General features: G+C 31.5%; 2 protein-coding genes across 6 annotated transcripts in view; both read right to left on the bottom strand.

Annotated features, from left to right (window-relative positions):
* The window catches only part of LOC108476501 (uncharacterized), a 5,368-nt gene extending 304 nt beyond the window's left edge, over window positions 1-5,064 (bottom strand). The window contains exons 1-10 of one of the 3 annotated variants that reach the window (XM_017778713.2): window positions 4,858-5,064; window positions 4,714-4,735; window positions 3,695-3,800; window positions 3,329-3,484; window positions 3,098-3,203; window positions 2,664-2,846; window positions 2,009-2,168; window positions 1,162-1,487; window positions 793-882; window positions 1-222 (exon numbers count right to left, since the gene is read on the bottom strand). The exon at window positions 1-222 is cut by the window's left edge and continues 304 nt beyond it. In XM_017778713.2, the coding sequence (XP_017634202.1) occupies window positions 155-222; window positions 793-882; window positions 1,162-1,487; window positions 2,009-2,168; window positions 2,664-2,846; window positions 3,098-3,203; window positions 3,329-3,484; window positions 3,695-3,709 (1,104 nt within the window). In that variant the 5' untranslated portion in view covers window positions 3,710-3,800; window positions 4,714-4,735; window positions 4,858-5,064 and the 3' untranslated portion in view covers window positions 1-154. Of the gene's footprint in view, window positions 223-792; window positions 883-1,161; window positions 1,488-2,008; window positions 2,169-2,663; window positions 2,847-3,097; window positions 3,204-3,328; window positions 3,485-3,694; window positions 3,801-4,713 lie in introns of all 3 variants that reach the window. The other 2 variants (XM_017778712.2, XM_017778714.2) reach the window with 2 other exon arrangements.
* A 43,806-nt stretch (window positions 5,065-48,870) lies between these two features.
* LOC108479357 (uncharacterized) lies at window positions 48,871-57,075 on the bottom strand. 3 transcript variants are annotated; one of them, XM_017781901.2, is made up of 10 exons: window positions 56,722-57,075; window positions 55,675-56,486; window positions 54,886-55,074; window positions 54,646-54,738; window positions 54,353-54,535; window positions 54,168-54,270; window positions 53,879-54,055; window positions 50,706-53,110; window positions 49,844-50,424; window positions 48,871-49,462 (listed from the first exon to the last, which is right to left on the bottom strand). In XM_017781901.2, the coding sequence occupies exons 2-10, from the start codon at window positions 55,912-55,914 to the stop codon at window positions 49,453-49,455; spliced, it is 3,981 nt and encodes a 1,326-aa protein (XP_017637390.1). In that variant the 5' UTR covers window positions 55,915-56,486; window positions 56,722-57,075; the 3' UTR covers window positions 48,871-49,452. The 3 variants fall into 3 exon arrangements, with proteins under 3 accessions (XP_017637390.1, XP_052878691.1, XP_052878690.1); XM_053022731.1 differs by having other exon boundaries at window positions 56,751-57,075; XM_053022730.1 differs by having other exon boundaries at window positions 55,675-57,075.
* Between the last annotated feature and the right edge of the window lie 15,014 nt (window positions 57,076-72,089).

Below are 72,089 nucleotides of genomic sequence, written 5' to 3'. Positions count from 1 at the left end.
GATTGATCAAACTAAACTATTACACTGCTGAAATGTTCGAAATTGCTAACGATTCAAAATGCCTACCGAATAGATGTCGAATATCGTTCTTATCAATCTAACTCTATCCTAACCTAACGATTTTAAGATCATAAGGAAAAACACTCACCCTGGTCTAGGATTTTTCTTCTTCGGATGGAGAGCACGGCTGTCCAGGGATGGAATCGACGAAAAATTCTTCCACTGAAACAAAGTAGATCCATCAGTGCTGGTCAAACACACATAAATAGAGTATACCTGAATAGGTAAATGTTAACAACCCAAAGACATTTTAAATGGTGAAATTAGTCCAAATTTCAAAAAAGTTAACATTTACTGAAAAATTTCATTTACTGTTAGATTAGTTAAAATTTTGAAAGCTTTTTATAGTTCTGCAAATGAAATCAATTGTTTGGAGTTAAACTGCAAATGAAAAATATTTTTCATGTAATTTTTTTAATAGTAAATGTTAACTTGGTTACGATTTGGCTTTATTTGATTCTTTTTAATAGTACAAAGATTAAATTGATGCATTTAATAGTAGAGGGACTATTATCCAGTCCATATAATAAAGGGACTTGATAGGTAGTTTCACCCATTTTAAATGCACATAGGAAACTTAAGGTAAAATCATATTTGATGCTGGTTAAATTGTCTAATATGTTAATTGATAGAAATAATATCACAATGTTGGTAACTATCTAATCAAGAATCAACATCCTCTAATGATTCAAAATAGACATTGAGGTAGACATTATCATGAAATGCCATTACCTATATCCTCTTGCTCCGAAGAATCAAGCAAAATTTCTGAATCAGAGGGAAGAAAAGGAGAACCGGGATAGTTTCCGAGGGCTCCTAAATCTGTAACAACTCCAAGGGCCAAAATTTTATGAGAACAAGCTTCATAAAGAAAAAGAATAATAAAGTAACAAAACATGCTAGGTTCCAAAACATGCTAGGTTCCTGAAATAATGATTTCAAAGGTCAACGCTGAAGAATTTCACAAATTATTAACAACAAAAAGTCGAAAAGCAAACATAAAAGCACGAGTCTCCAGATGCATGTGCGAGAGATGAAAGCAACATAAACGACAAAATTTTAGTTGAATATCTTAGTGTGGGTCTCATTGCCACAACTTACCTCCCAAGTTGGACAAGTCTGCTGTCAAATCCGTGAGACTGAAATTCCACTGAATCTGATCAAGGGTTCTGAAGGAATCTCTAGAATTCCCAGCTCCATTATCAGGTCCCAGCTGCAATCCTACTGAACTTGCCACATCTGTTGTGAAGGCTGAATCAAGTACTGATGTGTCGACTCCCATCCCTGACATGTCTGATGCAGTGAAGGGGAAATTCCCACTGGATGCCACTGATGTAGGGCTCACAGGCATCTCTGACATAGATGGCATGGGAGTTGTTGAAGGAACTGCAGCTATTGCATCTCCAGCATTGTTGTCCATCACCATGCTAGAATAAAGAGAATCCGTTACCATTAGCTTAACTTCTGCAGAGCAAAATACTTGACCAGAAATAAAAAAAAATTTGAAGCAAGAACCAATGCACAACAAACAGGGGTAAGATAGAGATAATGTAAAGGCCTTACTACCTAAACATTCTTTAATAATGTAGGAGTAAAACTTATTCATCTAGTTAACCTAAAACATCTTAGGATTACAGTTTAGATGAATATAATTGATGTTAAAATGGTGTGATATAACCATAACACGATCATGCATTTGTTACAAATCTGATCAAGTAGCCATTTCATCCCCCAAAAAAAGGGAGAAAGAAAAGAGGCAGATGATTACATTTGCAAGCAGTAAAATCATTAATTAGGCAAGCTCACTTCAAAGCAGTAGCATAATTTATAGGATGGAGACAATGAAAAATAAAGAAGAAAAGCACCTTCACAATTATTGAACAGCAAATATTTGTGAATATAATAGCCAATTAATAGCAGATTGATATGAAGATGGTCAAGTTCTCACTCATTGCCAGAATTCATCCGCATAGGTTGAAAATTGCCCGGAGCAGGGACTCCATTGACCACGTGACAGCTTGATATACCCATGGAGTCAATATGAGGTTGCCCTGAAGCAGGAATTGGAGGTTGTTGTAGTACAGGGTATCCCATTGGTAAGTTGTTAACTGCACTGCAAAGTAGTTGTTGAATAACCATGATTGTAACATAAACGTGCGGACCAAATAGTCATAACTCCTACAACAAACTTTCTGCTCAAAAGTATATTTCAGTACAGATCCCAAAGAAGAGTTGTGATATGGCCCTCTCAGCAGTTTTTCTCTCATTCCATTTGAGAAAAGAATTGTAAACTGGCTAAATTAAAGTAGTTAAGTTTTATAAACAACTAAATAGACACCATATCAAGAGAAGATTATAAACATCTAATTTTGAAATTATTAGTATAAAGTGAATCACAGTACAATCCTAGATATTTATCGTGTTCCAAAATGAAATAGCAATGGTAATCCCCTTAATATTTCTTAACCGTTGTCATGCAATTTGACGTGATGGTTCAAGTAGGGTCAGCATCAACATGTCTAACTTAAAAATCATGATAACTTTGCAATATAACTTAAATAATAGAAGCTTGTGTCCATCATTTGTATAAAGTCAGAACTTACCAGGCATGGGATGAACCCCATTTGGTATTGGGACCAGAGGAACCTTTCGAGGCACAGGATATTTCATCAGATGATATTGATGCTCAAGCAAATGGTTGAATAAAATTATTTGCTTCTTTAACTTCAGCCTTACGTAATAGGCACTGAAAAAATCAGCATTTTCCTCTTCCAGCTTCTGCCATACTGAATAAACAATAATAGTGAAGAGACCAACTGAATGAGTTTCGACACTCTTAACACTGCTGAACAAGAAACATATTCAACAAGCAGCTTAGATTGCACTAATTCAAAGAAATCATAATTGTAGATTGGTTTTTATTTTTCTTTTATAACATGTTCTAGTTCATCACATGCAAATGCAGTACGTTTTATTGAAAATTCCAAATAACAGAAATGCATTTACAGACTAATAGAGAGATTTCAGTAAAGCATACCTAAAGTTGTAAATCCAGGGTCTATCCTTGCTCGAGTCAGGAGGGTTTTGACAACCTCATCTCTAGTCATGTACAGTTGTAAGCATCTTTCAATTAAATTCTGGACCTGGAACAATCAGTTTATGTAATTTAAGAATCAGTAATTAAAGAAATATAATATAAAAGTCCCTTCACCGTGAAAAATGAAGGGATATAAATAAATGAAATATACAAAAGGAATCAGTTTCTTACAAGTTCAATATCTTGGCGTGAAACTTTTCTGCCATCATTGCTTGAAGCCGATAAAGAACCAGAATCTGCTAAGGGGCCATCTGCTGCTTGATTGTTTTGCTGTTCTGTTTTAGGTTCATGCAAAGCATGAGCTGAGGGTTTTATGTCTTGTGTGCTCTGCAACAAATAAAATTTATCTTCAAATTAGCATCAAGGACGAAAAGGGAAGCAGATTCATGCATCAAACAAAAAGGCTGTAAAGTATAAACTGTTATTTTCTATGTTACTTTGGGAGAAAAGAACTACAACTAAACGCAATGACTGTTTAGCTCACACCAATAGACCAATTATTTAAATATAGAATTACTTATTAAAAGAGAAAAACACCTGTAAGTTCTTCATTCCAACTGAAAGCCAATTGCCAGCATCTCTTTGCTCAGCACTGATACTCCCCGCCTAAGGTCACATAACTCATAAACAGCAAAATGACAACCTGAGAAGAAATTTACCAAAATAATTCACAAGACCGTGAGCCAAAATGCACTGTGAAAAGAACAGCTCCTGATTAAGTAATATGAATTTGTGGTAGATGAAAACCAAAACTTATGTTCACAATGAAACAATAATCTACCTGAAATAGCACTTATTGAAATTAGAATCTTTTACCAAAACAAAGGAATATACACATTTTTAGAACTCCAACAAGTTTAGTCATTTTAAGTGCAAGCAAACACGTCGACCAAATCAATAATTCGATTAGATAACATTAATTCCAAAAAGACCCTACTGAGTACAACCTTCTTCAAATTCACGTCGCAAAAAATCAACAGAGAGAACGAATCCGTGTTTCATTACTTAGAAATAATTATAAACAACTAAAATCCTTTACTTTCTCTTGATTCTTCTAGTTGTTTTCATATACAAATTATGAAACAAAAAGGAACCAAGTCCATAGCTTTTTACTTCCCCCCTTTAGCTAAAAACAGCAAGCAAATTACAGTCAATTTCAATTATGCTCCGTTCGAAAACTTGGATTTAAATTTCATAATAGTAAATCCTAAGAACGAAATACATATATTATAAACAATTTAGTTAGAATTCAATATAATATATTTAAAAGGTATAAAAAACAAGTATTTATCAAATCTAGATGTATTTTAAGAATTTCAAATTCATTACCATATGAGCATCTAACAAATTCGTAGATTTGACATTTTAAAATAATTTACTACTCAATTTTCCTACTTATAAATTCCAAATTCTAAATTCCAAATTCTCAAACACTACCAAAAATCCTGGAAAAACATTTACACATTAAGATGCTATAAACAAGAACCACGAACTTTTCAATTCAGCGGAACTAAAAAAATAAAACTTAAATTAAATAAAGATCTAGTTGAATTTACCTTACAACCAGAGTTGCCGACTCTTGAAAACACGCAAAAACAAAGAAATTCAATATACAGAAAAAAATGCTTCGAATTTTTCACTGCAAGAAACAACTACAAATCCAGAAGAGTCACTTAAAACCGTATAGTTACAAGGATTACCCAAAAATGAAGATTCTCGATTGAAGTTGAAGTGCAAGTGCTTAGGATTTGAAGATATTTAAAGTGAACTAAGAGGAGCAAATTGGAAAACTATTAAAAAAAAGGGAGAAAAAATGAAAATTGGGGGAAAATATATATTACTCGCCGAAGTTCTGTAAGTGAGTTTTTGCTATGGCCGCATTTTATACTTTTGATTTTTCTGGTAATTAAAAGAAAATTAAAAAGCGCCGGGAGAAACAATGACGTTTGACAATAAAAAAAGGTCTATTTTTTCTTAGTCCCTGTATTTTTTAGATGTTTAAAGTTTAATTCTTTTACTTTAATTTTCAAGGGTTTAATCCATTTACCTTTTTAATTTAACAAATGTACATTTGAAAAGAACTTTGTTATACCCTTGCAACTTGGAAACATTCCTAAATACAACACTCATTAAGGTCTCACTTATCCCTTTAGGACATCCCTTGAGAAATACTCTTTGACTTAGCGCTTGTGCGGATCTCACTCACTAACCGTTATCTTTAACTTTAACTATCATGTCTCATCCGAAACAATTAAAAAAAATCTAATCGCTACCCTACTTAGGACTTATAGTAGCATACCACTTGACTTCTTGTCCCTAATCCACTAATAAAAACTCAACAAGTGTCTTTTAGGAACTGTAAATAACGGTATAAAAAGCCCATTGCTCCCGCATAAAGGGAGATTCTCTCCTTCCTTCTCTGACTTTCTCTTTCTCTCAATTTTAATCTCCTCCCCTCAAAACACTATCTAGTGTGACTCTTTACCTTGCATTGAGTAAGATGAACCGCCCAACTTAACTTCCATCTCCACCTTGTTAGACTCAGAGCTCAACAAATGTGAAAAGATTTTCGTTAAATTAGATATTTGTAAATAATATTTGATTATCAAATGGTAAATTTTGATAAAAAATGAATAAAAAATAATAGTTTAATAGTTTATCATATATTAAGAGTTAATTTTAATGAAAAATGACTAATGTTTTAATTAACATTAGTTTTTAATATATTAATAGTTTTAATTAAAACAAGTTCAAAAATTAAATAATTAATTAAACTCAAACTAATTATTACCGAACAAATCTAAAGAGAACACCTACATGTATAGGGTGGGACACAAACTTGAGATATCAAAATTTTCAAGACTTCAACCTTACGATTGAGCCAAAACTATATAAATTTTCGATTAAGATCAATCTTAGATTTAATCCCCCTAAGAAGTCATGAGCATTTGAATAAATAAATAAGGGATAAAGAAACATTAAGTTTCTAAACTTAGTAACTTTCTCCACATTGGTCATTGAACTTGTTTTTTTCACATTACTCTCGAAATTTAGCAGTTTTTTTCAATTTGGTCCTTGAACTTAGATTTCATTAAAGTATAATAGTGTTTCATTCTGAGATTATATTATGTCATCACTTGAAAAGTTTTAAAGTTTTTATTTTTAAAAAGTATTTTATATAATTTTTAAATTTCTTAAAAAGTAATAATGTAACATAATCTTAGAATACCATCTCGTTACACTATAACAAAATCGAAGTTTAGGAGCCAATTTTGGGAAAGCTTCCAAGTCTCAGAACTAATATGGACCAAAAATTTTAAGGATCGAATTGAAAAGAATTGTCAATCTTAAGGACTAAATATTAATTTATTCCAATAAATAATGAGACGGTATGGGGAGACCTGTGGCCTTCGTATTTCCAATTAAGGGAGACCTAAGAATAAAATGACAAAAAAAGACTTAATGAAAATTTCAAGTTGTCAATTGTAGTTTTACGGATATTTCCCTGTCATACGTAACATGCTGGTCTTCATAATTGCGTACCTTTTTGTTCGGTTTGACATTTTCCCAATAATTAAATTTAAGTGTAAATTGCGCTTAAGGTCACTAAATTATTAGTAAGTTTATGTTTTAGTTACTAAATTTCAAAAAGTTATAGAATAGTCACTAAACTATTCAAAAGTTTTCATTTAAGTCATTAGGTTATTAAAAGTGTTGTCTATGGCCTTCTCTATTTCTATCGCCCGCACAAATAAAAAACTTTTTCCCCCTTCTCTTTTACAATTTAGGTTTTTTTTTTTATGAAATAGCTTTGAACCCCACGAATTTACGAACCAAAATCCAAACAGTTTTCTTCTCCGATCTCCGACATAGATCGAGAGATCGACTTTGGGCTAAGGTATGTTCTTCTAGTAGTAAATGGATACTGATCCACTGAATCAGTTGTCAAATCGTCACTTAGTATTCACTAGCCAAACTTTTTTTTAAAAATACCTTAACAACCAAATGATTTAAATAAAACTTTCGAATAGTTAAATAACTATTTCTTAAATTGAATGACCAATATGTAAATTTACTAATAGTTTAATAATCTTATGTGGAGTTTACCCTAAGTTAGGTCAATATCTTTGAATAAAAGAAAATTTATTTAAACTTTGTTTTTTTTTCTTTACAAAATTCAAATCTCAAACATTACTTGATGACTATCGATAGAGCCGATGGTTAAATCGGTCAAACCATTAATTTTCAATTCAATCATTAAAAAATAAATATTTTATTTTAAAAATTTCATTAAAAAATCTAGATGAAAAATATTAAACACAAAAAATAATAAAAATAAATATGCAAATTAGTTTAATTTTGGTTTAAACAATTTTTAGTCGATTTTTTTACCGATTTAATCACTTTTCGAATTTATAGTACTAAGGGAGTCTATTTGATTTTAACAATGTGGTCCCTTGGAAAATCTTTGAGTTCCCATCAAGTGGATCCTTGATTTATGAATGAAGTCCCCTAGTCCTAGATATTATTTTGCCTCTTCAATTGGCTAGGAGCCTCCATCACACTAGAAAATAGGACCACACTCAAAGTTTTACGATATTTTTATCATATTATAAAACTTTTTTCATTCTTTTTAGGAAAATATTAAAAAAATATTATTGTATTTATAAAATCAAATCGGTGATTGAACTGATAAAATCATAAATTTGATAAAAAAATATTAAAAATTTTAATTCAAGCGATTAGTATTGATTCAATGCCATCTCTTGATTCAATATCCTGATCGATTCTCAATCCGACTAGCTAGTATAAATCAGTTCAATATTGCTACATTGGTTTTACTTTAAAACAATGCAATTTCTTTTCTTTTTTTTTCAATTTTAAATCAAGTTATATATTTTTATTAATTTAATTTGATAAATAATTATTGATGATGCAAAATGGCATATCCCACGTTGAATAATATTACCTCTTACTTTGATCGAGTAATTGAGACTAAATGCCCAATACACGTACGTTGTCGTTTTAGATAATTTTTTTACTATTTTTTAAAAAAAATATTTTTTTCTTTTAATAGTTTTTAATTTTTGAGCCGTTACAAATTTGAAAAGGTTCGTTTTTGGCCATTGGATTGACCTTGTAAATTACTGTATTGCTCCTTCGAATATCCAATAAATTGCTCAGATATTCTCCTTTTTATACAGAACAATACACAACAACAATCTATCTTTTCTCCCATAGCTCACTTGTTTCTTTTCAGTATATTTTTCAATCATTTTTTCAACTCTATTTTCCGGTTTTTTTTTCTATTTCTTTGAAAAGAGAAACACCAATTTTGTTTTATCTTTTTTATTCGGGTGTATGAATATTGAAGTACTATATTAACCTTGGGGGGCGACGTCTACTATACAGTTAAATCGTTCAGGGCAAATTTGCTTCTAAGGCAGTGATTCTTCCACGACACAGTTATTATTTCATTTATTTACACATAATTTATTTATCTAATCAGTGTTAAAGATTTTATTTTGCAGTAGTATATTTCCTATAACAATGACTTGATTATTATAATCTAAATTATTCTTTAAATGCATATGCTTGATTAAGTTTGTGTCACTTATCAATCGAGTCCCAACTTAGTTGAGAAAAATTGAGAAATTACCAAAAACACATTTTTTTACAAAGTGTATTTTGGGTTTTTTGTTTTGTTTTTTTTACATTTTACATAAAATACTGAAATATAAGCTTACGATGAGATTTAAACCTAAAACACATAGATGAAGGGAAGTCGGTAACCCCATAAAATGAGAAATTACTTTTTAAGCCCTAAAGAATTATAAAATTTTAAGTTAATATGTGGTAAAATTATAGTTTAACCCTAAAAATATTTGAATTTTAATTTAGTCTTTTGAAAACGATAAAAATATAAACCATTACAAGAATAAAGTTATATTTTAACTCTTATAAAAATAAATAATTTAATCTCAACCCTTAAAAATAATTTTGACTTCTCCTTTCTAAAATACAATAATTTTTACATCCATTTTAATTAAAGCATATTAGTTTTTAAATATAAGTTTTTTATAATTATTTTTATTACATAAATATTTTTATTTAGATAGTAAATGTACCTAATCTAATTCAATTTTAGTATTGCATTTTAAAAATCAAATAAGAAGAATAACTAATGAGTTTGCACATGAATTCAAATATAAATTAAAACACTCAATTAAATCTTAGCTTGTTTGGCATATGCATTGTTGTCAATACAGGAAGATGTAGAGTACATTGAAGCATATTATCGTCTTATTTATGGGTTAGGGAGAGACTATGAGTAATTCTAGGCAAAGATCGGAACTTATAATAAGATTATTCATATATATATATATATAAATTAAAACATAAAAATACCCGATCAAACAAAAATCAATGTGATAAAGACATTGAGTAAAAAAAATTAAAATGCCTAATTTTTAAATTATAGTTTCTTCATTTTATAAAACTTTAAAACACATAATTTAATTTAGTAACTATTTTATAGATTTTAATTTTAATTTTAATTTAATATAATCTTATAAAATTAATATAAACAACTATGTGTCAAAATTTATAGTATTTGCAAAGGATAAATATCAAAACTATACTTAAATTTTTAGTCAATGTTTAATTTAATATGTGAACTATTATTTTATGTAATTATATATATGAAATTTTTATTGTGGTTCAAATGCATATATAAAACTTTGATTTTGATTCAATTGTATACATTTATAAAAATAAATACATTATTTTTAATTACGAATCAATATACTTATTTGTATATGCAATATGTAAACTTAAAATTAGTTATATCGATAATAGTGTTAGTTGTGAAAACTGAATCAAATTAAAATGTCATGTATAATAGGGTTGGGTTGGGTTCGAGCTAGGCTTAATCATGGTATTAACACACTCTATGCTTGCTTAAGCCCAGCTCAACCTGAAATATAAGCCTAAAATTTTGCCAAGCTTGCCAATATTCGTGATGGCTAACCCAAGTTCATTTTAAATCTGTCCATATTAGACTTGTTATTGGGTTGGGCCACCCGATTCGGCGTAAAGGCCCGCCCGAATTGTGGGAGGGGTTGGAAAAAAATATAAGCCCAAAAAATGGGCTTAGATAAAAAAAATAAGGCCCATTTAAAAAACAGACCGAGCCTTAGGTAAGACATTTTTGGCCTAGGCCCTGCCCGAATTCACTAGAGGACAAAATTTTTTTTTAATATTATTTTCTTATTATTTTCTCTCTATTTTGTTACTATTTTACTATTATATTACTACATATTGTTGTTATTGTTTGGATATTGTATAAAACTTATTTTATTATTAATTTTGTTATTATTTTAAAGACATTTGTTAAATTTTGTTATTATTTCAGAGGCATTTGCTTGTTAAGTTACATCTATCATAGTGTTATTTAAGTATACATTTTTTAAAATTTATTTTAATTTTTGAAAAATATTTATTTTGATGTTTTAGTATTTTTTATGTATTATATATATTTTAAAATTATATAAAAAATAATATAAAAATTAATATGGGTGGGCTGGGTCAAACTCGAGTCTTAACATTTTTATCCAAGTCGTGCTCGGACAAAATTTTAGGCCTATTTTTTGGGCCGGTTCGGGCCTAACAAACAGACCTAAATTTTTAGTTGAGCCCGGCCCGGCCCGGCCTATGCACACCTCTAGTCCATATTATAGTTTTGTTTTTTTAATATTTATATTTTATTTATTAAAATTTTATATATAGGCAACTTAACTGTTGGTTTAATATTTACACTATAATATTGTATTTTGCATATTACTATAGAATTAATTTTTAAATGTTATAAAGAACACAATATATGAAAGGCTTAATACATTTTTGGTATTTGAGTTTGACACTTTTTTCTAATGTGGTACGTGTGTTTCTTTTTGGTCCAATGTATTTGAAAAAATTATTCAGTTTGATACTTGAAGCTAACAATATTAGTTTTTTTATGTTTAATTAGGGTTTTAGAAATGATTTGATGAAAGTTAATTAAATTTTCATCAAATCAGCCCTAAAACTCAAAATAAATCACATCTATTGGACTATATTTGACAATTTAAACATACAACTAAACAAATTCACAATTAGCACTAAATTTAATCTATTAAAAAATATGAAAATTTCAAACTTAATAATATTAACAATTTACTTTCGTCAAATCAACACTGAAACTCGAATTAAACACTAAAAATTAATATGATTACCTTCAGACATGAAAATATATAACTTTAATCAAATACGTGTACTACATTAGGCCAAAAATAATACAAATACTAAATTAAAAAGATATATATCAAACTCAAGTATCAAATAATATATTAAGTCTGTATAAAATTAAGATAATATATTTATTATAAAATTAGAAAACAGGTTCGGTAAAGAGAAACTCACACCTTAAATATTTAACCTCCGACCAATATTTAAAATCTTTAAATCTTTTTTAGAGTTTATATTTTCTCATAAACTCTTTCAAACTCCGAACAGAATGTTCAAGTTTGTGCAGGTACCTTAAAACAGATTCGAAAAACAGGCGACTAGTAAAGGTGGGACTTAATGAAGTTACACGTTGCAATAATCTAGAGGAGGAACGTGGCGATCGTGTGACCGTTTATTGGCTTGAGATTGGGGTGGTTTAAAAGCTCAGGCCCAGGGGACAGAAACAGAGAAACGGTACGACTTCCAATACTGTCGTTTTAAGGTTGTTGTCTTCATCGTCTCGACTAAAACTATGTTTCCTTGTCACTTTTCAGCTGCTTGGGTCGCATTTGCAAATCCACACGTCCCACAATTATAGGAGTAAATTGCACCAAACGTCCCTACATTATGTTTCACATTTTAAATTAGTCCTTAAACTTTAAAACGTTCTAATCACATCTTCAAAATTTAGAAATTATATCAATCAAGTCTTTTCATTACTAAAACCGTTAATTTCACTATTAAGTGACATATCAAATCATATGTGAAATAATTTAAAATAAAAAATAAAAAATTTAACCAAACTTATTTCACATTATTTCACATAAGATCTGATGTGTCACTTAATGGTAAAATTAACGGTTTTAGTAATGAAAGGACTTGATTGATATAATTTTCAAAGTTTGAAGATATGATTAGAATGTGAATCATAGTTTGGAGACAGTTTACTCTTTATTAAATATATTATTGTATGAAATTCAATGAAAGATTTGAAAATATTTGTGTTAAATTTTCACTCTTTATTCAATAAATTGTTGATATAAGTTAGATGTTTTTAAAATGTTTAATAATATAGTATTTGTATGTTTTTTCTGTCCAACGTGATACATAAATGATATATTTGGCAAATGTTATATATGTTGATACATGAAGGCAACGATGTTAATTTTTCAATTTTTAATTTAGGTTTTAAGATGAATTTTATGAAAATTAATAATTAAGTAATAACACTAGCAATTAATTTTCATTAAATCAATCATAAAATTTGGAGGAAAAAAATCACAGCCCTTAAATTGTATTTAAAAATTCACAATTAACACTAAATTTATCTATTAAAAAATCATAAAAGATCAAAACTAATAATATTAGTAATTAACTTTCGTTAAATTAACCATAAAATTCGAAATGAACACACAAAAAAAGTTAAAATCGGGTAAAAGTACTATAGAGGCCTCTACACTAGAGTCAGATTGCATTTTGCTTCCTCTACTAAAAAAAATGGGCAAATTAGTCCATATTCATTAGTTCGAAGAGCACATTGATCATTTCTTTTAAAATTTTCATGTATTTGTACTGTTAAAAACTGATACGTGGCATACCACATGTACATCATGCTAACATACAAGGACCAATTTTTAACAACAGCAATGGATAATTTTTTTTAATAGAATGACCATTTAATATTTGACTTAACGTATAATGACTAATTTACTCATTTTTAAGTAAAAAGGACAAAATGCAATATAACTTCTGATATAAGGGTCTTTATGATAGTTTTACCATTAATATTATTATCTTAAATACCAATATATATTTTTATCAAATAAAATACCACATTAAATAAAAATGTAAATGCCATATTAAAAATTGTCAAATTTGGATAATAAATATTATATTAATCCTTCTATATAATCTATGGAAATTCAACCTTATCTTATGTATGCATTAAAGTCGGGTTATTTCCAGGCTCTTCTCAGACGTGCGCGGCTGCAAAATTTCCAGCACCAAAAACCAGTCAATTTCATCTTTTATATTTTTCAAGTTTTCGTTATCCGATAATTACATATGAATCTCAATTATAAAAGTCAGAATTAAGCTAGACCCTGAATCAAAGATTCAAAGGCAAGATTTTTCGAATCACAGGTAAGACATTTTTAATGTGTCTTTTTCTCTTATCCACGATTTTTGAATTTAAAGCCTTATTTAAGATACATAGAGTTGTTTATCAAGGTCAAGGGTGCCCTTGATTAAATGATATAATTTTCCTTTTAGTCCCTCTTAAAATTTAAGTGTTCAATTTAATCTTTCTTATTTTTTGTCAAATGGAAAAAATTGCATTTTAATCCTCTTTAAAGAATTATTTATTCAATTTATAATATTTTAACAGTGTTTTAACTTTCGCCCCCACATTTTCCAATTGCTGACTTGTAGCTTGGTCTTATCCTGTTAAACCCCTAGACTTTTCTTTTTCAAATATATATTTACTTCTCTTAAAGCGAGAAAAATTTAGGGTAAACTACATTATAAGTCACTCAATTATTGTCTCTTTTCTTTTTTATTATTTAATTATCAATTTTTAAATTTAATCATTCAACTATTGTTTTTTTCTTTTTGGTCACTCAACTATTAATTTTTTTTTTAAATTTGATTACCCAACAAATCGAGAGTTTTTGTTGGTTCATTGCAGTTAAAGAATCAATATTATAATAAATTAGTCTTCAACTTTTACATATTATATCGATTTGATCACAATTTTAAAAAATTAATCCCTAAAATTTATAAATAGTCTTAATTTAATCCTTAAAATTTATCTTCCTGTTCCGCTTCCACACCGCCACTACCATCCTTCCATCAATTCATTTAAATCAAACTAAATAATTGTAATTTTTTTAAGAAAAAAGTCAAAATAGAGTTGTGACAAAGGAATACGATCTGTTTTTATTGATTCACTCCAAAACCTTTTCTTTTTCTTTGGGTGATGCGTGTAAAGCTCAGAACTTGCTGTTATCAAACAGAAAAGATAAATGAATATTAAAATCACAAGGTGCTTCAAAGAAAAGTTTGAGTTTTTCATTTTTGCAGGCAGCGATGGTAGTAGCAGCGGGGGAAGCAAAAGAGGAAGGTAAATTTTGAGGATTAAAATGAGATTATTTGTAAAGTTTGAGACTTAATTTTTTAAAATTATGATCAAATCTATATAATATGTAAAAGTTGAGGACTAAATTTATTTTTGTAATGATTTTTTAATTGTCATTTCACTCCCCTGTCAGAATTTTTAACAGCATTTAATGAAAATGGACTAAAAAAACAATATCATCAGTTAGTTGGTTGACCAAATTAAAAAAATTTAATAGTTGGATGACTAAAAAAAAAAAAGAAGCAATAATCACCCAAACTAAAAAATTGATAGTTGAGTGATCTATGGTGTAGTTTACCCAAAAGTTTAACATCTTAGGCAATAAGAACTGAGGGATTTTCGACTCTTTTGAAAGAAGTCTATGAACTATCGTTTGTCTTAAGCTGACGGATCCTTCAACATGTTTGATATTTTCTTCGATCGAGATTTTTGTTTCCTAACTCTATGAAAAGTCCTTGTGCATAAGGCGCAAAGGAGATGCTAGGGAGATCTGGTAGGGGCCCGATCCCCCTAAAATTGAAAAAATTCTATTTGTCCCTTTAAAGTTAATGAAATTTAAAGTTAGTATATGGTAAAATTGTACTTTAGCCATCCAAAATGATAAAATTTTGATTTAGTCCTTTAAAAAGCTAAAAAGATAATAGCTTTTAATATTATAAATTGTATTTTAGCCCTCATAAAAATATACACTTTAATTTTAACCTTTCAAAATTTTTTTTGCCTTCACCCCAATTTTTTTTTGACCTAACAAGACACTCCCACTCTATTGACCTAGTGTCTCTTTAAATAACTTTAGGCACTCAGGTTCTTATTAGAGTCGAGAGATAAAATCTCAACCGAAGACAATACTGAACGTGTTAAGGGGTCCATTGGCTCTGGAAAGATGACATTTCAAAGACTTCTCCTGAAGGAGTTGAAAATGCATCAACAATTACAAATGTATATTTAAACAATTATAAAATAGAATTAGACCTAGTAAAACTCAAAATATAATTCATCCATAGCAACTATACATAGTAAGACTTAAGACTCACATATGATAATTACACCTAGTAAAACTCAAACTTAAATACTTCATAATCCAAGATCCCAACCTTTAGCAATAATCAAGGTTTTTAGAATTGAGCAGGTAGTCTTCGACCGGTCCATCCGATTCGATTCAATAAATTATTAAAAAATATAAAAATATTAAAAATCTAATTCAATTGGTTTAATTACCCGTTTCAACTAATTTTTTGTTCACTTCAACTTATCCCCACTAATACCCGATCCTACGATCCTGTTGGATTCAAACAACAATAGCAATAATCCAAAAATGGGCATCGTAAGCAATAAGTTATAGTGACGGCAATAATGAAGTAATTCATACTTAGAGCAAAACAGGCAGGGCCCTCCACTGTATGTCCAAAGACCAAACCAACAATATACCTAACAAATTTGGGCCACAATAATTATCATTTTCTCCTTTTAATCTCACATTAATTCTGGTCTTATGTTACTTTTCAATTATTGTTCTTTTTGTTTTCATGGCTGTGGGGATACCCTATCTAAATCATTAGACTCAAAGCTAACCATGAATTTCTCCATCAACATTGAAATAAATCAAACATCTTTTGCTTATTTATAACTGTAAAAGTTTAAGTATACAGATACAAATAATTTTTTTTAGCTTCACCTCAATTTTTTTTCGATCAAGCTTTCATTTTATTGAATTTATTGCCTCTTCAAATAAATTTAGGTATTCAGGCTCTTATTAGAGTCGAGAGATAAAATCCCAACCGAAGACAATACTAAACATGTTGAGCCATAAAATTTAAGTTTTGGGATTTTGATAGTTTAGATTTAAGTTTTATAATGCGTAAATGTTATATGTGAACTTTTTATCAAGTTATTTTCAAACTATTATTTTATTTGCTATATGTAATTATAAACTCCAAAACGAAAAAGTGTAAAGTATCCACCAACATATGTATCAAGATATATATATTACATTGGTTGAATCATAAGCGGATGGTAAAGAATTTGTGCTTGTTGACACATTCCGAGTTCAATCCCTAAACAACTTCTTTATCTCTATTCTTTATAAAAATAAAATGTTCAATGTCACTTTTTAGTCTTTGAATTTGGCAATTAAGTCAATGCTGGTACTTGTACTTTTTTTTAGGTCCACTTTAATACATGAACTTGGTAGTTATGTTTATTTTGGTACTTAAACTTGGATTTTATTAAAATTTGATGACATGGCATAATTTTAGAATATCATGTCATAAAATTTTTATATTTGCCAAGTTCAAGTATCAAAAGGGATAAAAAAAAAAGATGCTGATACCATAATGAACATAATTACTAATTTAGGGACTAAAAGTTATATTAACCCAAAATAAAATAAAATAAATTGATTGAGATAAGAGAAATTAGTAGAATGCTCAAATTTTACATGAATTAGTAGTAATTTAGTAGCTAAGACAACTATATTGTTTGAATCTAAATTCATGAAAATGAATGCCTTCAAATCATTTTGCTTTCATACTCATATTTGTGTTGTCGAGAAGATTATATGAAACAGTGATATCATGTCATATGTATTTCTTTTTTCTAATAATTTAAATGTCATATCATCATTTTCATCCTGAAAAAAAAAATCATATCCAAATTAAAATCTTGAAATTCAGGATGAAATTACTAACGTAGGATAAAATTATGAGAAAGGGATAATATCATTATTCCATACAATCATTTCTCTTGTCGTATGTATCTTTACATGTGGTGTTTCATTACCTGTCAATTCTCAAACCATTCTAAGGCCCTTACATAGCAAATTTTTTTATTGCACATCGAAATTTAATTAAATTTGATTAACGATAAAAAATTAAAACTAATCAAAACCTTAAATAATTTAAATTTGTAATGAATCGATTAAAAGATTCAGAATGTCAAACTCAAATTATTTGAATACTAAAAAAGCAAACTCGAGTAATTCAAACCCAAAATTGACACAAATCCAATATGAAACAAACTCAAAATTAATACTAACCGAAATGACTTGAAAATGACCTGAATATGAATTCAATTAAATTCATAAAATCACTTGAATATGAAATAATTCAGACTTAAAATAATCCAAAACTATAATGATTTCATTTCAAAATTTTAAGCTTTAAACCTAGTTGACCTAATTGACCAAAAACTTGAATATGACCCAAATTTGAAATTAACTTGAATTGGTTTAATCCAAATTGACCCAAATTGTACAATTGAGAAGTTTAATATATACATATATATAGACCATAGTTTTTCACTTCACACATTGGAAAATATCTTTTTATAGGAAAATCTATATCGAGTTGAAATCCATTTGAAAAAATGAAACCAACGCAAAGCTAATGAGTATTTTTTCAAGTAACTTTTCTTCACCAATTGGCGTATGTATGTATTTATGTATGTATAATGTATGTATACCAACATAAAGGAAATGGAAGAAACAAAAGAAGCTGGACCACCAATGATACTTGGACTGTGGATCGGTTCGGTACAAAGAACAAAAATGACAACGCCTTATTTTATAACAAATATGATTTATTAGAACATAATTTTTTTTGTTTTACTTGATAATTTTATAATATATTATAAGTCTTTTGTATTCTTTCTAAATATACAATTTAATCTTTATGCTTTTATTTTGTAAGAATTTAATCATTCTATATTTTTATTTTAAAATTCAAGTCTCAATGTTAAGATTATTTTGTTAAATTGTGGTTCATTAGAACATCATTTTTTTTAGTTATATTGCTATGGAATGATTTTTTTTTCAAAAACGTCATACCAACAAATTTAAAAATAAAAGTTTAGGGTAAACTACATTAAGGTTATTAAATTATTAGTAAGTTTACGTTTTAATCACTCAGCTTAAAAAAATTACAAAATGATTATTGAACTATTTGAAACTTTTCATTTAAATACTAAGCTGCTAAAACGTTGTTGTATGTCATTCTCTATTCGCACTGCTTGCTCCCATCGAAAACTCTTCTTCCCCTTATTTTCTACAATTTAGTTTTTTTTTCATAAAATGCTAGGAGTTAGCAATCATTTTAAAATAATTTTCAAACGCACAAGGCAACATTTCGATTTAACATGAATCATGAGTCTATCATTATGTTGGGTGAATCTCATCAATATGTATTAGAAACGAGATGCCATTTTGAAATAGAGTAAGTTGAAATTTTTATCTTTTCAAATTCAACTCGGTATTTTTGTTATTCATAAATATTTTATTTTTAAATAAAATGCAATTTACTTTAAATATATATAAATTAATAAATTTTAATTTTCAAATCACAATAAAATATTAAATTGAACTCGTATTTTTAAATTTAAAACAATACATGTCTAACAAGGTACCCATTTTAGGCATTACAAGGTTGCTAAAACCTTCCTCACGCATAATCAACTCTTGAATTTAAATTTTCTCGAAACTTTAATGTAAACCCAAAATTGTCTTTTTTAAAAGAATTTTAAATTTTCATTTTAAAAGTTGATTTTATAGGTGGCTGATCGCACCTAGGCAAAATAGATCTATGAAGACGCCTAATTTTTTAATAAAATATTGTGTTTTTTCAAAATCAATTTTTTCATTTTTTTCAATAATTTGTCAAGCTAATTTTAAATGTCAACCAAAAAAGGGTCACAACACATGGTGAAGAGAGAAAAGATCTGCAAGCCCCTTACACATAAAACCTACCAGAACAAAAAGAAATTATTGTCAAAAATTCTTTTTTTTTTTTTGGATGAACTACACCCTAACAGCAACACGACTAGTGCGACCTGAACTCAATCCCCACTTAGGGCAATGAACACTTTGACCATCAGGCCAACACACAGGGTTTGTCAAAATTTCATTACATCGAATAAAAATCAATATTTGAAATAAAAGGAAATTTATTAGTTAATCAGAAAACAATTACTAAAAACAAATAAAGATTTTGGTTATGGGAAAGTAGGAACATGAAATCAATTGATTCAGTCGGTTTGGTGCAAAAAAACCCGACCAAATCGACTTACCTTTTTTGAAGAAACCAAAATTAGATTTGACCTTTTGGAAAAAAAAATCGACCGACCAATTTTGGTTAGTTTGGTCGATTAACCAACCAAGCCGAGTTTGATTTCTTTCATTAATTTTTTTTCCAAACCTGATAAAATGTTGATAGCAATAAACAAAGCAATTGGGTTATGAACCCTAACTCTAAGCTAACCACGCCCACTTCGGTCAATCAACTTTCCTAGGGTTTTAGTTACCAGCCATGCTAGATACAGATGATCCTACCTAATTATCAAACATTCAAACAATGAAAAATAAAATAGAATGGATGAAAAATTCTTAAGAATCAGATGAATCCAAGAGTTATGATTGATGGAATGGCCACGTTAACCCACAAATGGTGTTGACTATCTATTTGGATTGAAACATAAACAAAAATAAAATAAAAGAGAACAATGAATAAAATTGAAAATAACTTTGATTAAAAACTAAAAAGTAATTGAACAATAACTAAGAAAAAGTTAAAATCTAATTAAACTACTAGCTAAAACCCTAAAACGAACTCCTTAAATTGATGTTTTGAGCTAAAATTTATTGTCTCAATGTATTATGACCTAATTAGGTCAATTACAATTTGGTTTACAAGTTAATTAAATTTGTACGGATGGAAACATTCTTGTAGAATTTTTAGCTTGTCGAGTCAAATGCCGTGACATCCTCTTACCAATGTCGCACATTTGCGGGCAGACTACTCGATCTCTGGGATTGGGTTGAATGTCGTAACTTTGCTAACCCGGTGTCATGACTTTGTGTCCAGTAGCTTGCCTCGTTGAATTTGGTTGGAAATTTGGCTACATATTGAGGCAGCTTCCAATGTTGTGACTTTCATCTTGAATGTTGCAACATTTAAGTCAGACCACTGACTCCTTGGTTTAGGTTATCATCCTGCACACTCGATTAACTTGTTAGTTCATCTTTAGGCCCAAATTAGCCTAAAATGTCATAAAACATCATAAAAGCTCAATTTATTCAATCTAAACTAAAAACTAAATATTACTCAAGATATAAGCTAATAACATAAAAAAAATACTTGAATGAAAGCTCATTAAGTAGTGAAGATAGCTTAATTTGCCATAATAAATTATGGGAGATCACTCTCCTACATTGGCTTGTATGACATAGAACATGTGACTCTAACTCTGTCTAATTGAAAGAGACTACTATTGCTTGAAATGTGTTCTTTTTAAATAAAAAACAAAATGGAAGAACGCATTCATGAATGACCTAAAATGCAAAAAACTCAAGTACTTTAAAGCAAAAAATGCTATTGTGACCTTTGGTTTGGCATCAAATCAGATTTTGGGGACTGGTGAACTTTGGTTTGGCGCAAGGACAATTTGTGATGAGTTTGTGACTAGTGAACTTTAGTTTGCCACAAAGTCAATTTGTGGTGACTAGTAGAGCCTTTGTGATGATGGGTGGAGGCGTAGAGTATAACACCCCATATCCGACCAGATCGTCGGGTGGTTGGGTCCGAACTGTGGAATGTCATGACCATTACCAATGAAATTTGTAACACCCCAAACCCGGCCTAGACTTTGTGGTAGAATCTAACGATGTCACATGAGAGTGTTTTTAGCCAAATCATTTAAATTCATAAACCATCCCTTTTGTAATCTTTACTTAGTCAGAAAACGAAAAAAAACGAGTTGTTTTGAAACGTTTCTTTATCACGGAAGCTTTTGAAACCCATTGTTAAATATGAAAATTCTTAATTTATTTCAGGAAAACCATAATATTGAAGTTGTAATTTATAATCCATGTCCACAGTTCAAAACCCTAATTGAAAGTCGAAAATCCAAATCTAGAGTCACATCAAAACCCCCAAAAAATAACGAATAAACCAAAGTAAAAGTCATAACCAAGATGTGTGCGGACGTGGTGACCGTCGAGTCCTCCACTACACCAATTCGCCTACTGCTGGGGATTACCTGAACAGATAAATAAATAAAGGAGTGAGTTTTCGCAACTCAGTGTGTACATCCCCGCAGAATAGCATGCATACAAACAGACAACAGAATACAATCATAATTTGGGCCTGGGCCCTTACAGAATCATTATCAGATATAGTCTTAGGGCTTCAGCCCATCTCAGATATAGCATGCATAACAGATCAGATAAACAGAATAAGCCTACCAGCCTTGCACACCAACTCCGTCCAACCCAACACACCATGTGGGGATAAAATCGACCCACCCATCCCTGCACACCATATATGGGGATAAAATCGACCCGTCCATCCCTACACACCATAAGGTACTGCATTGCAGCACATATCATAAGTATGTAGCTTAGCTGCCAGATAACGGGCTTTTGAAGCCCTTCAATACCTCCTTCACTTCATCAAACCCGCCCCGATGCAATGCATCATACAAAAATGGCATGCTATAATGCAGAAAGACAGATCATACATTCATTCCAGAATAGATCAGATATTCATGCTAGCTATAACATACTAACACGTACATCACAGTATCACATCACAGAAATAGGGATTTAAGTAAAGTTTATCGACTCTAGAATAGGTCAAAGTTGGCTTGGGCGACCCGTGCAACCTTACAGTACATTTCAAAAAAATGGGCTTACACGCCCATGTGGCCTGCTCGTGTGGGCCCACATGCCCGTGTGGCCCAACACGGCCCAAATTGGCCTTGGTCGTGCGGATCACACGGCCTGGCCTAAATTCTCATACGCCCGTGTAGCTCACACGGCTTAATTGGTCTAGCTCGTGCCTCGCACATGGCCTAGCCATCCTCACACGCCCGTGTCCGTCGTACCCATGTGGCACGCGGAAGGCTCGGCTCATCACTTACACCGCCTCCACACGGGCAGTTCACACGCCCGTGTGGCGATAACAGTTTCAATTTTGGCTTTCGTCGAAACCCATTTTCTGTGCAATCGAAGTACACATGTAGTATCGTTTCGAAGCTAATACAACCACGAGCACTCTGGCACCTAATATCGAACATTACGCCACTTTGTTAGTCACTTAAACCGAGTTACTAAAAATAAGCAAATCCCAAAAGTTACCGATGACCTTACCTTTAACGAACAACGGAAGTTCCTCGCTGATTAGAACACCGTTTTAGCAACCCACAGCACCTTGGTTGTCTCCTAAACAAAAAAACAGTCTCTTAACAACCCCATAATCAATAATGAGACCCAAAAGTATCCCTACACTTACCGAATTCTCACCAACCGTAGAGATGGGTAATGATAAAGGAAAACGCCCAAAAACCAATACTAAAAAGGAGTAAAAAAGATAGCAACAAGGGATTTTCATCTCGGAGAGAAAAAGAAAGAAAAAAGAATATGAAAAAGGGGAAAAATTGCAGAGAAATTTCGGTAAATGGAAAAGACTAAAATCTTGATAACTTCCCTATCCCAATATCTTAATTTTCTCCATATACCCCTTCACTATTAGCATTATAGTCTATCTCAAACTCTCACACGACACAAGCAACAAAATAAATCTCTTGCTCGCACAGGGATTCGAACTCCATACCTCCTTCTCTCCAGCACCTTAACCACCAGACCAGCAGACCCATTCTGATATAGTCTTACTAGCTTTTAAACTTAAGCCCACTGAACAAGAGTAAGGCTTTATTCAACAAAATACCAGACTCTTCCCAAAACACTTAACCACTGAAACAAATACACAGTTGTGTCATATTCAAGCATAATAAAAAATATAAATTTCGGGGCGTTACAAAACTAACGTCATATAAACACCATACAACTATTCACACATGAAATTAAGTATAAAACTCATACATATTAGGCTACATAATAATTTTCAAGTCCAACACGAGTTTACGAAAGCTCTTTTTCTAACCCGAGGGTGAATTATTTTAAAAATCTCGGTTTGACGTCACGATTTCATAGTTTCCATGTCGCAACATCACCAACTGATTGAGTCACATCATGACTACACGTCTATCGATATCGCAACATCACTCTTTGTTGGCCTATGTTGCGATGTTGGGGGTTCGAGGTCGCGGCGTTGCCCCTATTTTGGCAAAAATCTCATTTGGTACCAATTTACTTGCTTTCAACCAACATCAAATAATTTCATTTAACTTTCCACAAACAAATACCATTGTACCAATCTAATCTAAACATTTCAAGTATTTAGTCATCTAAACCAACAATTCAATATCATACAATTCAACCATACAACATTTAGGCATATTCTATTCCATATCAAGTATCCATACCCAAAACACTTCACTTACCAATTCAAACAGGTTTCATTATGCGAATTTAGGGGTAAAGCAACTCAATAAATTTGGCATGAATTAGCCAAAACATACATTAAGCTATGAATCATACTTAACATTCAACTTACCATTTCTAATCAATCTAGCTATTTCAAATAGTCCAATTGCAATCCTTAACATGCCAAACCTTTCAAAAGTAAGATCATCATTCTCATAGCATTAAACTTAACCAAGCTATGTAATAATTGGATTGCAAGCCATGCCAAACATTCAAATTCAACCATCACATGACCTTATGCACACTAAGGTACCCTAATATACATGTTACAACATTTTGTAACGCCCTTTGCCCAACTCGATCGCCGGGTTTGAGCTACAAGATGCGACATCCATTTCTAGAGCAACTACCATCAAATACACCTTAATAAATCATTAAAATATTCAATCATATCATAAACACATTCACGTTTTGATACATAATTAAATATGAGCCTTAATCGAGCTTATGAAAGCTCATTTTTTAACCCGAGAATGAAATAAGACTAAATTGTAAAGTTTCAAAAGGGTCGATATTATGGTGTCACTTCTGCCACATCGTGACATCACCAAATAGTTTGTCATGTCGTAACCTTAGGTCACTCGACATCATGACGTAACTCACAGTCGACTGACATTGCAGCAAGGAAGATTGTTCGTCGAGACGTAAACTTTGTTTTTGGTAAAATTTAGGCCATTTAGTACCTATTTCATGGCTGCCTATCATTCTTCACATTTGGTGCATATTTGCTTAACTTTTCCTACACAACAACCTTTCAAACACATACCAAAACATTGCATCTAACCATTTCAATTCAACCATTCTTACATAACTTCAAAATTAGCACCAAAACTTACCATTTCAATTTATTTAATCACAAACCATTCATCCAACCAACTAGCCATTCAAAATAATCTTCTCAACTATGCTAATATATGTTCAAACAAGCTATTTTAAGTGTCATTTATAACTTAACCCTATTTTGCCAAAACACACACACACACACACACCATTTGCATTAAACATTAGCATTGCCAAAACCAAGCATAAGATAGATTTCAAGTTATGCCAACATTCAAAGTTAACAATTACATAACACATATATACATGCCACACAGTTGAGCTTTAAAATGATTAAAAAACTACCAAATCAATAACAAGATAGTGTGAGCTTCTCGATGATCCGATAGACACGTTTCACAAGTTGGCAATCTACAAGAAAAAAATGGAGGCAATGGATTAAGCATATTAAATGCTTAATAAGTCCATATGAATTTTACTTAACATTACAAAAAATTAAACATTTAAATAAAATGACATTCTATGTAGCATCCCTTGGCATCCTTATATATCAAATACTTATCAACAAATACAACCAATAGGTTAGTTCACTTACATATCAAGAACTTATAACAAAAATTATATATATATACAACAATTCCATTTAATATCATGTACCATCCAATTCATATTCAATTTGAAAGCATATGTAATTCAATTCATGTTCAAATCATTTCAACAATTCCATTTCCATTAAGGTACCATTTTTGCTTAAGAGAACCTTAGTAAATCAACATGGATACACAGGACTATATTGCTCACACAAGCTGACAATGATCAAGGTTGCTCACACAAGCTAACATCATATTAAGGTTACTAGTATAGGCTAAACCAACTATACATATAAATTGAGAATCTGCAACAAATCTTGGATCTCAAATAACCATGTAAATCTCTAATCGTTTCCATATTTGACCCTAGTGACATGTCATACGTATCCTAATCATTTACTAAGTTCACATGGGCATTATTACTGTAATCATATCATTTCAATCCTAGTAACAACATATACATGTCATATAAATCTTATAAACATTTCATTTCCACTTTGGTACCTTGTACCTATTCATAAATATCATATTTTTCATACTTTGCAATTTAGTCCAATTGATGCTAAAATCACCAAATTCACATTTATATAAACTAATAAGCAAAATAATTACAATTCAATTATAACATGAAACAAAATAGTAAGTTCCATATGAACTTACCTAGTCAAAATAGCAAACAACCAAATCTTTGAGTACAAATCAATAATTTTGTCTTTTCCCCAATTATCCCTGGTTTAGTTCAATTCCTGATCTATACAATTATTCAATTCGATTTATCAATATCAAACACTTTTATATCATCCCATAATATGCATGAACCAATTTAATTTTATTTTTGATGTCCTTAAATGTTTTCATTTTATTCAATTTAGTCTATAAAATTGAATTTACCATAACTTTCAATTTTGAGCTTTGATATTGAAAATAATCTATATTACATCCTTTAATACCTCTACTATTTAAAATTATAGAAATTTTACATCAATTTCACAATCTATACACTTTAGTTCTTATATTCAAAAACTAGCAATTAAACTTTATAATCTAGTCATTTTTCACTTCCCAGCTTAAAATCTATCAATTTAACACCAATTTCTTTAAGAAATCATCAATAGATACTTTTAAAAAATTTTAAAAATTACAAATTGGTACATAAGTTATCTAAATCAAACTCTCATGACCTCAGAAACATAAAAACTTATAAGAAAATGACTAAATTGAACTCACCAATTGTTGCCAAAAATTTGAGAGCTTCAAACCCTATTTTTTCTTTTTTTTCTACAATGAGGAAGAAGATGAATAGGAGATGTTTCTTTTCTTTCTTTGATTTAGCTTTTATACTAAGATTATAACTTAATTAATTATTAATTATCTTAATTAAACTTAATTAATTTAACCTTAAACCAAATTAACATAATTTAATGGATTTCATCATCATCCACCACCGTTTAACCATTTATGTAACACCCTAGAATTTAGGGTTAGAAGATTTGAGATATATTTTTAGGATTAGTGAGTAGGTTGAGCATTTGGGTCGGTAGTCACATTTTGATGTCAGAATGGGTCTGTTAGTTCGATGGTTGGGTATGTGTTAGTTTACCTCTGGGTTCCGGGTTTGAATCCTCATGGTTGTTTTGATGTATTATTTTTTATTTCTTTTTATTTTATTTTAGATTTGTTTTAAGTATTAAGTTATTTGTTCATTTTATTTTTATTTATTATTCTTTTTGGAAAGAGGTCAAATTCCTTTCTCACATTCTCTTCTCCCTCTTTCACACGTTTTTTTTCTTGGATGTTTCTTCTCGCTTTTATTTTTGTATTTTCATTTTTTGTCTGAAGGGAGATAGTATTCGTGCATTTCGATTAGTCGCATTCTAAATCGGGTAGGTTTGTCTCTTGGATTGGCGATGAAATTGCTTTAATTTCTTTTTGATTCGTAATTGAAACTCTTATAGTTCAATTTGTTTGTTAATTAAAGTTTCTAAATCAGCTTGGTGGCACGAGTCGAATGATTCTAGGTGCTCGTTATCCCGTCTAAGGTGTGCGTTTGGAAACTCTGTAAATTTGTTGTTGAATTGCCGATTTGATTCTGTGAAATTTGGCAAATTTTGTGTGTTCTGAAATTGTTCAAAATCAGGATTGAATCATATGTTTTCGGTATAATTTGGTATCTTGCTGAGTTACCAAAAGTTTGAGAACTATTTCGACAGCAAATGCATGTTTTGAAGCTTGTTCCAATATGGTTTCATGATCACACGGGCGGTTCACATGGCCATGAGCAATTGGGAATTAGGGTTTTGGGCAAATTTTGGTGCCACGCAGTCGAGTGGCTGATTTTGAGGATTTTAGTTGATTTTCACACAAGTTTGTGTTCTGGATACATGGTCGTGTCTCATAGGCACACGAGTATGTGAGACTTTCACACGGCCATGTCTGCCCTGCACCTTATTTTAGCAATTTCGGACAGAGAGTTACACGAGCTGTTCATACTGTTACAGCCCAATTTTAGCTAAATTGGAACAGTGGTTTTGGAATCACAAATATAATGTTGAAAAATAATTTTAATATTATTTTTGGTATTTAAAGCATGTTATTTGATATGTGTAAAAATTTTGTGAGCTAATTTTATCGTTTAATGGTCAATTTGAGAAAAAGGATTAAATCGCATAAAATGTAAAAGTGTTGTTCTATTTGTTAAAGGTATTAAATAGCTATGGAATATTAAATTAGAGGTCCTTACGTTGTAATTAGAACATAATTAAATTGAGTGGACATTAATGGGCATAATATCATGAAATTTGATGGTTTTTCATTAAGGTTAATTTGGTAATTTATTTAATACGGTTAATTAATTAAAACAAAACAAAAAGACTTGGTTTCATTCATCTTTCTTGGCCGATTGAAGCTTGGAGAAAATCCATTTTAGGGCTTGAAAGTTTCAGTCACTTGGATATTCAATTGTAATTCCGCTTTTGATTCGTTTTTAATGATTTCTATGTTTTTATGATCGTTGTAACTAGTACTAGCTAGCCCAGGGACTATTTTGCAAAGCTGTTAAATATTTTTAGAGTTTCCATTGATGAGTTTATGTGTTCTTTGGTGTTTGAGGATGAAATATGAAAACTTGATGATAGTTTTACATGTTTTGTTAAGTGATTTTGGTGAAAATTAAATTAGGGGCTAAATTGTGAAATGTGAAAATGTGTGGTTAAAATGTGAAATAAATGAAAATTTTGGGCTACTAAGGACCTATATGTAATTCATCCAAGCATAGGTTTTGTTGAATTGTGTGAATTTTATGTATTTGTGAAATAGGGACTAAATTGATTAAACGTGAAAGTTTAGGGGCTAATGTGCAAATAGGCCTAAATGAATGCCTTGGACTAAATTGAATGAATTGTTGATTTAATAATTTAATTTTGAATATATTTATATCAAGAAAGAGGAATCCAAAATTAGATCGGGGGAAAAGCAAGGTTATCGAGTAGTTGATCTGATCTGTCAATTTCGAATACGATGTAAGTTCGTATGTAGTAATTTCATTATAAAAGTATGTTAAATGCCTTGATATTGCATAAAATGTGATTATGAGATTATGGATAATGTTCAAAATGTGGAAACGACTCTACGAATGTATTCGATGATAGAAACGGAATGTGTGAAATCCCGATTGAACTTTAGGAATAGATTTGGATACTAGTGTCTTGTTATTAGATGATAAGTTCAGCTGGCTTCAGGCCATGATATTAGCACTTTGGGTGCGAGTTATATCGATTTGGCTTCGGACCATGATAATTGTTCTTCAAATAAGTTATATTGATTTGGCTACGGGCCATGGTATATGTACTTATCGTATGAGACTATTGAGTATACAATTTCTATTCCGAATGGTTCAATGGGTAAACGAATGATGTGGTTGAAGAAGAGGTTAGTACAAGGCAATACAAGTATGTACAGAACCTATTTGAGTATTAAATAAAGAAAGTTTAATGAGATAGTATTTAATCATGTTTTAAGACATGAGAAAGGTTTGTAGTTAATGTGAAATTGGTTGATTTACATATATTTGATGAATTAAGTTAATTGCATATGAGCTTACTAAGCTATGAAGCTTACTTTGTGTTATTTTTCTATGTTTTATAGTGAATTAAAGCTAGTTCAGATCCAAAAGTCGTCCGGAACATCAGCGCACTATCGGACATCTATTTGGTACTTTTGAGTTGTGTATATATGGTATATGGCATATATAGGCTAGATGTGATATTTTGGTTGTGATTATAGCCATTAGAGTTGGCTTGTGAATGATGTTAATGTTTATGTGTGTTTGGCCATTAGAAATGGCTTGTAAATGTGTATGTTTTGGTTTGTATATATAGCCATGAATGATGACTTACTTTGGCATATTTGGTATGAATATGGTTAATTGACTTATGAAGTACAAATGCTTGAGAAATGCTTTGATTAAGTATGATTTTAGAAGTTGAGTTGATAAGTATTTGATTAGGTAAATGGCATTGAAGTGATTATTGAAATTGATTGAAATAAATATTATATGAATTGTACATTTGGTTGATGTTTTGGCTGCCTAATTGTATGATGAAATGGTACGATTTTGATTGTTTAGGTGTGCATGAATAAGGGTGGAAAATTGGCCTTACAAATGGCCCATTTTTGTCTACACAGGCAGAGACATGGGCGTGAGTCTCAGCCTTGTGTGACACACGATCATGTTACATGGCCGTGTGTCCTCTGGTGTTGAAATTAAAATGAAGTCAGTATGCTCTACACAGGCTTACATACGGGCGTGTGACCGGCTGTGTGTAACATGGCCGTGTGTCCTCTGGTGTTGAAATTAAAATGAAGTCAGTATACTCTACACGGGCTTACATACGGGCGTGTGACCGGCTGTGTGTTACAAGTCAGTATACCCCCTAATTGGCACACGGCCTAGCACACGGGCGTGTGACTTGGCCGTGTTGCATAAGTCAGTATACCCTACAGTTTTGGCATGGCCTAATACACAACCTAGCACATGGGCGTCTGTGGCCACTTCGAAGGGCACACGGGCTAGACACACAAGCGTGTGGTTGGCCGTGTGACCCAAGTCAGTATGTATGCCTTATTTCCACATGGCTTGAGACACGGGCGTGTGACCCCTGTATGGTTGAAATTTTATTAAGTTTCTAAAATTCTTGTATGATATCGGTTTAGTCTCGAACCACTTCTAAAGCATGTTTAAGGTCTCGTAGGCCCTTATAAGGGACAATTTGATTGTGTTGAATGATTTATGAGAATGAATGCTTTATGATTGATAAATGTATGCCTTACATTGTGAATTGATCGGTAATATCTTGTAACCCTACTCCAGCGACGGATACAGGTTAGGGGTGTTACACATACGGCCATGTCTCTAGGTTACACGGGCATGTGTGTAATGAACCGAAAGTTACGGTATCGGAAATTGAGTCTTGAGTACTGTTTCCGTGAAATTTATTCATGAATATTTATTAGAAATATTTATGAATTATAGTTGAATGGTTATTTAGTGTTTAATTAAGTGAAGTAGCTTGAATTTAGTTTAAAGGATTAAATTGCATAAGGAATAAAAGTTTAATTATAGATTAAAGAAGTAAAAGGGACTAATCTAGCAATTAGACCCTAAGTGCCATGTGTGAATGTATGATATAACATGTGTAATAGTTGGTATATATGTGTAATAGCTATAAGATATTTTATGTTATAGCTATTACACATGTTAATTTATATTTTTATAGGTTAATAATAATATAATATAGTATAATGAATAAATAATAATGAGTAAAGAAACATAGAAAGAGTTACAGAGAGCAAACGTGAGAAAGAAAGAAGGAAAGAAAGAAAGAAAAGAAAAGGGAAATTTGAGGATTAAGGCCCTAAAGTTTAATTGGTAAGTTGTTTTAGCTCATTTTCTTATGATTTTTATGTTTATGGATGCCTAATTCAAAGTTCTACATGTATGAGGTTAAAATGAAGAAAATAGAAAATTTTAGATATTGATTTAGTTGAATAAATTGAGGTTTTATGGGTTAAATTGATAGGAATTGAAGTTAGAAGTGAAAATTGAGTGATTTATTAAAAGAATTCTAAGTTAGGTTTAAATAGGGATTAAGTTGAATAGAGCTCAAAATTTATGTTTTATAATGAATTTTATGAGTTAGAAATTGTTAATGAGTTGATTAAAAGAGAATATGAAGCTTAAGTTAAAGAAAAAGATTAGTAATGGAAAAAGGACGAAATTGGAATTTTTGTAAAAGTTTGATAGAAAGTGAAAATGTGTTTTATGAATTAGTATATTGATGAATTTTAATTGTATGATTGTTAGTAGCAAACGTAGCATCGGATACGTCATCAAAGAAGGAAAAGAGAAAGTGAACGAAGATATCGATTAAATTCGATAAATAGTGGTTTGTATTTCTATAAACCGAGCTTAATCGTTATTGCTATATTTGATATTTATATTGTATGAAAATGTGAATGAGGTAAGTATTTTTACCATATTGAAATGAATGTGATTTTGAATACCCTATTAACAATTGTCGGGCTAGTCGGATATAGTTGACATGTCATAGGAATTGGAAGTATTGGGATATTCCGACATTGAGTCGATGAGACACTATGTGTCGACTCATCGTTAAAGTTCGGATTTGTTCCGATGAAGTACTTTGTGTACTATAATGTTAAAGTTCGGATTTGTTCCGATGAAGTACTTTGTGTACTATAATGTTAAAGTTCGGATTTGTTCGATGAAGCACTATGTGCTTATCCCGGAGTGTGGGTTGGATCCGTGTATCCGTCAGTGTCCGAGTTATGTTAATAAGGGTAAATAAAGTAAAGGTTATTAAAGTACTGATTGATATTGAATAATAGCAATAATGTGTTTGAATTACCATGTTTTAAAGTTGATTAAGCTATTGTTTATAGAAATACCACGAGAGTATTCTCGCGACGGTTTGTTTCGTCATGCAGGCTAGGTACGAAAGTATAAGGACTCAAAGATACAAGCCAATCCCCAAACTCAAATTGGTGAAGTTTCTATCTTTTGGAAAATGGCATTGTACCTAGGATGTCTTTTGGTTATATTGAAAGTATCTAAGTTGTTAAATGATATTTTGGTATGTTTTGTAAATGTTACCAAAACCTTAAGAATGGTATGTTTTGATATGTTAGTGAAGAGTAATAAGAGGAATTGTTGGTAAATGTTGTAGAAAGAAGAAATGAAGATGTTATAAACTTAGTTATCAACATTTTATACTAAAACAGATTTGGACAGTAACAGTAGTCCAACTTTGAAAATATACCAAAAATAGTATAAAGTGAATTAGATGATGAATAAAATATTTAATTGAAGCTTAATGAATCTATTTTTATATGGAAGAAACAAAATTGGTAAAAGAGTTGTATTTTATGAGATATTTACGTTTTGGTGAAACAGGGTTAGAACAATTTCTGGATTCCCTGTTCTGACTTTAGAAATTCACCATAAATTGTGTATTAAGAATTAGGACTCAAACTTTATTTGTATGGATTCCTTATTGAGTCTATTTTAATTGAAACAAATGGAATAGTCATTGGATTTCTGTACAGGAAGAAATTTGATTCGTAGTGCACAAGGGTCAGAGTAGCTGAACCCTGAAACAGGGAGACTTCTTATAATAAACTGTACTAATTGGCCTGACCAAAATTCTAGAAAAAATTAGTAAGTAGATATATGAGTCTAGTTTCAGGGAAAATTTACGGAATTGGATTTCGAGTTTCGTAACTCGAGATATGATTTTTTTAGCGACTGTGACGCAGATGGATAGTTTACTACGAAAACTGTTTAAGTGCTAAGATAAGTTTTGTAATGTCTCCTGCTTGACTCCGGCAACGGTCTCGGGTAGGGGGGACGTTACAATATTGATTGGTATCAGAGCTATTTAGGTTTAGTCGGTTCTAGGACTAAATCGAATGTCAATGGGAATCTAGAGGTACATGCCATTACTGAGTCAAATTTGAGTTGGGATTGGATGCTGATATGTTTGTTGAATATTTTTGTTTTATAGCATTAAGAATGTCTAATAAAAGCATTGAGGATACTGATCAAGAGATGTATAGTGAAGATGATGAACCGTATAATGTGAATGAATCGGAGTCTGCAACTCCAAGTGTGAATCCAGTAGGAAATCAACCGAATGTTGGAAGTGACAATATCAAGTCTTTAGAATAATCGCCGATGCCCTTCAAAAGCGGTAGGAACTATGCTTGCTACATCCTCTATCCCTACTACCCAAGAGCTCCAATTAAAGAATTGAGAAAATATGGAGCTACAGAATTTTTGGGTGCCAAGGAATTGATTCGACCATGCTGAAAATTGGTTAAAGACTACAAAGAGAGTTCGAAGCAACTTGAATGTACACCACAAGAAAGCTTAGTGTGTGTTGTCTCATTACTGCAAGAGGAAGCTTTAGTATGGTGGGAATCGGTGATTGAGAATGTACTTGAGGAACAGATAAGTTGGGACTTCTTTCAAAAGAGTTTCAAAATAAGTATTTGGGAGAAATGTACATAGAAGACAAAAGACAAGAGTTCTTAACACCTGAAACAAGGTGAGATGCTTATAGTGGATTATGAACGAGAATTTCGAGATTGAGCAGATATGCCATCGAGTTTGTACCGATTGAAGCCGACCGATGTAAAAGATTTTAAGAGGATTACGTGATGAATTTAGACTACAGTTGATGCCTCTTAGAATCACCGAGTTTATGGATTTAATGGAAAGAGCTAAGATGATTGAACAAATTCTTGGAAGGGATAAAAAGTCCAAGTTGCTCATTCGATGAAAAACGTCCCGAATGGTTAGTTCAAGTCCATGACCTAAGCGGTCAAAGGAATCACGAGGTAATTGAGATTTAGTTCTCGATCGAAAGGAGTGATCGAGGTCGAAAAAGACAGATCATCGTGTTCTCTGGCGAGATCCAAGTCCGATTCGAATCTTGAAATTCCAATATGTGAGCATTGTGGAAACCGACACAAAGAGGAGTGTAGAAAATTGACTGGAGGTTGTTTCCGTTGTGGAGCTACCGATCACTTTATTAAAGATTGCCCAAAGATATCGGAACAACACCGACAGAGTGCAAAGATCTGAATTTGCTTCCAGAGGCCGGGGATCAGGCCGAAGTAGTTCGTTTGCTAGAGGTGGTACTAGAAGAACTAGTGAGAGTGCTACACAACAATCTGAAGCTAGAGCTCCAGCTCGAGCGTATGTTGTGAGGACTCGAGAAGAGAAAGATGCTCACGATGTGGTGATAGGTATATTCTTATTGAATTCAGCACCCGTTTATGCTTTAATAGACCCTAGGTCATCACATTCATATGTTAATACGAAAGTAGTTGAGACAAAAAAATTAGAGTTTGAATTGTCTAAAGTTATAATAGAAGTGTCTAGTCCACTGGGACAAACTACTTTAGTGAACCATATATGTCGAAGATGTTCGTTAATGATTCAAGATAGAATATTCCCTGTTGATCTGTTGATTATGCCATTTGGCGACTTTGATGTTATTTTGGGAATGGACTGGTTATCAGAACATGGAGTGATTTTAGACTGTTATAAGAAGAAGTTTATTGTTCAGAATGAAAGTGAAGATAGAATTGAAGTAAATGGTATTCGGACTAGTGGATCAATTCGTATTGTTTCGCCATTAAAGCTAGCAAGCTTCTTCATCGAGGTTGTAATGCTTTCTTAGCATATGTGATTAATTCGGATTCGGTTGAAAGTCGATGTAGTAAAATTGATTGTATGTGAATTTTCCGATGTATTCCCGAGGAATTACGGATTACCCCGATCGAGAGGTAGAATTTGTGATTGAAGTCTACCTGTGCTGAGATCCGTGATCGATACCTCCGCACTGTATGGCACCCTCTTGAGCTAAAGGAATTAAAAGTACAGTTACAAGACTTATTGGATGAGAGGTTTTATACGACCTAGTACATCACCATGGGGAGCTCCAATGTTATTTGTTAAGAAGAAAGATGGGTCGATGCGATTGTGCATTGATTATCGACAACTCAACAAATTGATTGTCAAGAACAAGTATCCACTTCCCGAATAGATGATTTGTTTGATCAATGAAAGGAGCTTCAGTATTTTCAAAGATTGATCTAAGGTCGGGATACTATCGGTTGAAAGTAAAAGAGTGCGACATATTGAAGACGGCATTCCATTTGCGAGGTATGGGCATTATGAATTTTAGTGATGCCATTTAGACCGACAAATGCCCCGCCGCTTTTATGGATCTTATGAATCGGATTTTCAACCATACTTGGATCGGTTCGTAGTAGTTTTATCGACGATATTTTGGTGTATTCCAAGTCGAAAAAGATCATGAGCAACATCTCCAGATTGTTTTGCAAATACTATGAGAAAAGCAATTGTACGGAAAATTGAGCAAGTGTGAATTCGGTTATCGGGTTGTGTTTCTTGGTCATGTCGTATCACGGATGGAATTAGAGTGGATCCAAAGAAGATTGAAGCGGTTATTCAAGAGAAAGTTCCTAAGAATGTATCGAGGTACGAAGTTTTCTCGGATTGGTGGTTACTATCGAAGATTCGTCAACGGATTTTCAAAGATAGCCTTACCGATGACCAAGCTACTACGAGAAAAATATTCCATTTGTTTGGAATGAGCAATGTCGAAAAGTTTTGAAGCATTAAAACGAATGTTAACAGAGGCACCGGTGTTGACTTTACCGAATCGAAAGAGATTTTGTAGTGTCTGGTGATGCTTCATTGAGTGGATGGGATGTGTACCGATGCGAACGGAAAGTCATTGCTTATGCTTCACTAAGAATCGAAACCGCATGAACGCAACTATCCAACTCATGATTTAGAATTAGCAATTGTAATTTTTGCCTTGAAGATTTGGAGGCACTATCTTTATGGTGAAAAGTGCTATGTTTATACGGATCATAAAAGTTTGAAGTATCTACTTTCACAAAAGATTTGAATCGAGACAAAGGCGTTGGATAGAGCTTCTAAAAGACTATGATTGTGTCATAGACTATCATCCGAGAAGGCTAATGTAGTAGCCGACGACCGAGTAGAAAAGTCTGCGATTGAATTACGAGCAATGTTTGCACAACTTAGTATCATGAAGATGGAAGCCTTTTGACCTGAATTAAGAATAAAGCCGTAATGTTTGATCGAATCAGATCAACACGGTTAGAAGATGATAAGTTGTTAAAGAAAGAGAGATGATTCGAATGGTACAATGTAAAATTTTAGCATTGATGGAAATGGTCGCTTAAGATTTCGAATCGACTTTGCATTCCGAATAATTCTGAGTTGAAAGAGTTAATTCTTCGAGAAGCTCATAATAGTCCATTTGCATTTCATCCTGGAGGTATGAAAATGTATCGTGATTTGCGTGAATTGTATTGGTGGTCGGGAATGAAAAATGATATAACTGAATATGTGGCAAAGTGTTTGACTTGTCAACGAGTGAAGGCAGAACATCAAGTTCCATCGGGATTACTTCAACCCATCAATATTCCTGAATGGAAATGGGACCGAATAACGATGGACTTTGTGACGGGATTACCGATGTCTACAAGTAAAAAGAATGCTATTTGGGTAATAGTTGATCGACTTACGAAGTCAGCTCATTTCTTAGCTGTGAGAACCGATTGGTCGTTAAAGAAACTTGCTGAGGTTTATGTTCGGGAAATCATTAGATTACATGGTATTCCAAAATCAATAATTTCTGACAGAGATCCAAGGTTTACGTCAAGGTTTTGGAAGCAATTACATGAATCTTTCTAAGACTCGACTTCATTTTAGTACGACTTTTCATCCACGCATCGATGGTCAATCTGAACGGTAATACAAATTTTAGAAGATATGCTTGAGCCTGTATGATTGATTTTGAGTCTAACTGGAATATTATTTTCATTAGCCGAATTTGTGTATAATAATAGTTTCCAAATCAAGTATCTGATGGCACCGTATGAGGCTTTGTATGGACGAAGATGCCGATCACCCGTATGTTGGATGAATCGAATGAGAAGAAGATGATTGGACTGAATTGGTTCAAGAAACGGAAAGTCTGATTAAGAAAATTCGGAAAGATTGAAAAGCGCTTTTGATAGATGTAAATCGATGCAGATTTGAAACGACGGGATATTGAATACTCGATCGGGGATAAAGTATTTTTAAAGGTTTCACCTTGGAAGAAAATTCTAAGATTTGGTCAAAAGGAAAATTAAGTCCTCGCTTTATTGGGCCTTACGAAGTTATTGAGAGAATTGGACCAAGAGCGATCGATTGGCCTTACCTCCGAACTACGAGAAAATGCACGATGTCTTCCATGTTTCTATGCTAAGAAGATATCGATCGGATCCTTCACATGTTATTACGACCGAGAATGTAGAGATTCGACGACTTATCGTATGAAGAAGAACCAGTTGAGATTCTAGCACGAGAGGTAAAAGAATTACGTAATAAACGTATTCCTTTAGTAAAAGTGCTATGGCGAAGTCACAAGTGTTGAAGAAGCTACATGGGAACCGAAGAAACGATGAGATCTCAATACCCCATCTCTTTTCGTAAATTTCGAGGACGAAATTTATTAAGGGAGAGAATTGTAATGAACCGAAAGTTACAGATCGGAAATTGAGTCTTGAGTATCTGTTTCGTGAAATTTATTCATGAATATTTATTAGAAATATTTATGAATTATAGTTGAATGGTTATTTAGTGTTTAATTAAGTGAAGTAGCTTGAATTTAGTTTAAAGGATTAAATTGCATAAGGAATAAAAGTTTAATTATAGATTAAAGAAGTAAAAGGGACTAATCTAGCAATTAGACCCTAAGTGCCATGTGTGTGAATGTATGATATAACATGTGTAATAGTTGGTATATATGTGTAATAGCTATAAGATATTTTATGTTATAACTATTACACATGTTAATTTATATTTTTATAGGTTAATAATAATATAATATAGTATAATGAATAAATAATAATGAGTAAAGAAACATAGAAAGAGTTACAGAGAGCAAACGTGAGAAAGAAAGAAGGAAAGAAAGAAAGAAAAGAAAAGGAAATTTGAGGATTAAGGCACTAAAGTTTAATTGGTAAGTTGTTTTAGCTCATTTTCTTATGATTTTTATGTTTATGGATGCCTAATTCAAAGTTCTACATGTATGAGGTTAAAATGAAGAAAAATAGAAAATTTTTAGATATTGATTTAGTTGAATAAATTGAGGTTTTATGGGTTAAATTGATAGGAATTGAAGTTAGAAGTGAAAATTGAGTGATTTATTAAAAGAATTCTAAGTTAGGTTTAAATAGGGATTAAGTTGAATAGAGCTCAAAATTTATGTTTTATAATGAATTTTATGAGTTAGAAATTGTTAATGAGTTGATTAAAAGAGAATATGAAGCTTAAGTTAAAGAAAAAGATTAGTAATGGAAAAAGGACGAAATTGGAATTTTTGTAAAAGTTTGATAGAAAGTGAAAATGTGTTTTATGAATTAGTATATTGATGAATTTTAATTGTATGATTGTTAGTAGCAAACGTAGCACGGATACGTCATCAAAGAAGGAAAAGAGAAAGTGAACGAAGATATCGATTAAATTCGATAAATAGTGGTTTGTATTTCTATAAACCGAGCTTAATCGTTATTGCTATATTTGATATTTATATTGTATGAAAATGTGAATGAGGTAAGTATTTTTACCATATTGAAATGAATGTGATTTTGAATACCCTATTAACAAATGTCGGGCTAGTCGGATATAGTTGACATGTCATAGGAATTGGAAGTATTGGGATATTCCGACATTGAGTCGATGAGACATTATGTGTCGACTCATCGTTAAAGTTCGGATTTGTTCCGATGAAGTACTTTGTGTACTATAATGTTAAAGTTCGGATTTGTTCCGATGAAGTACTTTGTGTACTATAATGTTAAAGTTCGGATTTGTTCCGATGAAGCACTATGTGCTTATCCCGAGTGTGGGTTGGATCCGTGTATCCGTTAGTGTCCGAGTTATGTTAATAAGGGTAAATAAAGTAAAGGTTATTAAAGTACTGATTGATATTGAATAATAGCAATAATGTGTTTGAATTACCATGTTTTAAAGTTGATTAAGCTATTGTTTATAGAAATACCATCGAGAGTATTCTCAACAGACGGTTTGTTTCGTCATGCAGCAGCTAGGTACGAAAGTATAAGGACTCAAAGATACAAGCCAATCCCCAAACTCAAATTGGTGAAGTTTCTATCTTTTGGAAAATGGCATTGTACCTAGGATGTCTTTTGGTTATATTGAAAGTATCTAAGTTGTTAAATGATATTTTGGTATGTTTTGTAAATGTTACCAAAACCTTAAGAATGGTATGTTTTGATATGTTAGTGAAGAGTAATAAGAGGAATTGTTGGTAAATGTTGTAGAAAGAAGAAATGAAGATGTTATAAACTTAGTTATCAACATTTTATACTAAAACAGATTTGGACAGTAACAGTAGTCCAACTTTGAAAATATACCAAAAATAGTATAAAGTGAATTAGATGATGAATAAAATATGTAATTGAAGCTTAATGAATCTATTTTTATATGGAAGAAACAAAATTGGTAAAAGAGTTGTATTTTATGAGATATTTACGTTTTGGTGAAACAGGGTTAGAACAATTTCTGGATTCCTGTTCTGACTTTAGAAATTCACCATAAATTGTGTATTAAGAATTAGGACTCAAACTTTATTTGTATGGATTCCTTATTGAGTCTATTTTTAATTGAAACAAATGGAATAGTCATTGGATTTCTGTACAGGAAGAAATTTGATTCGTAGTGCACAAGGGTCAGAGTAGCTGAACCCTGAAACAGGGGAGACTTCTTATAATAAACTGTACTAATTGGCCTGACCAAAAATTCTAGAAAAAAATTAGTAAGTAGATATATGAGTCTAGTTTCAGGGAAAATTTACGGAATTGGATTTCGAGTTTCGTAACTCGAGATATGATTTTTTTAGCGACTGTGACGCAGATGGATAGTTTACTACGAAAACTGTTTAAGTGCTAAGATAAGTTTTGTAATGTCTCCTGCTTGACTCCGGCAACGGTCTCGGGTAGGGGGGGACGTTACAATGTGTCACAACCAAACGACCATGTGCCTCTTTCACATGGGCATGTAAACCTCTACACGGTCGTGTGGCTCTATTTCTCAAATTTTTGTGCGATGCCAGATCTTGACCCATTTGAGATTTTGGGTGTTCCGACCCTCAGTTAGGCCCTAGAAAGGATGGTAAGGACTCTATTTCATCTTAGGTTTGTATGTTTGTTTTTAATTATGGAATTAATATAATAGTTTCTTAAAATGCTATTGATACATATTGTTTGTGTTCAATTGAGATTGACTCTAAAAATGGTCCACTGTTTATGTATTCTGTTCTGCGAGTCTATTAGCATGTTTAGTGCATTCTGGCATTTGCATATAAATTTGGGTTTTGGTTATAAAGAGAAGGAAGCCTGATACATATGCTAGCTAAGTTGTATATTGATATTTCAATGGCTTAGTTCCACGTATGTGGTGTGTAAGGTGGATTGGCCTTTCGAGGTCCTATGTGGTTTGCATATTTGGTTGGGTTTATTAGCTCATATATGGTGTGCAGGGCAGTTGAAGTGGTGTTCAGTTGGTTGGGCGGGATTTCTGATTGTTGTATAATTCACACTTCTGAGTCTATGTCTGTTTGTTTGATTAGTTAGTATCTTAATGAAATATTATGTTTCATCCATATCTTTTTGGGTACATTTTTTCTTGGAATGACAACATATATGAGATAGGTTTGTTAACGTTAACTCTTAGTTTATCAGATTGTCGTTTGAGTTATTCATATGTGATTTGTAAGCATATGATTCGTTTTCTGAACCATCCATTGGACTACCATATTTTGTTTTCGTTTGTTTCGGGCTCACATTGAGCTCGTGTAGATCACCCCTTAGTTCTCTCCCTTTCAGGTATTCTCGTTTTCTAAAGCTGGACTTAGCATACCAGAGGTCTCGAAGTGATACATTTTAAGTCAGGCCAATAAAATGATTCTTCTACTACTTAAACTTGTGAACTGTTTTGGACTGTAAAATTCTATAGGGACTGTGGTACAATTCTATTTTGGGTATTCGTAAATTGCTTTTGGACTGAATTCTAGAAACTATGGAACTTTATTTCTGAATGTTTTGACGCAACATAAAATTTTTGTTTTGAACCCTTAACGGTTTCGTTCGTTTTTAGCAAACTGTGTTCGTATGAATATTTTAACAACTTATTTTGTAAAATTGTTTTCAAATCACTTTAGTAATTAATGTAACCTCCAGGATTCGGCCTAAACTTCTAGGCCGGGTTTTAAGGTATTACAATTTAAAATGGTCTAATTACTCATTTGGTTTTTGGCTTTTTAAAAATCCATATCAACAAACTTTTACAATTTAGTCTTCGTTCCTTAATTAACAATCAATTCGAAAAATTTAATGGACAAAACTTTAATATGATTCTATATTAACCTCGTAAATATTAATATTTAATATATACAGGCTCAAAATACAAAAGTGGAGTTTCGAAATTGCCGTTTCTAACACCACTGAAAAATCAGACAGTTACACATTTAGAATCAAAATAGACATAATTCTACCATCTCGTTGATAGTGTGTGCTTCTCACTGATTCAGCTTGGCTAGTTCTGCAAGGTGACAATCTACAAGAGGAAGAAAACAACTAGAGTAAGCATTAAGAATGCTTAGTAAGTTCAAATGGAAATATTATGCTTACCTTGATCACCTATAATTATAACAATTACCAATCCCTTTGGCATACAATTTGGCTATCTTTGGCACATAATGTCTTAACTAAATACTTGCCAACATTAACATTCAAATAGGTTAGAGATACTTGCATATCATGAGTAACATCACTTAATACCAAAGCAATTTCAAGTCACATAATAAGTTAAAAGCAAATATCATTTCATAGTCAATACATTTTCAAGCTTTTCCATTAAGATAAATATCTCTTGATGGAATTGTAGTAAAATGGACTCGGATGCCTGTTTGTACTAAACCTATGTCACATATAATTCGAAAATCTACAACGATGCTAGATCACGTTAAATAACCCGAGAACTTGCAACAAGGCTAGATCTCATTAAATAACCCAAGAATCTGAAACAAATGCTAGATCTTGTTATAACATGTAAAATCTTTGATCAACCACAAGTATAACCTTTTTGGCATATCAATTGTATCCTAAGCTTTTACTAAGTTTGCATGGGCATTGATTACATATATTTCAATATTATACCTGTAATAGATCATTTTTATACATTTGTACCATGTAGTTATTCATATGTTTCAATCCAATCCTTTCTAGCCATACGTGCCAAACTACTAATATATCACTATATACTCAAACATACATATACATATATACATCAAATTAAATGCAAGTATATAAATCGCACAAACTGAGTTAGTACGTTCTAAGTGAACATACCTCTTCAAAATGTGAAATAAGTGGATACTTTAGGGACTAATCTGTAATTTTAACTTTTTCCGTATTTGTTCCACTTTTATCCAAATATTGATTTATACAATTATTTTCATATTATACCAATCAATACCAAAAATTTTCATATTACACCATGATATGCATGATCCTATACGAACTTATTTTTTGTTTTTTACTCAAATTTTACATTTTATTCAATTTAGTCCCTGAAATTAGGAAAGGCATAACTTTCGATTCCTAACTTTAGATTAAAATTTGACTTCATATATTCTCATTAGAGACCTTATACTTTCTATTTCTAACATAATTTCATGATAAATTTTACATTTATTCAATTTGTCCCTAATGTAACAAAGTTAACAAACAAGCTAAATTAACTTTACAATCTAGTCCTTTTCATATTCTAAGTTTAAAATCTATCAATTTCAAGCCTAACTGTTTAAGAAATCAACAATAGAAACTTCCTAAAACTTTAATAGTTTCACAAATTGGTACATAAGGTAGCTAAATCAAGCTCTTATGACCCTAAATCCATAAAAATTACAAGAAAAGAACTTGAATTTGCTTACCATATGATGGTCAAATGTTATAGAAATTTCCTTAGGTTTTCTTCTTCTTTAGGACAACAATGGTGGAATGAGGAAGATGATTTTCTTCCACTAACTTTATATATATGCTAATTAGGGACTAATTAATCTAATTTAATTTGGTTTATTCATGGTTTACTTATATTAATTTAATTATTAGCTTAACTTAATGAAATAGCATCATCATCCACTAAATCCAAGTTTAAAATGGTTTAATTACCATTTTGAATCTTTGTCTAATTCCTATTTAGGTCCCCAAGCCTTTTGTTAATTAAAACTCTATAGTGATTAGACTTTACAATTTAGTCCCTAAGTCTTAATTAACTATTAATTCAACAAAATTACTTGACCAATCTTTAATATATTTTTTTATGAATTTTATAAATATTCATATTAATATTTACATACTTGGTTTACAGAAATGAAGTTCCGAAATCACATTTTTCGGTACCATTAAAAATTAGATCGTTACATGGAGAGTGAGTAGCTAAAAGGTTTGGAATTTGTTTGACGATAGTAAAATGACAAGGAGAAATTAGGTTTTAGTCTTTTTAGGTGTTATTTAGGTTTGGGTTGAGGTTTTAGTCTTTTTAGGTGTTATTTAGGTTTGGGTTGGGCCTTGGTTTTATTTTGAATATGTTTAGGCTTTAGATTTAAAATATTTAGGTTGGGTTGGTTTTTATATATTAAAATTATATATATAATCTTTATAATATATAGGGACAAATTTTTTGGGGTTTTGTCTACTTATCCAAACCTTTACATATTCCGTACGAGTAACTCGACCTTTGGATAGCTCTACCAAGAAGTCAATCAACTAACTTGTAAAAAAAAATGCATTCAACTAACTTTTAAAATCAACTACAAACAATAAAACATATTTCTTTTTTTGATTTGTATTTTCTTCTTAATTCCTCCTTCCAAAAATATTTCTTTTTTTTTTTTCATTTCATCTTTTATATTTTCCTACAAAGAGTGAGTGAGAGAGAGAAACGTTACCATTGAGAGAGACGATGACAGCGATCTATGGACAACGTAAGGAGAAAAGGACAACAATTGATTGACAGAAACGAAGAGGAGAGGGCAATAACTAACAGGCAAAGAACAAATGTGGTGAAACACAACTGGCCGGGCAGGGGGGTGATCTATACTATTCTTTAAAATCTTGACTTGTGGCACGTCTTTTTAATTTAAAATAATAATAGTAAATATGGATACAATGAGATTTAAACCCGTGCTATTTGTATTAGTTAAAACTTTAAATTAACCACTTAACTAAAAATTTATTTTAATTTTTTATACATTTTAATTTTATTATGTATACGTTACTACCTCTATCATTATATATATTTGTATCTATATTATTCTTTAAACCCTTGGCTGAGTTTGTGTCAATAGTCAACCACACACCAACTAGTTACGGAAATTATTAAAATGTCATTTCATATTTAAAATAAGTTATATTATTCAAGAGTACTTTATTCTTTTTAATTTAAAAAACAATAATAAATATGAATATAATTGGATTTGGACTCACGCCATTTGTATTAATGAAACATTAAATTTATCACTTAACCAAAGTTCTATTTTAATTTTATTATACACAAATTATTACTTCTATCAATTGTATATCTATACCTACTATTCTTTAAATTTCCGATTGAGTTAGTGCCCCAAGTCAATCTAGCACTAACTCGATTAGGAAAATTACAAAATATTCTTTTGTATTTAAAATAAGTTATATTATTCTATGGTACTAGTTTTTTAACTTAAAAATATATAAATATATAAGATTTGAACCCATACCAATTGTATTAATAATACCTTAAATTTTCCACATAACCAAAGTTTTATTTTAATCTTTTTACACATTTTAATTTTATTATGCACATGTTATACATACTATTATTTAAGTCCCTAACTAAGCTGGTGTTATAGTCAATCGGCACCAACTTAGTTAGAAAAATTACAAAATGACCTTAATTAAAATAAGTTATATTATTCGAGGTACCTTAGTCATTTATTTAAAAAATAGAAAATATGTATACGATAAGATTTGAACCCATGTCAATTGCATTTAAATTTACCACTCAACTAAAGATTGATGGCAACATCAAGATAAACAATTATAATGCATTTAATACTCTTAATTTGGCGATTTACGTGTTTAAATTTCGTTTTACTCACAATTTAATCTATTTTTCCATTTTAATATCGTATATATTTCATTTGTTATTATTAATTAGTTTCAGATCATACGCTTCATTATTTATTATATATTATTTTAAACATACCTTTGTGTTCTAAATATATAATTTCCACACATATTCACGTGTGATAGAATTTTTAGTTATAATTATTTGAATTTTTATTGTTTACTAAAGTTTATTTTTAGTAAATACATTTATTAATAATATTATCTATTTATCTTTATAATTTATTTTAATATTTAATTTGCGTTGAGTAGTTGTGTTTGTTTTATTTGTTTTGGGGCTTAAAAATTTATTAAAATTCAAAAGAATTTAAGAAGAAAAAAATGGATTCATCCTCTAGATCGATACCTTGGTCAGTCCAATCAAGCTCAAACAAAATTGTTAATGATACTTGAAACACTGATAAATTCAGTACAAAGAAAAAAAAAAGTCATTTACTACTTTTATCAAACATAACTCGTTAAATATAATTTTCATTGATTTATTTTATAAGAGAAAAGATATGATTTATTAGAATGTAATTTTTTAATTGATAATTTCGTAATAAATTATATGCTAATGAGCTGATTGAGTTGTAACTCGATTGGCATCAGTATTGTTGTTAGTGCAGGAAGATGTGGGTTTGAACGCGTTGAAATGCATTTATCCTCCTATTTAAGGATTGGAGAGAAATCATAGGTAATTCTAAGCATTATATAAAAAATAGTATAGTGAAAATATTAGTTCTACTAAAATAAATCAAAGGGTAAACTACCAAACTAATCACTTTTGTTTAACTTAGGTTACATTTTAGTTACTTAAGTTTGAAATGTTATGTTTAAGTCACTTACGTTAACGTGTTGTAGCATTTTAGTCACTGAGCCGTTAATTTCTATTAATGGTGCAACAGTAAGCTGATGTGGTACATTAAATCATCATTTCAAACAAAAATTTTAGGTTAAATTGTATAATTGGTTCCCATTTTTTTTTTTCGTTTTGAACAATTTAATTTTTTTTCTTTTATGTTCTTTTAACTTTTCTTTTTTTTTTCTTTTTTTTTTTCATTCTCTTCTGCTTCTCTCTCTGTTTTCCTCCCTTCTCCATCTCTTTTAACGTAGTTTTTCTATTTTATGTTTATGAAAAAAGAAAAGTTGAAACCAAAATAAAACTTGTTTCGCATTTTCTCACCCCACAATTACAAACCCTTATCATCCATCATCGCTTTAACGAACCAATATGGATCTCTCAATGACCTAGTCCACAAGCTCACCTCACTTGAAGACCTTGCCAGTTGTGACTTATGACAGTCCATCCTCAACAAAGTTTCCTGAGCCCGTTCCTATAACCTCCTAACCAACCCCCATGACCACCTTATCTATCTAACCTACAACATTCTCACCCTTTCAAAACTACGTTGTTTTATGGATTTTTCAAACGAGCTCTAAACTCTCAATGACTAAAACGGTCACTATACGAAACTTACCTCCAACTTTAATCAAACCAGTTTGGTTTCATGCTCCCTTTCTTTCTTCAATTCATCCATGCTTGGCTTCCAATCAAGCTTGCTTGGGAATATTCAAGAAGTTTTAGATCAATTTTATCATTTGCTTAATTTTATTCTTCAAAAAATAAAAGAAAAGGAAATGAATAATCTACACGATTCTGTAAAAGTTTGGGAACAGAAACAATTTATTTTAAATATAAAGAATTCAATTTATGTTTAGATTTGATTAAGGATGTGATTTTTTATAGTGATAGTTAGATCCAATTTTAGTTTCAAAATTAGGTTATATTGAAATCGAGATTTGATTAAGAATGATTGATATTCAATTTTCAGTGAAATTCAATTTAGGAGCCATAATGAAAGAAACAAGAAATTAGTTTATTTAGTAGGAAATATTATGTTTCAGTAGTGAAGAATACAAGAGAGAAAAATAACGGAAAGAAGAAAAGGAAAATAAAGAAATAAAAAGAAAAAATTAATTTGTTCAAAAAATAAAAACATAGGGACTAAATTTAACAAATAAAAAATATAGAAAAACTACGCTAAAAGAAATAGAAAAGGGAGGAAAACAAAGGGAAAATGGGGGAAAAAATTCAAAAACATAAAAAATTTAAATTATACAAAACGAAAAAGATATATGTATTAATTGTATTATTTTGACCTAAAATTTTCATTTGAAATTATAATTTAATGTGCCACATCAACTTCATTGTTAACGTTAATGGCAATTAATGTTTAGTAACTAAAATATTACAATACAATAATGTAAGTGACTAAAATATAATCTTTCAAATATAAATAACTAAAATATAATATGAAAGTGCGGTTAAAAAGTGGCATGAGAGAGCGGGGGAGGACCTACAAATAGATTTAACTTGAAAACTGAATACTGAAATTATTGCAAACAAATGGACCACTTCTCTATTAAACCTTTTCACTTAACTTTTTTTTTTCATTAATTTGTCTCACACTGAAGTGGGAAAAGAAATTTGAAAAGACAATTTGATAATTTTAAGCCGCTAAATTTATTGTATGTCCAAAGCAAGGGACAATAAAACCCAGCTTACAATCTTATATCTTGCAAATTCCTTATTACAATAAATGATTGTGACACTTTGTGTACAAACACATGAAAATGTGAGGGAAAGCATCTATTTCAAGGTAAGATATATATATATAAAATATATACTTGAGTGTAAAGTGATCAAATATTGAAATGATTTGAACCAAATCTGAATCTGAAACTATCTATTTTAAGGTAAGATATAAGGCTATATGACTATACAGGTTAAAAGGGGCCAAAATAAATGACCCTAGTCTGAGGTGACCGAATGATGAAATGATCTGGACCAGCAATGACCCAAACCTAAAAACAACTAAAACCCGAAACTATCTATTTTAAGGAATTGCATAAGTTGAAAGGACCAAACGAACAACTAGACCAACAATAGCCAGCCAAAATAACCCAAGTGACCCAAACCCAAAACTATCTATTTTAAAGTAAGATATGTAGATATATGATTGCACAGGTTCAAGGGACCGAAATGAATAACCCAAGCTTAAAATGATCTAAACCAGAAATGGTCATAACCCGAAAATCAAATATGTAGGATAATTCAGAATCGACTGAAGAACCTCAAAATCTAACAGAAAAGGATTTAAATTATACACACACAACATACCATATAAACACAACTAGGTTCCTGTTTTTGAAAATTTGTAAATTCTAATCTTCTTTTAACGATGGAAAATGTTATCAATACACTGGTAACTTTCAACATTTGGAAGTTAACAAAAAGAGAGCTAATATTATAAGGATCAAAAATGAAAAAAACCCTATTTAAGACTTTCTTATAAAATGATATAAAACTCAGTTGTAATCCTAAGGAGCTCCTATTTCAGTTACATCGTGTAGAACCCTAAATTTTAACTCTTTTTTTTTTTTTTTTTACCTTCCGAGTCCTGCATTCTTTTTCAGTTTCCACCAATACCCTGTCGTATCTTCAAAAACAGAGCACCTCCGAAAATGATTTCCATCATTTGTTAGTGTACATACAAAGCACAAGCCAAGAAGCATGCGTGACCGACCGTCTTGCAAGAAAAAACCAAATCAGAAAATGCACTTCTTGCTTTTATGAGATGAGAACAAAAAAACCGCCAGGTAAAGGGAGGCTTTTAGCGTTGTAAGATTCTCCCACCGTCGTTTCTTCCTTCTAAAGGGAAGGGGGTGGGGGGAATCCTCATCTTTCGACTGTTAACTCGTATGGGCCACTGATCTGGTAGTAAAATCATAGTCCCCTGATAAGATTAATAGATGAGTGCATTGTAACAGAATCCAATTGAAACAAAAGAGAGAAATTAGAATGTTTAAGGAAAAAACTTCAAAGAGATTATGATCCAATTTTGAACACAATTCTGTTGCCACATATATATCCACTAGTGTTGAGGTTTATTACTAAAAGATGACCCACTGCAAAAACCAGAACACCAGCGTGGAAGAGGGTGGCAGCAAGTAGGCTGTATCGGCAGCTGCCATAGAAATTACTACACCATCTACACTGTTGCTAGACCAGCAAAAGCAGTCGGGCAACGTGATAGATGCATAGTAGTTTTCAGGGTGGCAGGTTTTACTAAAGTTTTCAAAAGAAACTACCTTAGACAAGCAAGAAGATAAATTACCTTTGCAGGTGGGGTGAAGGAGGTTGGTCTTGTGAAGACCGTTGAGAAGTACCATGGAACCTTTGCTCATCGAATACCCCACCTGAGCTGCTTCCATCACTTGGCTGTGATACTTCATTCATGCCTGAGTAACCCACTGGTCCAAGAGAGCCAAACTCAAGCTGTTCAACAGGGGAATCATATGGGTATAGCATGACAACAGATGGCATGGTAGGCCCATTTGATGATACTCCATTGGGGTTCATAGATGGCAGTGGGTACATGCCATAAGGCATGCTGCCTGAACTACTTTGTGATGAGTTTGAGCGGACTGGTCCATTACGAGATTGGTATGATGTAAATGAATCATGCCTATGTGAGCCCCAAGGCCTATCAGTTCTGCTCTCACCAGCAACGCCAGGCAATTGGTCAAAGGTGAACCTTGATTTTTCATTTTGATTTCGATTATGGCTCCGCCCAGCAGTTCTGGACTTTGAATTGCCATTCCAGTTTCCTTCTCTATCACCATGGTGGTCATTTCTATCATAATTATATTTTCCCCTCCTCGAATTTGCAGCATGGCGTTCTCTCATTGAAACTTTCTGAAAATGAGAAAAAATCATATAAAAAGGTTATTGAAGGTTATATAGTTCCTCAAGGTTAAAATATAAGATCACTTCAAAAAAACTAAAGCAATGGACAATTGTAGTTGTATCATAAGACATATAACATTGAAAATCAAGCAGTGCATACCCTATTAATGGAGGAGGAGGGGAAAAACAGGATCATGTACCCAACATTACCCTCCTCAAAGCACATAAAGTAAAAGAGCAGAATCTTAAGGTAATAAAGGCTCATTAAAGATTGGCAATATGCGACTTACAGGGTTTGGCAGGTATGTTCCAGTACCACTGCGATATCTTGGCATTTCATCAACATACCGTTGATAAACACTGGAAGGTCTATTTGGAACAGATTGGAGAGGAGAAACAGGAACAACACGAGGCCCGTAATTCATGTACTGAGAAAAGAGATTCACATTTGATGGAGGTCTACCAGGACCATCCCATGGGAAATGACCTTGTAAATAGACAGGTGGCACCACAACAGGCGAAGGATAAATCAGAGGAGGATATCGTGGATTTTGACAAAACCGTCCGTACTGCAGGTTTTGCCAATGGCTAGCAATGTCACCATTAAGAATGTCAGGTTTATGCTCTGATGGATCAAGAGATGCAACCTTTCTTGTAGAACTAGAAGTACTTGATACCTCAGACTGATCGGGTCCCTCAGACTCAAAATTTTGACCTAAATCATCGTTCTCCAAATTTTCATCCCAATTAAAATGGCACGTTGATGCATCTGGAGTTCCTGCTTCTGACGGAATGTTGTAAACAGGGCATAACAAAAATGGAACCGGTGGTCCTGTTATTGTGAAGGCCAGGGGAGGAACTCCAGAATTATCCATAGCACTTTGCCCTGAACCTGGACCTAAGAGAAATGGAGCAATAGGCATCATCGGATCTGAACCACTTGTCTGAGATGCCTCAAATCCAGGCATTTGATGGCTTGGAACAGACAAAGAACCAAGCAGTTGAGGTCCAGCAGTTCTTTCTGCCATTTCAGATGGTGGATTCCATTCTCTGCCTTCGTCATCTGCCTGAGAGGAATGTTCAGATACACTCTTACCTTTCCCACTAGCAGCAGAAGGAAGTACAGAAGCAGCTGTTTTCCTACCCCGTTTCTCCCTAGTGGGTTTAGAGACCTTTGCTGATGAACCTTCCCAAGAACTTTCAGATGAGGTTTTACTTCTGAGTGAACTAGTGTGCAAAGCATGCAAGGATCTTGAATTTGCAGTTCTTTCATCAACGTAAACATCATTACCTCTGTTATCTTGATACTGGGACACAACGACATAATCTTCCCTAGTTGATCCTTGAGTTTCTTTAGATGACTTTTGTTGGACGTTAGTAGAACTACCAGTGCTGCCTGCTCTAGAATGAGGAACAAAATTATAGCTAGCAGAAGTTGACAGTTGCTTATCGTTCGAATGAAGCATTTCAAAACCTCCATTATCAAGGTCATAACCACCACTAGAGCCCCTGTCCTGTTCATGCCATGACTCATGTTCCACTTCTGGTTGATTCATTTCTGAAGAACCAAAATTTTCACTGGAAGGCTCAATTTGATCCTCTGGGTTTGAGGCTAATCCAACTCCAGAAAAATAATGAGCCAAAGGAGAAGAGACCAATCCTTGGGGAAACATTTGAAAATTAGTAGGAAGAATTCCGCTCAAATTTCTCTGATTATATCCCATTGATAGAGATTGAATATGAAAAGGCAAGTGACCTACAGCTAAATTTATTGGAACTGGAATCTGACCATTAAAGCCATGAGCTGTAGATGCAATCAAATTCACTAGATCTTGCTCTTCTTGTGGCATAACTTGTGTACCTGGAATTGATGAAAAATCCTGACCCGTAGTACCCAAGCCTAAATCACCTAGGTAACTATTTAGAGGACCATTTGGGTTAGCAACAGCATCGACGCTCTGGCGTGCTGAGGCGTGCCTAACAGATGAAGGATCATCATGTGAAGATTTAATGTTATGACTGACCGTCATATCAGATTCAATATTCTTCCTCCCATTATTATCTGACCTCACGGGAGCAATCTGGGTTTTCCCACCCTCTGGCACTCTGTTCCGCCTTCCCTGAGAAGTAACTTCCCCATATGTTTCGGTAAGCTCAGGACTAGAACGTGTCCTTGCAAAAAGATATCTTCCTTGAACATCAGTCACCAAGTTTTCTTTAGCATTAGAACTCTGACCTGTATCATTACGCATATTCTTATTGGAATTAGAATCCCGCCTAACCTTATCAGAGGTCTTTGAGTTGCTTGTGCTACCATAACTCTTTTGGCTCTGAGTACGAGAAACAGTGGATACATCACTAGTCTTACTTGTGCCCTCTGAAGGATGAATTAAATGCTGAGAGGAAACACCAACTCCTTCAGCTTGAGTGTCACGACCAGAGGAAATATCATTTCCTCTACTGTTTGAAGTGTTCCTGACATTATTAGATCCATGAGCATTGTCCGAATTTGACAACCTCAAGCGATACAGATCGTTCCCAGGTGCATCAGGGCGTTGGCCACTGCCATGCCTTTCCCATGTATTCATGAAGAATTGATTTACTTCATGATGGAGGTCTTCTTTGGGACAATCAAGTAACCTGGCCAACTTATTAGCTCCAAATGCAAAGGCACTGCGTATCCTAAAGAAATTACCTGGAAATACCACATTATTTTTATGCACAAATAAACCTGTTATTAGCAGTGCATAAAGACCACCAGAAAATTGACAACTATTCCAAAAGCATCACGACTCCTAAAAAGATTCGTATAGCCGAACATGTAGAAATTTTAATACCATCCATCTTTGATTCATGACAAGCTTAATTATATAAGTTTCCAGTAAGTGCCAAAACTGTGAAAAAGTAAACAAAATAAAGATTCTAAACATTTACTATCACCTTTCTGCCTGCCGATAACAGTCTTTTCAACTTACTTTCTACAGATTTAAGTTCAATATTTCAAAAGTTCTTAGCATGTGACTCTCTTAATCAGATAAGTTCTTAATAAGTGACAAAATAAAGATTCTACACGTTTAATTTCACCTTTCTGCCTGCCAATAACAGTCCCTTCAACTTACTTTCTACTGATTTAAGTTCAATATTTCAATAATTCTTAGCATGTGACTCTCTTAATCAGATAAGTTCCCAATAAGTGACAAAACCGTGCAGAAATAGACAGAACTAAGATTCTAACTGTTTATTATCATCTTTCTTCTGTCCAATAAAAGGAAAATGATAGCAAAAAGGATGTTTTAATAGATCAAATAGTTTTGCAAATATTAGAAACTTATGACCAACAAAAACATGCAGTCAAAGTACCAGATGCATAAAATTGCTAGACGGGAGAAAAAAGTCACATAGATGCGGATAAACATCCAAAAGTACAACAGATAACCATTCAATAGTTATAGATGTAAACTACCTTTACTAACACTACGCCCAAGGTTGTTATTTATACGCAAAGGATCAATCACATTGAAATGTTTAGAAACAAACGGTTGGCCCTGATTTTCTTGGCAAACAGCATATCTGGAACTACATGTGTCCAGAAAATATTTGCTAAGCAACAACTCTCCACCATCTTTTCGAGGAGGCTCAGCTACAAAAGGTATTTCAAACACTTCAGTTAAGATTAGAAAACTTGCAAACATTCTGAAAGTAAAAGGTTCTTGTTCACAGCTTAGCATTTGATGTTCCGGATATTGTAATACCTGTTGTGTCTGGTAGAGAACTAATTGGAACAGGACCGCAGAGGCTAACACAAAAGTTTTCCCAATCAAACTTGCTAAAGAACTCAAGAAAACGATACAGAACCTATGTATGAAAAGGGGAAAAAATCAGACAGATGTACAGCCAAAAGAAAAAGCCATTAAAATAGAAAGGTAAAACAAGCCACCTCAAGTGGTCCAGAAAAGGACTTATTGAAAACATGGAATATGTAAAGAACCAAGGTTTCCAGGGCATAAGTTGAGATAAGTCCATGATGAGCACCCAATATGCGGCTCTCATAATAACACCAGGCCTTTATCAATATGATGCTCCGTTTGAACAAATGGTTCAGATCTATCAAACGATCAACCTAAGCATGGGGATGTTAAGTTGAGTTTAAAGTTGAACAAATATCCAAGAAGCCATTCAAAAAATAAATCTGCAGAATTGTATTGCAGTGCCAGGATTTGCATTACTAACCTCTTCAAGGAAACAGAGGGTACATAAGCCACCAAGCTGATTAAATGAAATGTCTACCACAATATTTTCTACAAGACACTTAATTATCTTCACCTGAAAATTTATGAGAAAGAAAGAATATAAAAAAAAAAAAATCAGTGTATCAAGATAACATCAAGCAAATGTGCCACAAATGTGCACGTTTTAATCAAAGAAATCAGGAGGAATTATGAAAAAATAAGGCATCTCATTCTGTCTAACCTCAGCCTGAATGTACTGAACTTCTTTTACTCGGAATTCAGCATTCTCGTTTTTTTCTTCATTTTCCAGCATATCCCGAACCTGATGAGCCCATGTATCCTTCAAACTTTGATTCTTACTGAAGGCCGTCAAGTCAATATCCCCATCAGGCAAATATGTCTTGAGGGGCACAGACCCAAAAGTAAACACCTGTCAAAAAAAAGTAAGCAACTCCTTATTAAAACTGATCTATGAACTCGGTAAGATAGACTAGAAAAATAAGCTGCTTTTGATACAAGTTACATTCAAGCCTCCACTCATCGAGCCAAACATTAAATGTAAATAATGTTTTTTAGTCCTTTAAGTGATCAGCATTTATCCATGCCTTAACATTTTAAACCAAATATAGAATAGAAAAAATAAACAGCATATATTATAAGTTACATACATGCCTTCACCCATGACCCAAACATTAAATGTAAATAATGTAACTTGTAGTCCTTCATGTGATCACCATTTATCCATGCCTTAACATTTTAAACCAAATATAGACTAGAAACATAAACAGCATACACTATAAGTTACATTCATGCCTCCACTCATAGACCCAATCATTAAATGTAAATAATGTAAATAATGTAAATTTTTAGTCCTACACGTGATCACCATTTATTCATGCCTCAACATTTTAAACCAAATACATGGAAATAAAACTATACTATTAGGCATACACAACACAAAATGATATAATTCAATATAATGCCATTGGTTAAGATAAAAACTACAATGGGAGTAGTCATTTGATCGGACCTGACAAGGGAAGCATTTAGAAATGAGGCGCTGTACATAATCAGCAACCGCGATACGGCGGCCTTCTGAGGGCGCATTTGGTTGAATGCAGGCAATGAGTTCAGCCGTTCTTTCCTCAGCCTTCATCCATCGTTCCGAATCGAGTACCTGAATAACCGAGGCAGCTTCGTTGGGTAACAACCCGTTCGGCAATAGCCCACTCGGTGGCTGCTGTACCACCCACCCTTCATGCTCTCCCATACAATCCTAAACCACTTTTTTCCTCCCTTAAAACAACCTTCTAAACCCACTCCCAATTGCCACAACACAACAAACAAACAAAAAAAACAAAGAATAACTTCAAAAATCAAAACCCCCCCCACTCAATATGCAGTTTCCAGGTGAATCTATAATTTTTTTTTTAAAAAACCCATAAACAAAAAAAAAATTGAAATCAGTAACAGTTTTTTTCCTCTTTTAATTAATATCAAGCGACAAAAACCTAGATTATGTTTAAAGTTTCTGAACTAAACAAAATGGCAAATGCAGTAAATACTGCCAAAACGAAGGTGATATTCCAATAAATTTCAAAGCTAAAATGACAAACCAAAAAAAAAAAAAGATGCTTCAAGTTTCTTTTCCCGTCTTTTTTTTTTCTTTCCTTGTCGATTAACAAAATCTACAAAAACCCTAGAAATAAAAAAAAAGGAAAGAAAATGGGGGGAAAACGAAACCCTAAAAGGCAACGAAATGGGGAAAAACTATAAGGACGGGGAGATAATCAAAAACCCTAATTAGAAACAGCAACAAATCCTGAAAATTGAAGCAAGTATCTGCAAAATCAAAATGAAAACCCAGAAAAAAAAAGTGAACAACAAAGACGAAATAGCAATTGCAAAATTAAAAAAGAAAACAAAAACCCGAAAAGAAGGGTATATAAAGGATCCCAAAAAAAACCAACAAACAAAATTACTACTTGTTTAGGTTTTTGTGGTTTAAGTATATATCATAGAAAAAAAAGAACAAAAAAACAAAAGGATTGAAGGGAAAAGGGGTGTGTTTGGTTACAAGAATAAGAGGCGTTACGAAGGTAATACAGTATATTTGTTTTGACGTCGATGAAGTTCGTGCATTTGAGGGGCTTTTTTTTTTAGTAATAATAATTTTAAATGACAAAAAAGAATTGAGGAAGATGATGATAAAATTGATAATAGAATCTCTGCCAGAAAGAGAGAGAAAAGAGATGAAAACATAGAAAAATTTAAGAAATTATTTTTAAAAGAATAAAATATATAAAAATTAAAACTTTTTTAAAATTAAAAGGATTTTGCTTTAGCATCGTATTAAGCGTTAATTTCACCGTACATTTTTTTCGAAATATGGATAAGATTTTAATTTTATCTTTAGTTTTTAAAAATATTTTTATCTAAATGTTAAAGTGTTTATATGAAAGTGAGAAGAAATTATTTTATGTATATTTTCTATCATATGTCCCTTTCTAATTATTTCTTGATAGTTTATTAATTTTTTATGATATTAATATATAATTTTGGTAATTTTTATTTTAACTTCGAAGTTCGAACCTCAAATTTAGAATCCCAAACGTTAAACTTTAATATTGAATTTTGAGCCTTAAATCCTAAATCAGAACCTCAAACTTAAATTATGAATCTTGAACCCTAAACCTTAAGGGTTTATAGTTCAGGATTTCGATTCAATGTTTGAGTTTCGGTTTCGGGTTCGGGGTTCATGGTTCAGCATTTAAGATTTTGGGTTTATGATTTAAGGATTAAGATTTGGGGTTCGGGATAAAAAAATTACCAAAATTATGTGTCAATGACATAAAAAAATTTGTTGAAATGTCATTGAATAATTGGAAAGGAACCATAGATGATATGATGGGAAGAGTCTATAAAATAATTTCTCGAAAGTTAGATTTGAATATAATTTTGAATTAATTTCTAAATTAGAAATTATATTAATATAAATTTTAAGGTGCTTGTATTAAAATTATACATATAGTATTTTTAATTTTTTTCTAATGTAATGCTTAGAATTACTTATAATCCATTAATCTTTAAATAATAAGATAAACGCGTTTTAACATACTCGAATCCCTGTTCTCTTCCACTGGCAACAAAAGCAATTACAACCGAGCTAAAACTAATATGTTTATTTTTGTATTGACTATTTTAAATATGTTTCATATCTAATAGAAAAATTTATTAATAGAACGCAAATAGTTTAAATACTTAATTAGAATAGTTTGAAATTTGAGGATTTGTAAAGGAATTAACTTTTATAATTTACATTTTAATATTATTAAAATATAATAGTTTTTCTTTTAAGGGTAAACTATTAAAATAGTCACTTTTGTTTCTTTTAAGTTACATTTTAGTCACTTATGTTTGGAATGTTACGTTTTACTCACTTAAGTTAACATGTTGTAACATTTTAGTCACTAAGTCGTTAATTGTCGTTAACGATGTAACGGTAAGTTGACATGGCATGTTAAATCATCATTTCAAACAAAAATTTCAGGTTAAATTATACAATTGGTCCCCCATATATTTTCATTTTGAGCTTTTTTTTTATGTTCTTTTAACTTTTCCTTCTTCTTTTTTTCCATTCTCTTCTGCTTCTCCCTTTATTTTCCTCTCATCTCCATCTCTTTTAACGTAAAAGAAAAAAAAATTAAATTACTCAAAAAATATAAGGATCAATTGTATAATTTAACCTAAAATTTTCATTTGAAATGATGATTTATTGTGTCACCTCAGCTTACTATTACACCGTTAACGGCAATTAACGCTCAGTGACTAAAATGTTACAACACAATAACGTAAGTGACTAAAACGTAACATTTCAAACATAAATTACTAAAATGTAACTTAAAGCAAATAAAAGTGACTATTTTAGTAGTTTACATTCCTTTAATTGTTTAAAATGTTTATTTTATAAATTAAAAGTATTTTTAATGTAAATTAGTTTTAAATTCACAAATGAAGGAGGAAAATTCAATATTGGAGTTTGTTTAATAAAAAAATGTTTGGTAATTATGGAAATTTAAGTAATAAATATAATTATTTTATTTTATATTTATAAATATTAAATTTTAATGAATTATTAATTTAATATAGTGATCATTTCTATTTAAATATTGAAGTATTGAAAGTTGGTAGAGATTAAAGGTGCTCATGGGCTGAGTTAGGTCCAACAAAAAATTTAGACTTATTTGTTAGGTCCGGCCTAAAAATGAGTAAAATAATTTGTCCAAGCCCAGCCCGAATAAAAATGCTAAAACTGGGACCCGATGCAACTGGCTATATTAAATTTTATATAATTTTAAATATATATAATACATAAAAATACTAAAAACATTAAAATAAATATTTCTCAACAAATTAAATTTTAAAAAAATATGTATGCTTAAATAACACTAAAATAGATACAACTTAAAAAGAAATGCCTCTAAAATAATAACAAAATTAACACCAAACAAGTGTTATACAATATCCAAATAACAACAACAAAATAGTAGTAACATAATAGTGAAATAGTAGCAAAATAGGGAGAAAACAATAATAAAATAACATTAAAACAACAATAAAATAACAATTTTTTTGTCCTTTTGTGAATTCGGGTCAGGCTGGCCCAAGCCAAAAATGCCTTACCCGAGGTCCATCTCATTTTTTAAATGGGCTTTATTTTTTTCCCAAACCCATTTTTTGAGCCTATGTTTTTGTCCAAACCCTCCCTATAACGACCCGATAGTTAGGGGTGTCAGAAAGTGTATTCTTGGAACTCTGTTCCCGTAAATCGGACTTGTAAACATTTTTAATAAATATTTACAAAGCTAGTTGTGTAGTTAATTAGGTTTCGGTTAAGCGAATTTACTTGAATTAAAAGTAATTAGGTATAAGGACTAAATTGTATATAGGGTGAAAGTTAAATTATAGATTAAAAATAAATTAAAGGGCCAATGTAGTAATTATACTTATAAAAATATGTTAAAATATGTTATCTTAATAATTAAGTAAATGTATATATTATAATATTAATTAATTAATGTATAATAAAACAAATAAAAGAAATAAAGAAAGAAAGAAAAAGCTATACAGATTAGAAAGAAAAAGAAAAAGAAAAAGTAGATAGGAGAGAACGCATGGCCAAGGGCTCCAATTTTTCAAATATCAATTGGTTAGTCAATTTAATCTTCTTTTTTTGTAATTTTTATGTTTTTGGAATTTCGGTACTTAGGGTAACCTGACCCATGTCGAAATTTTAGCAATTATTAAATTTTAAATGTTGTTAATGTTGAATAATTTTAGTATTAGGGATTAAATTAATAGATTTTTAAGCTAGAAATGAAAAATGGATTAAATTGTATAATAAATTGTAAATTTTGAGTAATAGGGACTAAATTGTGAAAAATTTGAAATTTAAGGGTTTGAGTGAAAATAGAGAGTTAAATTTATTTTAAAGTGGAGCTTGTATGAAAATATAGAATTAAATGTGAAGAAAAAAAATTAGTCTCGGTTTAAGGACTAAATTAGAATTTAGGAAAATATTGAGTAAAAATTTAAAATTTCAATATGCAATTGAATTGTGTTATATTGATGAATTTTGATTGTTTTAATTTCGTAGCTAATGTCGTACCAGAATCCTCGACTAAAAAAGGGAAAGGATAAAATCAATGTCGAATAGCTCGGAATTCATGATTTGTATTTCTATAACCCGAACTTAGTTGTTAATTGTTATATTTCAATTTAATGCATATGGTAAGTGTTGAGGTGAGTAATTGACATTTTGATAATTGATTGAATTGGTAGATACATATTGAATGTATTAATTATTGAATTGAAATGAATATATGTGTTGATGTGAATGTTGGATATTGATAATTATATATTGAATTTAATTCATGCGCATATATGTGATTATATGAAAAATTAGTATTGGATATTGGTTATACCTGAAATGTGAAATTAAACCCTATTAACTATATTGGGTTGAGTCGAATATAGATGACATGCCATAGGATAGGAAGAGTACAAGGATTTTTTCGACTTCAAGTCAATGAGGCACTGGGTGCCAATTTACTTCGGTTTAACCCATGAGACATTGGGTGTCAATTTATATAGCGGTGGGCGCAGATACTATTTTAGATTTATTTGATGAGGCACTGGGTGCCAAATTGGTGTGTTGGTTGGATCTTTGTATCTGTTTGAGTCCGAGTCATATTAATAGAAGTAAATAAATAATAAAGTTCTATAATTGATATTGAAATGGCCTGGTATGAGAAATGAAAGTGATATAGTGAATTGAAAATAGAATATGAAATATGTTATAAATTCATAGAATCTATGAGTTATATACTCATGAATTGAATATGGAACGGATAATGCCATTATTTAAATGAATGTGAATCAAATTGTGAAAATCTATTTATATAACAAGTATGAGAATTGGGATATTTGTGAAACAAAGGAAATATGATAGCATGTGTAAGTTGATTATAATATAATAGCAAGTTGCTTATTTCATCAAAAATAATTTTATATTGATTTTATATCTAGTAAATTAAATATGAGTGGTAAAATATAGAGTTGCCCATAGGTTAGATTGGATTGGGTCTTTTAAGATTTGATTTGACTCGACCTAAAATCTAATTTCATTATTTAAAATATTACATTAAAATTATTGTACATAATCTATATGAATGAAATATAAAATATAACAACTAAATTATTAAAATATTAATTGATATAAGTGGATTCATCTCATTTTTAATATTATTAAAATATAACAGTGAAACGGCATGAAAAATACCTAAAAACAAATTTTCATTAAATATCTTTAAAATATCTATTGTTATAATTAGAAGTATTTTTAATTAGTTTTAAAGAGATTTGACACTAGAATTTTTTAATAAACTAGAAAATAAAATGTTGACAAATGAAGTTGGAAATTTCAATACTAAAGTTGTTTAATAAAAAAATGTTTGTTACGTATTGGAATTTAAGTAATTTTATTTTATAATTGTAAATAATGAATTGTTAATTTAATCTTATTAACTTAACATTTTATATATTATGATATTTCTACATTAAAAAATAGAATATTGAAAATTTGGAGAGGTGTCAAGAGTCCTTATTAAGTAAGATAAAGTTAGAAATTTGTTTTAAAAGACAAAAATAAATAAAATTTGGGGTCAAAATATAATCTTATTATTATATTAATTTTGACTTCATAAAAATTGGAGGGATTTTATAAAAAAAATTCCATTTTCTTGAGGAGGTCAAGGCCACTATCAGAAATTTTTGGAGAATGATGGAATGTTCTTCAATTAATTTGAAAGCATATTCAATGTTCGGATTTTTTTTCTTGTGATTTGATCTATGTAAAGGTTATATATAACTTAACGTGAGTCCCTTTAAATAAGTGTTTTGCTAGAGGGATAAGTAGTTGAGTCACAATGAATCTCGTGGACATGTGCCTCGATGTGATTGGAGAGTTTGTTAGCTTATCATGAAGCTTTGAGGTGAGTCCAATATAATTTGGAGTATCAATTACGCATTGAGTATGTAAAAAAAAATAGGTGTTGTAGTAAGACGTAATCTAAGTACAATCAAGATGAGACCAATGTGATTCGATGCATTAATTACATGTTGAGCATGCAAAAAATAAGCATGGTAATAGAACATAACTTGAGTATAATCAAAATGAGTCCAATATAATTCAGATTACTAATTACATGTCGAGAATGCAAAAAATAAATATTATAATAAAACATAACCTGAATATAATGGTTATGCAGTACTTAACGAAGTGACCCCCTTAAGTAAGGGGAGCTTCTCTTTGTTCTCTTCCCTAATTAAATTGAGATATTCACGTGTAGCAAGCAATAGTAAAAATTTAATGTAGTTGAACTATAAAATTTCAAAAAATAAAATTACTTAAACATATTTTACATGTGGTATATTATAGACTTGTCCATAGGTTGGGTTAGATTTTATCAAAATTTTAGGCCTGAGCCCGATTCGACCCAAAAAATAGGCCTAAAATTTTACCCAAGCTCATCCCTAATAAAAATGCTACAATCGGTCCCGACCCGGATGAATTAAATTTTTATATAAAAAATTTAAAAATATAATACATCAAAACTACTAGAAACATTATTAAAAATAAATTAAAAAATTATTTATACTTAAATAATAAAATGGTAATAACATAATAGTGAAATAATAGAAAACAACGAGAAAACAACAATAAAATAGTAGTAAAACAACAAACAAACAACAATTTTTTTTTGTCTTTTTGCTAATTCAGACCGGGCTCGAGCAAAAAAAAAGCCTTACCCAAGGCTAAACAGGCCTTATTTTTTTGCCAAGCCCATTTTTAAGTCTACATTTTTACCCAAACCCTCCTACTTTTCAGACGGACCTTCGGACCGAATGACCCAGCCCATGAACAGGTTTAGTTCCCACTTATTCAATTAAGCATTATTTTTATAATAATTTTATATCAAGTAAATTTGAATATGAGTGGTGGTAAACCTAAACATTAGTCATGTTGAAGCTGTAATCTGATTTTAGAAAAATTGTATCTAATAATCTATAAAGTTTTTAAGAAATGTTAAGAAATCGGATTATATTATTAAATAAGTTGTATCGACAATTATTTATAGCAAATTCAGAATGTTAAGAAATGTTGTTTATAAGAGATTCCAAAATAAGTTTTTTACAACTCTCAAACTCTTTGATTTGAGAATTCAAAGCTTCGAAATATAATTGAAAGAATATTTGTTATCCTAAAAAAAGATTTCTTATATTAACAACAACATCTCAATATAACATAAAAAATGGTTGGTTCGTTTTAGCATGTTGCATACTCCATAACTTCATTTATAAATGAAATTGGGACGATTCATATTTGATATATATTAAAAATTAAGTAATAAATATGATTATATTATTTTATAGTTGTAAATATTGAATTTCAATGAATTATTAATATAATTTTATTAATCTGACATTTGATATAGTGATATTTCTACTAAAGAAAATCAAAATATTGGAAATTGTTGGGGATCAATCGTATAAATAACGAATAAGAAAAGTAGAGAAGATCGAACACACAAATTTTACGTGGATAATTCCTTTGAAAAAAGATAAAAACCACGGGCAAATGAGACTTCACTTAATGAGAAAATAAGCGAAGAGTACAAGATGAAAAAATAACCCAAATGAGTAAAATCCAAAACCCGAATGCAAAGCTCTCCCCAAAACTCTTCATCAAATCTCATGTAAGAACTATTCTGTCAACTCTCTAAATAGGGTTACAAAAACCCTTTAAATAGACTAATGTTAAAGTCCTAATATGTATAAAATATTCCTAGACTAATAATAGTTTAATTGGGAAAATATAATATAGTTTAATTGGGAGAAGAAACCCGATATTTGTGAGAACATGTCACCTCGTTGCAACGTTGTCTCTGCTTCATCGTTTCAACATTGTCGTGTCCTGATGTTGGGCCTGTTTTGGGCATTCTTGAGTTGCTCGTCGTTCATCTTTCTAAATGTTTACAAAGAGTCTGATACATGTGAGACACACCCTACAAAAGTTCACAAACATGTCAAGAGTTGTCTGAAGTGGTTTTAGAAATTTTAAAAATGATGGAATGTTCTCTGATTAATTTGGAAAATTCGATGTTGGATTTTTTTTTTTTGTGATCTAAACAATTGATCAGTTTTATATGGCTTAACGTGAGCCTCTCCAAATAAGAGTTTTGCTAAAGAAACATGCAATTAAGTCATAGTGGGGCTTGTGAATGTGTACTTTAACATGATTGATTAGAGAGTTTGTTCTCTTACTATGGAGCATTAAGATGAGTTTAATATGATTTAGAGTATTAATTACGTGTTGAGCAAGCAAAAAATAATTGTTGCAATAAGAATAACATAAGAATATAATCAAGATGAGTCCATTGTGATTTAGAGTATTAATTATGTGCCTATAATGCACAAAAAAGGTATTGCAATAAGGCGTAGCCCAAGGATAATCAAAAGTCTAGTGTGATTCGGAGTATTATTACGTGTTGTGCATGGAAAAAATAAGTGTTATAATAAGATGTAACTTGAATATAATGGTCATGCAGTATCTGACGAAGTGATCCTTTAGAATAAGGTGACACCTGGACTATAAATAGAGTTTCTCTTTATTCTTTTCTCTAATTCAAGTGCAATATTCACATATATCGAGCTTTACTTAGATAGTAAAAGTATAATGTAGCTCAAATATAAAGTTTTAAAAGATAAAATTAACTATTTTAAAATAAATGATAAAATTAACTAAACAAATTGAATCTTAGTTCAATTGGCATCCTTATTATTGTAATAACAAGTGTAAGCTACTCTACAGAATTTGATAATAGAAAGAAATACTGAAATGAAGGAAATCACTGAGATACTAAATTGTATTTGTATTGAATTTTCTCTCATCTTAACAGTACAAAGGTAGTTTATATACTACAAAGGAATGACTAACTTCATTAACTGCTGCTAACTATATAACAGACTCTGTTAACAAACTAACAACCTATACTTTAACATTCACCCAACTTCTCAATAGGTAAGATGTAACAGTCCGGTTTAGACCCTAGTCGGAATAGTGGTTTTGAGACCATATATCCTAGTAAAAAAATGTTCAAATATTATTTTCCTTGTTTATGATATGTGAATGAGCATGTGTGAAAGTCTCATATAAAAATTTGAATGTTTGCGTGCTTAATTTTGAAAAAGGACTTAATAGCGTAAAATGTAAAAGTTGCATGCTATATATTAAAAGTGCCTATTTGATTTGTCTTTGTTTATGACAGGTCCTTATGTGGCAATTGGACCATTAACATGGTTAATGGACTTTTATGGACAACTATTATAAGCTTTTATTATTATTTCATTAAGGCTAAAAATGGTATTTGATAAATTATGTTTAATTAATAAAACAAATGCATGAAATTTAGTTCATCCGTGCTTACTATTGTCGAAAATACAATAAAATAAAAGAGAAAAGCTTCCTAGGGTTCTACCATTGAATTCCTTGATTAAGGTATGAATTTTGTTCGATTTTTGATAATTTATACGTTTTTGTAATCGTTGCTTCGTATACTATCAAGCCCATGCCTCAATTTTTTATTTTGATGATGACTTTGAAAGGTGCCATGGATGAATTCATGAGCTTTAAGTTGTTATATGATGAAATATGAAAGTTTGATGTTAGGTTTATATGTTTTGTCTTTGGATTTTTGATAATTTTGAGTAAAATGGGTTAAATTGTGAAATTTGTAAATTGAGGGACCAAAATGTGAAATAAATGAAGTGTGTGGACTTGTATGAGTGCTATGAATATTCGGCCAAGCATGAGTATATGCAAATTATGTGTATTTTGTGATTTTGTGAATTAAGGACTAAAGTGTCAAAATGTGAAAATGTGAGGACTAGTTTGCAAGTTACCCTAAATATGTATTTATGGATTGTTTTGAATGAGTTTTTGATTGAATAAGTTAAATTTGAATTTATTTAGATTAAGAATTAAAGAAAATAGAGTTAGATCAGGGAAAGTCGAAAGTTGTCGAGTAACCGATTTCATTCATCCGAATTCGTATGAGGTAAGTCGATATACAAATAAACATGGTTGAATTGAATTATTATTCATATGATATTGAATTAGGATGAATGACTATTAGAATTATACATGTATGCCATCTGAGAAAGTATCGACAATGTTCCGACCTCCGAAAAGCCCCGTACGAACCTTAGGAATAGTTAGGATACATATGTCATGACGTAGGATTTCGATATGTGTTATCGTGTAAGACCACGTCTAGGACGTTGGCATCGACTTCTATTTTACATGTAAGACCATGTCTGGGACATCAGCATCGTATCTGATTTCGTGTAAGACCCTGTCTGGGACAGTGGCATCGATGTTTGATTACATGTAAGACCATGTCTGGGACGTTGGCATTGTATATGTTTTCCGAGCTTTCCGCGTATCCTTACGTTTTCGAATGGTTCAAACGGTCATTCCAAGAAATGAATGATTTTGTGAAATGCATATTAGATTCAGGTACGTTTGAATTGTACATTATGTTGAGAATGAAAGGTAAGTACATGTATCCTTGAGAACATATGAATTATAGGTGAACCATGTGATATATGTTAGTATCTTGGTCATAAAGTACATGTATTCTTGATGTTTATAAGCTTATGTTGATAAGTTTATTTGTTTATGGCTTACTAAGCTTTTGAAAGCTTTTAAAAGCTTACTCTGTATGTGTTAGTATCTGATCGTCGAGGATCATCACCACACTATCGAACCTTATTTTGGTACTTTTGATAATGCATATATATTAAAGTATGGCATGTATAGGCTAGAAATGGTTGGATTATGTTTTGTGATATATATATTTAGCCATGTGATATAACTAGTTTGTATTTGAACTTATAGTTTGATAATGGTATATGATATGTAATGCTAATGGGCAATTATATGGGATGTTTTGAATGACCAAAAGAAATGGTCAATGTTGAGAAGTTTTGGTAAGTTTAAGCATGAGATTGAATGATGTATTGAACATATGTTAGGTATAATTTTAGTTTCGATTTTGGTATGAATTGATTGATGGATTGAGATTGTAACTTTTTGATAATGTTAAGTCATGAATAATGTACGTTTTGGTATTGAGATTGGCTGAAATTGGTGTGCAAATATACTTGTTTTATTGCTTGCAGATTTGACCCAACTGGGGTGGCAAATTGGCTATTAAAATGGCTTATTTTTGTCCACATGGGCAGAGACACGGGCACATGTCTTAGTTGTGCGCGACACACGGCTATGTTGCACGGCCATGTGTCCCCTGGGGTACCTTACAATTGTAAGTCAGACTCAAGTACGGCCAAGGCACACGGGTGTGTGGCTAGTCGTGTGACCCAAGTTAGATTTGACCATGGCCAAGGCACACAGGCGTGTCTTGCGGCCGTGTGAGTAAGTTAGTATGTATGCCCTATTTTGACACAGCCTAGACACACGGGCGTGTCTAATGTTGTGTAAGACACACGGCCTGTTCACACAGGCGTGTGACCTGTACTTCTTTGAAAATTTTTAAGTTTTGGAAAAAAAATTTTATATGTTTTCAGTTTAGCCCTGACTTCTTTCTAATGCATGTTTAAGGTCTCGATGACCTATGTAAGGGATTCTATATTGATGTTGATCTCTGATGCTTTGATGATTATGAAATGAAAGTTAAATGTTCTTATTCATCTGGTAATGCCTTTAACCCTAGTTCAGCGATGGGTACGGGTTAGGGGTGTTACATAAGACTCGAAATGTAACACCCTTATGTAACACCCTTAACCCATACCCGTCGTCGGAGGGTTAAAGAGTATTATCATATACAAAAGAGTCATATCAAGATAATTAGGTATGGCGATTTATTCTTAAGTTCAATTCAATCAGACGTTGAAAACATTAAGCAAATCTCAACCACGCATTTGGAACACATATAGTAACTTATCAAGCCATTTTCGCATGGCTACCCATATATACATCATCAAAAAGATAGTTATTTAACAACAAAAAGTCAAGCCTATACATGCCATTATCGAAATTTAACTACTAGAGTACCAAGAAGCTTAGATAGTGTGGTCGACTTCGACTTTGAGATCCCCGAGACCGTAGCTGACGAACAAAATCTACAAAACAGAGAATTAAGGTAACGAAGTAAGCATTACTATGCTTAGTAAGTTTTAAGTAATGCAAACAATTAATTTACTTATAGATCGATTATTCAAATTTTCAAGAAATCATTCCTAGATAATTTCCATTTTGGCCAAGTATCTATGAACATAATGCATATGTAGCAAATTCACCTCACTTGAATCTAAAATGAATTAAAACCAAATATTGAAATCAAAAATAAGATCATAAGAACTCGAAAATCATCTCATTAACAAGTTTTAACCATGTTTGCAACAAAATCACAAATTCACTACAAGATGTCTTCCTGAGCAATAGTCACTAAATTATTTATAACTAGAGCTAAGAAACTCCAAATCAAGTGCCGTTAATTTTCCCTGAAAATAGACAAATATATCTTCCATCCATCAAATTTTCAGAATTTTTTGTTTGACCAATCAATACCAGATTTTTCTTGAAGTTTTCCCCTGTTTCACTATTTGACTATTCTGACCACTCTTCACTACGAATCAAATTTCTCATTATACAGAATTCAAAATATGTTATCGTTTATTTCATTTGAAACTAGACTCATTAAGGAGTCTAATAATATAAATTTTATCTTATAACCATTTTTGTACCATTTATAATGATTTTCTGAAAATAGAACAGGGGACCTCGAAGTCATTTTGACTCTGTTCCATGCCACTTCAAATATCTCATTATTGAAAATTCTTTTGCTTACACGGTTTCTTTTATAAGAAACTAGACTCATTAAGATTTCATGACATAATTTATTCAGCCTCTAACTCAACTCCCACAATTTATGGTGATTTTCTGAAATCACGTTACTGCTGCTGTCCCAAGCAGATTTACTATACATTCTTTGCATTCATATTATTTAACATGTATATCACCAAATCAATCTCATGTAACCTTTCACCATAACCGAATACACACGTACACATATGAGATTTTCACATATACTTCTCATTTCGCATTCATGATTCAATTCCGATCAATCTAACATATAAAAGTATATAATACATACCTGACCAACTTAATGCATTGAACATATTCAATGGTGGTTTCCTCCGAACATTCGAAATCACAATCTTACTCAAATCACCGGCATTAAGCCTGCTAGGTTTTTAAAACCCGAGTCCAATTTCTAGCACAAAGCCTGCGGGACTTTAAGCCCGGATATATTTCCAGCACATAGCCTGCGGACCTCAAGTACGGATATGTTTCCAGCACGTAGCCTGCGGACCTCAAGTCCGGATATGTTTCCAAGTATCATGCATACTTAGTCATATTTGAACACATTTCATTTGACTTATCACTTTAGAAGTCATTTAATACATTCGGATATAAACTCAACATGTACATCATCATATACAATTCGGCTCAAGAGTCATACCTAATATTACATATTCATTTCACCATTCAAGCTTAAACCCAATGTGACCATTAGACTATCAATCATATACACGAATTATTTATTTCACATCCTAATTCACGTACAAACCAAAAGGTCGCAATTCACCTAATATACTTATATAGAGGCATCATCAATTATATTATAAAAGAGACTACTCAAAACTTACTTCGGATATTTTTTTGAACAGTTGCGGATAGGCTATACGATTGCTTTCCCCTTTTCCTTATCTGATCTAGCTCCTCCCTGCTCTTAAGCTTAATTTAAACAAAATGAATTTATTTAATTACTTGTTCAACTATACTTCTTAGTAGTCGCATATAACAATCATACATAACTCCAATACATGTTTATATTTTATAAAATAGGCCATGACTCAATTTCATACTTATTTATTCCCTATCTAATTCGCATGCACAACAAAGATTTACATAACTTATTATGTTACCTTATATATGAATTTAACTATATATATATTCAATTGTCTCTATGACGCAAGGTGTATACATAAGGCATAAATATACATATATATATATATATATATAGTGCATGCCTTGACATCATGTAAACCCCATTCAGCCCTAACTAAACAAACTTTGCCTCCATTTAAAAATTCCATTTCATGACCAATGTAGCAATTTCGTATGAGTATCACCTATGCCAAACAATGACAATTCATACTTTTAACAAGATTAACTTCTTTCATCAACAAATTCTTTTTCAAAACTTAAAGGCTATAATCAACTTATTTCTTTGTTAACCATAACCGAATGTGCAAATTCATCCATCAAAATTCAAAGCTTTGGCATGGCTAAGTAAGAATCAAGATGATCAACCTAAAATAAGTTAAAATTTCAAAAATATAACACAATTCACTAACCTTCTTTATGCTTCAAAATGACCGAAAGTTTTCCCCCAAATTTTTTCTTTCTAATCGACCAAGAAAAACAAACATAAAGCTTTGTTTTCATCACCCATTTTTCTTTTTTTTATTCATTAAATATAAAATATAAAGCCATTTTAAGTGATAAATAATATATTTTTATATAAAGCATTATCATGGCCGGCCAATAACAACAAAAAAGGATATTTGACATGCAAGTTCAACCTTTTTATAATATGCATTAATAGACCACTTCAATTTTACCTATCACATTTCACAATTGCCTCACATGAGTCCTATTTAATAAATTTCACATATAAATGACAAAATTAAAGCATGAAATTTTCACACATGCATGTACACATACAATAAGCATAGAATATAACGGTTAATTATGTTTATGACTCGGTTTTGTGGTCCCGAAACCACTTTCCGACTAGGTTCAAATTAGGGCTGTCACAACTCTCCCCCACATAAGGAATTTTCGTCCCCGAAAATCTTACCGATGAATATGTTAGGATATCGATCTTTCATAGAGTCTTCCAGTTCCCAAGTAGCTTCCTCAACCCCATGTTTAAGCCACAGTACCTTCACTAATGAGATTTTCTTATTTCGTAATTCTTCTACCTCACGAGCCAAAATACGAATTGGTTCTTCTTCGTAACTCAAATTAGATTGAATCTCGACCTCTGATGGATTAATTATATGCGATGGATCGGATCTATAACGTCGAAGCATCGAAACATGAAAAACGTTGTGAATTTTTTCAAGCTCAGGGGGTAAAATCAATCTGTATGCGACCGGCCCAACTCGTTCGGATATTTTATACGGCCCGATGAACCTCGGACTCAATTTGCCTTTACGACCAAATCTAAGCACTTTTTTCCAAGGCGAAACTTTAATAAACACTTTGTCCCCGACCTGATATTCAATGTCTTTTCGTTTTAAATCCGCATACAACTTCTAACGATCTGAAGCTGCTTTCAGACTTTCACGGATTACTTTTACTTTCTACTCAGCATCTTTAATCAAATCAACCCCGAAGATTTTAATTTCACTAAGCTCGGTCCAAAACAACGGTGTACGACATTTACGACCGTACAAAGCCTCGTAAGGTGCCATCTTAATGCTTGATTGAAAACTATTGTTGTAAGCGAATTCAATCAAAGGCAAATACCGTTCCTATGAACCATTAAACTCAAAGATGCAACATCTCAACATATCCTCAAGTATCTGAATGATCCGCTCGGATTGACCATCAGTCTAGGGGTGAAAAGCAGTGCTAAAATGTAACTTGGTACCCAATGCCTCTTGTAACTTCTTCCAGAATCGCGACGTGAATCTCGGATCTCTATCCGACACAATAGAAATAGGTAC

The sequence above is a fragment of the Gossypium arboreum genome, chromosome 12 (genome assembly GCF_025698485.1).
Source record: "Gossypium arboreum isolate Shixiya-1 chromosome 12, ASM2569848v2, whole genome shotgun sequence".
NCBI classification, from domain to species: Eukaryota; Viridiplantae; Streptophyta; class Magnoliopsida; order Malvales; family Malvaceae; genus Gossypium; species Gossypium arboreum.
Note: the sequence above shows the minus strand (reverse complement) of the source record. Positions and strands in the feature narration are given on the sequence as shown.

Bases quoted from the DNA above. Each gene is read 5' to 3' on its own strand.
- LOC108479357 (XM_053022730.1), bottom strand. From the start codon at position 55,914: ATGGGAGAGCATGAAGGGTGGGTGGTACAGCAGCCACCGAGTGGGCTA. The intron at 54,056-54,167 runs GTATTACAATAT...TACCTTTTGTAG, and splicing joins TTCTCTACCAGACACAACAG to CTGAGCCTCCTCGAAAAGAT. The intron at 50,425-50,705 runs GTAAGTCGCATA...TCTCATTTTCAG, and splicing joins GAACATACCTGCCAAACCCT to AAAGTTTCAATGAGAGAACG.